The sequence below is a fragment of the Jatropha curcas genome, chromosome 6, assembly GCF_041381405.1.
Source record: "Jatropha curcas cultivar XTBG-Jc1 chromosome 6, XTBG_Jcur_1.0, whole genome shotgun sequence".
NCBI lineage: Eukaryota > Viridiplantae > Streptophyta > Magnoliopsida > Malpighiales > Euphorbiaceae > Jatropha > Jatropha curcas.
In genome coordinates, this window is record NC_143156.1 from 15711891 (window position 1) to 15783979 (window position 72089).

General features: G+C 38.8%; 1 protein-coding gene and 2 pseudogenes across 1 annotated transcript; 2 read left to right on the forward strand and 1 right to left on the reverse strand.

Moving 5' to 3' along the window:
* Window positions 1–2993: 2993 nt before the first annotated feature.
* Window positions 2994–13858, reverse strand: LOC149495609 (uncharacterized). Its single transcript, XM_089723214.1, has 5 exons — window positions 13716–13858; window positions 12544–13649; window positions 3467–4009; window positions 3245–3355; window positions 2994–3004 (listed from the first exon to the last, which is right to left on the reverse strand). The coding sequence occupies exons 1-5, from the start codon at window positions 13856–13858 to the stop codon at window positions 2994–2996; spliced, it is 1914 nt and encodes a 637-aa protein (XP_089579340.1).
* Window positions 13859–21041: 7183 nt separating this feature from the next.
* Window positions 21042–29911, forward strand: LOC149495610 (uncharacterized; annotated as a pseudogene).
* Window positions 29912–34448: 4537 nt separating this feature from the next.
* Window positions 34449–45260, forward strand: LOC149495611 (uncharacterized; annotated as a pseudogene).
* Window positions 45261–72089: the final 26829 nt, after the last annotated feature.

The following is a 72089-nucleotide window of genomic DNA, read 5'->3' on the forward strand; positions in this document are numbered from 1 at the left end:
TAAGGATGTATAAACATATAAATCATTATTATCACATTCTTTAATAAATATTCACTTAATTAAGAGATCATATAAAACAAATATCAAAAGAATGAAAGCATGCAAATTATACTTTCAAAAAAATTATAAATAGAATATAATTATAAAATAAGATATTTGCTCTGCCATAATATTACTAAGACGTTTATACCATGTACATCTAGATTTCTTGAATCCATATAGAAATCTTTTGAATGCATTTCATAGGGTTTCAATTTGCTTGTTTCAAGCATTTTTAATCTTTCATGGATATTATTATTCACTAATTCATTTAAAGTTATGTTGACCATGATTTCAACACCGAGCCCCAGAAAATTCCGCTCTGGTTCCAACAACGTGAGAATCAGCTCAATCGAACGTTGTTTGGGCTTCAGACGGATTCTCGAAAGCCCTAAAACTAAGAAATTAAGTGAAAAGGGTAGGACAGTAATTCGCCTTGATCGGTATCGACCAGCCTAGCGGCAGTACCGATCACCTACCACCCGGTACCGGCTAAGCCTCTTGACGCGGAACCCTATGGAAATAAATTCCATGAACTCTATGACAAGTTTTGGAAGAGATCCAAGATCAAACTAAACCCCCCCTCTATGGCACCTAAAGCTTAAAGAAGCAAGAACACCAATAATAGAGTAAAAGAATAAGATAAACGCCACAAAAGAATTGATAAGTTTACCTTGATTCTTGATGCAATTAGAAGAATGCAATCTCACACTCTCTCTAAAGCAAGGACACGCCAAAAGCATGAAGAAGAAGTCTATTGATTAATTGAATGTTTAAATAATTACAATATAGCAAACTATTTATACTAATTCTAAGAGGTCTAGATCCTTAAAGGATTTAGTCTAGTTAGTCTAAATCAGCTAAGGATAAGGATTTAGCAAATCTAAACCAACTAAAAGTCTTAACAACTTAAGGATTTGGATATCTAATCCAAATCAACTAAAGATTGACTAAATCTAAACAAAATAAGGCTAAATAATCAAGGGTGGCCGAATTATAGGAGGCCCAACCCATTAACATTGCAAAAACTCAAAATAAACTAACTAGCTTAATGAGAGGCAGGGGGTTGCACGGTCTAGGGCGTGCCAATACGCACGGGCATGCTTCAATGTAAAGCTTCCTTCGCGAGAGGCAGAGGAGTGCACGGTCTGGGGCGTGCTAGTTGGCACGGGCATGCTTCAGTGTAAGACTTCCTTCGCGAGAGGCAGAGGCTTGCACGGTTTGGTGCGTGCTAGTTGGCACGGGCGTGCTTTAAATCAAGTGTTGTCCCTTGAGAGGCAGGAGCTTGCATGGATTGGGGCGTGCTACCTTGCACGAGTTGCACCAATGTTGCTAGTGTAAACATTAATACGACCCTAGCCAATTAACAAGTACTCTTGCAAATCAACAAGGAAATCTAGCGGAAAGCATGCAATCACGGAAGTACCCGTCAATCCCTTTAACCCCCAAGCACTCTTGAAGAGAGAAAAACAAGGAATTTAGAACAAGAATCAGAAACTTACCTTCAAGTACTCTTGAAAACAACTCTGAAATTCTTGGCGCAATTAATCTTGTAGAATTCACAAGCCTAATTACTAAGGAAAATTCGGTTCTGTTCATGCGAGGATGAAGAACACGTTTGTTCTTGAAGAACAAAGAAAACACGTTTGTTTCTATTAAAAATCAAAAGTGGCTGCCGTGCAGCTCTTACATCACAATATAAATAACCTAAGCTAAACCTAATTTAGCTATTAGCTTTAAGTTAGCCCAGGCCTAAACCTAATGTGCCCAAATGGGCTTAATTAAATACAAGTCCAAACTAATTAATTAAAACAAGCCTGACTTAAACATTAGCTAATCTAGGGTTGGCCCAACTCTGGAAAATAAGCCCAACCAACCTTACACTAATTAATTAAGTCCACTAAAGAATTTAAACAAAACAGGACAAATGGGCCAGAGGCCTTACACAACCCATACTTAAGCTCATAATAAAATAACATCCTCCATAATTTGCCTAAGTATAGAACCATGTAGAATGCATCAATGGGCAGCCTCTTTGCACGCCTCAAGCACCATAACAAGCTTTGGCGTTTCTTCAAGTTCAATCTCACATCTTGCATAATTATGATCTTGAAGCTCTAATGTGATTTGTTCTTGAGCAAATGCATTCAAGGCTGCTCGTAGCTTGGTTGCACGAGCTCTTGTGATTGGTCCCACGGGTAGAGCTAGAGGATCCTTCACCTTGCTCCCTTGATCTGTATCATTCCCTCCCTCCTCAAAAAGATTTGTCCTCAAATCTGAATCATAATCAAATGGAGAAAGGTCAGAAACATTAAAGGTAGTAGACACGCCATACTCACCTGGTAGATCAATCTTGTAGGCATTGTCATTGATCCTCTCCAACACTTGAAAAGGCCCATCACCTCGGGCAGCAAGCTTTCCCTTCCTTTGGTTTGGGAATCTTTCCTTCCTCATGTGCACCCAAACCCAATCTCCAGGTTGAAATACCACACGCCTCCTTCCCTTGTTGGCACGGTCTGCATAGCTTTTGTTCTTCATGTCTATATGAGCCCTGGCTTTAGCATGTATCTCTCTAACCAATTCAGCCTTCTTTTCACCATCTAAGTTAGCAATTTCACTCAAAGGCAAAGGAGATAAATCAAGTACAGTCAAAGGATTAAAACCATACACAAGCTCAAATGGACTATAACCACTAGAAGAATGTATAGACCTATTATAAGCAAATTCAATAAAAGGCAGGCAATCCTCCCAGGTTTTCAGATTCTTACCAACCACCGCTCTAAGCAAAGTACCAAGAGTTCTATTGACTACCTCAGTCTGGCCATCCGTTTGGGGATGACAAGTAGTAGAGTACAGTAACTTTGTACCAAGCTTACCCCATAAAACACGCCAAAAATGAGAAAGGAACTTGGCATCACGGTCTGAGACTATGGTGCGTGGCATCCCATGCAATCTCACAACCTCCCTGAAAAACAGCTCAGCAACATGACAGCATCATCACTCTTATGGCATGCAATGAAATGTGCCATCTTACTAAACCTGTCCACAACAACAAAAATGCTATCCCTACCACGCTTTGTTCTGGGCAATCCAAGCACAAAATCCATAGAAACATCAGTCCAAGGCAAAGTAGGTACAGGTAAATGCATATAAAGGCCATGAGGCATAGATTTAGACTTAGCTTGCTTACATGCTATGCACACACCACACAATTTTTCTACATCTCTACGCATTTGTGGCCAAAAGAAATGTTCAGCAAGTATATCATATGTCTTAAGAACCCCAAAATGCCCCATAAGTCCCCCACAATGTGATTCTAACACAAGCAATTCACGCATAGAACATTTGGGTATACAAAGTTTATTTCCCTTAAATAAAAACCCCTCATGCCTAAAGAACTTGTTAAAGGCCCCATGTTCACATGCACTCCAAATAAGACCGAAGTCATCATCATCAACATACAAGGATTTTATATGCTCAAATCCTAACAACTTAGCATTAAGAGTAGTAATTAAAGCATACCTCCTAGAAAGTGCATCAGCCACAATATTTTCTTTCCCTTGCTTGTATTTAAGCACAAAAGGAAACTGTTCAATGAATTCAACCCACTTACCATGTCTCTTGTTCAACTTACCTTGTCTCTTAAGGTGCTTTAAAGACTCATGGTCAGTGTGTATGACAAATTCTTTGGGTAGAAGATAATGTTGCCAAACCTCCAATGCTCTCACTAAAGCATACAGCTCCTTGTCATAGGTTGAATAATTGAGCTGCGCCCCATTGAGTTGCTCACTGAAATAGGCAATAGGCTTTCGTTCCTGCATCAACACTGCACCAATACCTACACCAGAAGCGTCACACCCAATCTCAAATGTTTTATCAAAGTCAGGTAAAACTAAAATAGGAGCAGAGCAAAGAATGGATTTTAAAGTATCAAACGCCCTTTGTTGCGCTTCCCCCAATTTGAACCCAACTTCCTTCTTTACCACCTCTGTGAGTGGGGCTGCTATGGTAGAGAAGTCCTTCACAAACCTCCGATAGAAGCTTGCTAAGCCATGGAAACTCCTCACCTCAGAGATAGATTTAGGAATTGGCCATTCCCAAATTGCTTGAACCTTCTCCTCATCAACCTCAATCCCCTGTGCACTCACAACAAAACCAAGAAAAACAAGCCTATCTGATACGGATCCACTACCACCAACCACCTATGAAGCTCAAGGGAATAAGGGCCACAACAATGGCAATCCATTAGCACTTCCTAGTGGACCAATTACAAGGAGCCGTGCAAAGAAGTATGGAGCAACCATGTCCTTATACATTCAAGGGCAAATCACACAAGAGCTCCATGACCTTGCTTTCAACAAGTGCTATGAAGAACTTGAAGAAACACCTAAGTTTCTCACATTAATAGAAGCACATGTTGAGTTGGTAAGCACGCCCGTGCAAGGTGACACGCCCCAGGCCGTGCAAGCTACTGCCTCTCAAGGAACAACACATGATCTGGAGCACGCCCGTGCCAACTAGCACGCCCCAGGCCGTGCACTTCTCTGCCTCTCGCGAGGGACACTCATACATGCGCGCACGCCCATGCCAACCAGCACGCCCCAGGCCGTGCACTCTACTGCCTCTCGCGAAGGAAGCTCATCCATGCGCGCACGCCCGTGCGCCTTGGCACGCCCCAGACCGTGCACTCTACTGCCTCTCGCGAAGGAAGCCCATCCATGCGCGCACGCCCGTGCGCCTTGACACGCCCTGGACCGTGCAATTGTCTGCCTCTCATTAACATAGTTAGTTTATTTTGTGTTTTTGCAATGCTAATGGGTTGGGCCTCCAATATTTCGGCCACCCTTGATTAGTTAGTCTTATTTTGATTAGATTTAGTCAATCTTTAGTGGATTTGGATTAGATCTCCAAATCCTTAAGTTGTTATGATTTTGTTAAGTCTTATCCTTAGTTGGTTTAGATTTGCTAAATCCTACTCCTTAGCTAACTCTAAATCCTTTAAGGATCTGGACCTCTTAGATTAGTATAAATAGCTTGTTATTTTGTAATTAAGAAAAACAATTATTCAATGAATTAAAGACTACTTCTTCATGCTTAGGCCTGTTCATGTTTTTAGAGAGTGTGAGATTGCATTCTTCTAATTGCATCAAGAATCAAGGTAAACTTATCAATTCTTTGTGGCGTTTATCTTATTCTATTACTCTATTATTGGTGTTCTTGCTTCTTTAAGCTTTGGGTGCCATAGAGGGGAATTTATTCTAGATCTTTGATCTCTTCCAAAACTTGTCATTAAGTTCATGAAATTTATTTTCATTGGGTTCCGCGTCAGTTTGGTATCAGAGCCAAAGATTAAGGTAAATTCTTATTTATCTTAGCTCTAGGATCTGTGTTTATTTGTTTTCTTATTCTTATTGTTCTTGTGTTTGTTTTCTTCTTCATCTTGTTTCTTTTGTGTTTGTTTTCTTGTTTGATTAGTTCAATTCGTTTTTGCTTCAGTTAAATTTAGTAATTTCGTGCTTGTTTCAATTCTGGAAGTTTAGATCTTAGATCTTGTTGACTAAAAAAAAAAAAAAAAGTATAGAAAAAATTTTCGTCCACCATTGAAATTTATTTGTGTGGATCTTGTTTTGTTCCTGAATCCAAGGGATTTGATCCTAATTGAAAGGGATTTTACCTTATTTTGTGGGATTTTGCCATATTTTTTGGGATTATTCCTAATCCTTAGGGGAATTGACCATATTTAGTGGGATTGTTCCTAATCCTAAAAGGATTTGACCATATTTTATGGGATTTAGTTATCCACTATAATCTTGTGATAAAATCCAATCTTAACTACTTGTGGATAAGATAACAAAAAAATTAGTTGACCATATCTTTTGAGATTGAGCAAAATCTACTACAATCCTTGTCAAATCTAAGAATCCTACTTAAATTGGGTTGCATTAAAAGGGACACAAGGCAGCACGCTCGTGCTTCACCTCAAGCACAACCGTGCACTTTTCTGACTTCCACTTGTTGGACTAAGATCTTACACGCACGCCCGTGCTCCATCTAGCACGCCCGTGCACGGTTCTGAACCTATTAAACAAACTGTTTTCTTTTGTTTTTCTTTGATTACTTGCTTTGTTTTGGGTAGAATTAATTAGGTCCATATTTGGTTTGCTTTGTAGTAAGCTAAATTCATACATTATATCCTAATATTGTCTTTCAAATTCTAGTTTCTTTGTTTTTATGTGAGCTTTCTGTTGCTTCTATTACATTATTAGGGTGTGTTTGCTTGTTCACTACACTCTAATTGATCATTAAAGTAGTGCATTATTTATGTTCTTGTGCTACTGTCCATATCGTTTTGAGTCTTCTTTCTAGAACTTGTGCTTGCTTTTCATTGTTAAGTTTTTATTCCTTGTTCTAAACGTGATCTTTGAGTTGATTGGTTGAACTAAGATTCTGAAGTTCAATTAGAAGAATTGCAAGGAGTGATTCAAGAGTGTAAACACGTGAGGGAGTGATTTATCAATAACCAAAATCTTTTGTGTTTTCTTTTGAATACTAACCATGAGTACAGATAATAGTGAGGATGAAAGTCAAATAGATGATTCCCAATTAAAACTTGTAATGGAATCAATCCAAGAACAGTTTAGAAGCTTCAACAGTTTCTTCCAAGATATGAGAAAGGATTTGAAGGAGATTAAAGCCGCCCGACGCTCTAATACAACAAGAGCTCGTCCTAGTACTACATCAACTAGATTTCAAACATCTAAAGATGAGGAGGTCGATAATCCTAATTGTTACTTTAGGAATTTGAACAATAATTCAGGAAGGATGCAAGAAAGGAAAAGTGTGGATTACCTCAATAGGTATTCATTCACAAAGGATGGGTGGATGACTGATTCAAATTCATCTCTCTCAAAAGAAGTGTATGAAGACCAATATGAAAAGAAAAAGATGAGTTTTGAGACTGTCAATAAAGAAAAAGAAAGTAAAAGTAAAATGAGTGAAAACATGATAAGTGAAAATAAAAAGAAAGAGGGGGAAGGAAAGGAAAAACAAATTCAACCTATAATTGTACCTTTGTGCAAAGAAGTTTGTGTAACCATCAATGATCTTAACCCATCTTTGCCAAGTATGTTTGTTGATCCTTTGCAAGAAATTGAAGATGTATTTCCAAAAGAAGATTGCCAATCTTCAATTGAGGATAAACAGATGGTTCTTGATCCTTTATCACCTCAAGAAGTATATGAAGATCAAAGGAAGATAGTTGAGAGAGAGAGAGAGGTTTCGGCCTTGAGAAAACATGAGAGTGAAAATTCGAGATTGAGAGAACAAAAGAGAGAAAAGAGTAAGGATGAGGGAAAAGAGGCTACAAAAATAACAAAACAAATAAATGGCCCAATTGTGAGTGAAAAACAGAGAGTAGAGAAAAAGAAACAGACTTTTTATGCAAGAGTTAGAGAGGTTAAATGTGCTATTGCCTTGGAGAAGCCCATATTGCTTCTAAGGTACAAAGAGGTTTTATTCGCTGAAACTAACACTAACCTTGATAGTTTGCCTTCTATGTTTGTTTCTATGTTGCAAGAATTTGATGATGTCTTTCCTAGTGAACTACCAAGTGGTTTACCACCTTTAAGAGGAATAGAACATCAAATTGACTTCATTCCTGGATCCACCATTCCAAATAGGCCTGCCTATAGAAGCAATCCAATGGAAACAAAGGAGTTGCAAAGGCAAGTTGATGAACTTATGGAGAAAGGTTTGGTGAGAGAAAGCATGAGCCCGTGTGCCATTCCCGTGCTTCTAGTACCTAAAAAGGATGGAACATGGCGCATGTGTGTTGATTGTAGAGCGGTCAACAAAATCACTGTAAAGTATAGACACCCTATCCCTAGACTTGATGATATGTTAGATGAATTGCATGGGGCAACTTACTTTACTAAAATTGATTTAATGAGTGGTTACCATCAAATTAGAATGCAACCAGGTGATGAATGGAAAACTGCTTTTAAAACTAAGTATGGTTTATATGAATGGTTAGTTATGCCTTTTGGACTATCTAATGCACCTAGTACATTTATGAGGCTTATGAACCATGTATTGCGTGCCTTCTTAGGAAAGTTTGTGGTTGTATACTTTGATGATATACTTATCTATAGCAAGTCTCTTAATGATCATATTGAGCATGTTAGGATAGTGTTACAAACTTTGAGGACAGAAAAGTTGTATGCTAAACTTAACAAATGCACATTTTGTATAGATAGACTTGTATTTCTTGGTTTTATTGTGAGTGCACAGGGTATTGAAGTAGATGAGGAGAAAGTGAAAGCTATCAAAGAGTGGCCAACTCCCAAATCAGTTTCTGAAGTTAGGAGTTTTCATGGGTTGGCGAGCTTCTATAGAAGGTTTGTTAAAGATTTCTCTTCAATTGCAGCACCACTAACAGAAATAATCAAAAAGGAAGTTGGATTCAAGTGGGGAGAAGAGCAACAAAGGGCATTCGAAACACTAAAAGGGAAGTTAACTTCTGCACCTATACTTTCTTTGCCTAATTTTGAGAATACTTTTGAGATTGAGTGTGATGCTTCTGGAGTGGGAATTAGGGCTGTCCTAATGCAAGAAAAGAAGCCAATTGCCTACTTTAGTGAAAAGTTGAATGGAGCACAACTCAACTATTCAACCTATGACAAAGAGCTTTATGCCTTGGTAAGAACTTTACATGTTTGGCAACACTACTTATTACCTAAAGAGTTTGTCATCCATACTGACCATGAGGCCCTAAAACACTTGAAGGGTCAAGGTAAGCTCAATAAAAGACATGGTAAGTGGGTTGAATTTATTGAACAATTTCCATATGTGATTAAATACAAGCATGGAAAAGACAATGTTGTTGCTGATGCATTATCAAGGAGATATACTCTAATTACTGCTCTTAGTTCTAAATTGCTTGGATTTGAGTATGTTAAAGAATTGTATGTGAATGATTCAGATTTTGGCAACATATATGTAGCATGTGAGCATGGAGCATTTGATAAGTTCTATAGACATGATGGTTATTTGTTTAAGGGCAGCAAACTTTGTGTGCCTAAATGTTCTATGCGTGAATTGCTTGTGCTTGAATCTCATAGTGGGGGATTGATGGGACACTTTGGGGTACATAAGACTTATGACATGTTAAATGAACATTTTTATTGGCCTCACATGATTAAAGATGTAGAGAGGGTTTGTAACTCTTGCATTACTTGTAAACAGGCCAAATCTAAGTTTATGCCTCATGGATTATACATGCCTTTACCTGTTCCTAGTTCTCCTTGGATTGATATATCTATGGACTTTGTACTTGGATTACCTAGGACTAAACGTGGCAAAGATAACATATTTGTTGTTGTTGATAGATTTAGCAAAATGGCTCATTTCATTCCTTGTCATAAAACTGATGATGCCAATAATGTTGCTGATCTATTCTTTAGAGAAGTGGTAAGATTACATGGGGTACCAAGAACTATAGTTTCAGATAGGGATGCAAAGTTCCTTTCACACTTTTGGAGAGTTTTGTGGGGTAAGCTTGGAACTAAATTGCTTTATTCTACAACTTGTCATCCACAAACAGATGGACAAACTGAAGTTGTGAATAGAACCTTAGGAACATTGCTTCGTGCCATTGTGGGTAAGAACTTGAAAACTTGGGAAGAATGTTTACCATTTATTGAGTTTGCATATAATCGTAGCATACATTCTACCTCAGGTTTTAGTCCATTTGAACTTGTTTATGGCTTTAATCCACTAACTGTATTAGATCTTGTTCCTTTACCTTTGAATGAACTTTCTAATCTAGATGGTGAGAAAAAGGCAGAATTGGTGAAGTCTTTACATGAGAAGGCTAGAGCCAACATAGAAAAGAGGAACAAACAATATGCTGATAAAGCCAACAAGGGCAGGAAGAAATTAGTGCTTATGCCAGGTGATTGGGTTTGGGTACACTTTCGCAAGGAAAGATTTCCCAACCAAAGGAAAAGTAAGCTAGATGCACGTGGAGATGGTCCATTCCAAGTCTTAGAGCGCATCAATGACAATGCCTACAAAATAGACTTGCCAGGTGAGTATGGTGTTTCTGCAACTTTCAATATTAGTGATTTGTCTCCCTTTGACATGGATGCAGATTTGAGGACAAATCTTTTTAAAGAAGGGGGGGATGATACGGATCCACTACCACCAACCACCTATGAAGCTCAAGGGAACAAGGGCCACAACAATGGCAATCCATTAGCACTTCCTAGTGGACCAATTACAAGGAGCCGTGCAAAGAAGTATGGAGCAACCATGTCCTTATACATTCAAGGGCAAATCACACAAGAGCTCCATGACCTTGCTTTCAACAAGTGCTATGAAGAATTTGAAGAAACACCTAAGTTTCTCACATTAATAGAAGCACATGTTGAGTTGGTAAGCACGCCCGTGCAAGGTGACACGCCCCAGGCCGTGCAAGCTACTGCCTCTCAAGGAACAACACATGATCTGGAGCACGCTCGTGCCAACTAGCACGCCCGTGCCAACTAGCACGCCCCAGGCCGTGCACTTCTCTGCCTCTCGCGAGGGACACTCATACATGCGCGCACGCCCGTGCCAACCAGCACGCCCCAGGCCGTGCACTCTACTGCCTCTCGCGAAGGAAGCTCATCCATGCGCGCACGCCCGTGCGCCTTGGCACGCCCCAGACCGTGCACTCTACTGCCTCTTGCGAAGGAAGCCCATCCATGCGCGCACGCCCGTGCGCCTTGACACGCCCTGGACCGTGCAATTGTCTGCCTCTCATTAACATAGTTAGTTTATTTTGTGTTTTTGCAATGCTAATGGGTTGGGCCTCCAATATTTCGACCACCCTTGATTAGTTAGTCTTATTTTGATTAGATTTAGTCAATCTTTAGTGGATTTGGATTAGATCTCCAAATCCTTAAGTTGTTATGATTTTGTTAAGTCTCATCCTTAGTTGGTTTAGATTTGCTAAATCCTACTCCTTAGCTAACTCTAAATCCTTTAAGGATCTGAACCTCTTAGATTTGTATAAATAGCTTGTTATTTTGTAATTAAGAAAAACAATTATTCAATGAATTAAAGACTACTTCTTCATGCTTAGGCGTGTTCATGTTTTTAGAGAGTGTGAGATTGCATTCTTCTAATTGCATCAAGAATCAAGGTAAACTTATCAATTCTTTGTGGCGTTTATCTTATTCTATTACTCTATTATTGGTGTTCTTGCTTCTTTAAGCTTTGGGTGCCATAGAGGGGAATTTATTCTAGATCTTTGATCTCTTCCAAAACTTGTCATTGAGTTCATGAAATTTATTTTCATTGGGTTCCGCGTCACTATCTATGCAAAAAGTGCATTTTTGTAGCTTAGCAAATAACTTTTCAGCTCTCAAAGTTATCAATACTAACCTAACATGCTCAATATGGTCATCAATAGATTGGCTATAAATCAGTATATCATCAAAATATACCACAACAAATTTGCCTAGAAAAGCATGTAAGACATAGTTCATTAATCTCATGAAAGTACTAGGTGCATTAGTTAGACCAAATGGCATAACCATCCTCTCATATAAACCATATTTAGTCTTAAAGGCAGTTTTCCATTCATCACCTAACTTCATTCTAATTTGATGATATCCACTCATTAAATCAATTTTAGAAAAGTACTTACTACCATGCAGTTCATCTAGCATATCATCTAGCCTAGGAATTGGATGGCGATACTTAACTGTGATTTTATTGACAGCTCGGCAGTCAACACACATCCTCCAAGATCTGTCCTTCTTAGGCACAAGTAATATAGAAACTGCACATGGGCTCATACTTTCCCGCACAAATCCCTTAGACAACAGGTCATCAACTTGGCGTTGCAACTCCTTTGTCTCCATGGGGTTGCTCCTATAAGCTGGCCTGTTAGGAATTATAGCTCCAGGCACGAAGTCAATCTGATGTTCAATGCCTCTGAGGGGTGGCAGTCCGCTAGGCATTGTGTCAATGTTAGTCAAATTAAGCAAAGTTTCCTTAAACCGAATCATTAAGATTGGTCTACCCTCACTAACACTGCTGCGGATCTCTCTCTCTCTCTTACATACATGTTTTGTTTCTTTCTTCCCTCTCTTGTTGTATCACTCGCCGATGGGCCATTCAATTGTTTCTTTTCACTTTTGGCCTCTTTTTCCCCTTTTTCTTTATCTTTATTTTCTCCCTCCCCCTGAATACAATTCTGCCCCTCACTTTCTAATATCCTCTTTTGGTCCATATAGACCTCTGGTGGTGTCAAAGGAGCTAGAACCACATGTTTCCCCAAATAGGTAAGAGAGAACCGGTTGGTGTACCCATCATGCTGGACTCGCATATCAAATTGCCATGGGCGGCCTAGAAGAATATGCCCAGCTAGCATAGGTACTACATCACAAGTGACCTCATCCTTGTACCATCCAATGGAGAATGGCACCTTCACCTGCTTATTTACTCTCACAGAACCCATATCATTTAGCCATTGAAGCTTATATGGCCATGGGTGCTGTACACATGTCAAACCCAATTTCTGCACCATGCTCAAACTAGCTACATTAGTGCAACTTCCACTATCAATAATCAAAAGGCATACCTTGTCAAGTACCAAGCATCTAGTATGGAAGATATTCTCTCTTTGTTCTAAGCTCTCCTCTTGAACTTGCATGTTGAGAACTCGCCTGGTAACTAATAATTGACCCATCTCGGGTTGCAAAACTTCTTCATCAACCTCATCATCATCATTACAGTCTTCAAGTGGCGGCATTGGGTTTTCTTCATCCTCAGATTCAGAATAGGTGTATCCATCTCGAATCACTATTACCCTCTTGTTAGGGCATTGAGAAGATATGTGGCCCTTCCCAAGACACTTGAAACATTTGATGTCTCTACTAGGAGTATTGGAGCTTGATCCTTTCGAATAAGTTGGAGCATTAGGCGTGAATGCCTTAGGCACTGAATCTGCCCCCTTTTGTGTAGAGCTTTGAAACTCCTTTTTCTCCTCCCTTTTAGGCCATCTAGCACTCCAAGAGTTACTGTTGTTGTTGGCAGCCCTATATGATGTGGTGTTCTTTCCTTTTCTCTGCTTCTCTAACTTCATAGCCATATTCAGCATCTCCTCCATGGAATCATACCTGTACATCTCGAGTGCATCAGCTATGTCCTTATTAAGGCCACCTAGAAGCTTCTGATGCAACTCCCTGAAATAATGTTCAGGAAGGAAACGTTTTCTCATTACCTCCTTCATATCCTCCCAATTGTGGATAGGTCGTCTTCCCACTTTTCGTCGACTCTGATTAAGTTGATCCCACCAAAACATAGCATAATCTTGGAATTCTAAGGCTACAATCTTCACCTTTTTCTCCTCAGTATACCTGTTGCATTCAAAGATCATCTCAACCTTTCTCTCCCATTCCAAGTATTCGTCTGCATTGTTTCGGCCTTTGAAGGGTGGCACCTTGAGTTTGATGTTACCCAAGTTACCATCTAATGGCGTATCAACCCCTTCTTCATCCTCCCCATAGTAGGTTTCATTTCTGTAAACACGGCCTCTACCAATCCCTCTTCCTCTTCCTCTGTTATTTCTACCTCCTCTTGCCCACAAGGGCTCTCTATGCCATTCATCATTCTCTTCTTCATACTCTTCATGCCAAGGTTGTCTAGAGTGCTCTTTGGAAGTAGTTGCACCCCTCCTCGTGGCATTAGGATCATGTCTTTCTGTCTTTTGTTCTTGTAGTTCCAGTCTATCATTAAAGCTCTCCATAAGCCTAGTGATTCGTCCCATTTCTCTAGAGAAAGCATCTAGAAAGGCTTGTAGTTTTGGATCTTCAACTTTGAGAGGGCTGTTATCCTTGTTGATATGGATCCATTGGTGCCTCCTAATGGATTCTAGTGGACTTTGCTTGGATGTGGTCTTATCCCTTATTGCTTGTTTTGATCTAATTAATATGTAAGGGATATGGGCCCATAGTGTTTATTTAAGTTGTTTTGGGTTGATTTTATGATGCATGCAATCTGCCCAATATTAAGTTGTCTATTTTGGGCTAGAAATGGTTCTATTTTGTGTGTACTAGTTAGGCCCATGTGTTTTGGCCTTAGGGCAGCCTAGTTAGATGCTCTTCTTTAGGGTTATGTTTGTTTGGGGCTTATATATAGCCTCCTTAAGATGTAAAACAAAATTTTTAGCCAACCATTGAATTGAAATCAAAACAAAACGTTTTCTTCTTGTTCTTTCAAGAACAGATTGTGTTCTTCATAGAACCAAAATATCCTTAGTAGTTAAGCTTGTGAGTTCTACAAGATTAATTGCACCAAGAATTTCAGAGTTGTTTTCAAGAGTACTTGAAGGTAAGTTTCTGATTCTTGTTCTAAATTCCTTGCTTTCTCTCTTCAAGAGTACTTGGGGGTTATAGGGATTGTCGGGTGCTTCCGTAATTGCATGCTTTCCGCTAGATCTTCCTTGTTGATTTGCAAGAGTACTTGTTAATTGGCTAGGGTCGTATCATCTGGTATCAGAGCACTGTGGTTGTGGATTTCAATCTATCCTAGGGTTAGGGACTTAAAAAAAAAAAATCTTTAAATATTGTTCGATCTAGACATTATCTCTTTAGATCTTGTTGGGTCTAGACAATTTCTCATTAGATCTTCTTGGATCTAGAATTTTCTTGTTAAATCTTCTTGAATCTAGTTTTCTCTTTGTATCTTCTTATTGTTTGCATCATTTTCTAGTTACCCTTTTGACTAATTCAAGATCTATCTTTGAACATTCTTGTTGTTTGCTTATTTCTTGATAAAAAAAAAAATCTTGATTTGAATTGGTTGTTAAAGTCATTACCTACCTAAAATTGAATTGGGAGACACAAAAGTCGTTGTTGGACTAAGTCATTACCTACCTAAATTGAATTGGGAGACACAAACCCTCCACTTACCTTGTTAAGCTCTTACCCTACCTAAATTGGGTCACATTTGTAGGTTAAGTGAGGATATAAATCAAAAACGTCTGCTACAGTAACTTGCTACAGGAACTCAGAAGCAAACTTGCTACAGTACCTTAAAAAAAAATTTTTTTTTTTTTTTTTTGAGTTTTCTTTGTTTGCTTGCTTTGATTGGGTAGAATTAATTAGGTCCATATTTGGTTTGCTTTGTAGCGAACTAAATTCATACGCTATATCCCTAAATCGTCTTTTAAATTCTAGTTTCAATTTCTTGTTTGTGTGCTATCTTTGCTTCATTTAACATTGCTAAAGTGTTATTTGCTTGTTCCTACACTTTAGTTTATTGATTTCTAGCAATACACCTTTCTTATTCTTGTATTGCCATTCAAACATTGTGATTTCTTAATAGAGTTTGTGCATTACTTAATTATATTCTTTGTTTTCCTAACTTTCTCTTGACTTTTGTAGCAACTTTGGGATTCTGAAGTGCAATTATTCAAGTGGAAAGAGTGGTAAAAGGCTGGAGTGAAACCCACATATTGAAAAAAAAAAAAAGCCAAATAAGGAGAGAAACACGTGAGGGAGTGATAAACTAACCATTTCCTTTAGTTTTGTGTTTGTATTCTATTTCAGGATGTCTGATTCATCTAGGGATAAGAATGACAGCCCTCTTAAAATTGAAGATCCAAATCTTCAAGCCTTTCTAGATGCTCTCTCTGGAGAGATGGGACGAATCACTAGGTTTATGGAGAGCTTTAATGACAGATTCGAGCTTCAAGAACAACAGATGGAAAGACATGACCACAATGCCACAAGGAGGGGTACAACAAGAGCTTGTCCTAGTACTACACCAATTAGATTTCAAACTCCTGAAGATGAGGAGGTTGATAATCCTGATCATTACTTTAGGGATTTGAACAATAAGTTAGGAAGGGTGCAAGGAAGGAAAAGTGTGGATTACCTCAATAGGTATTCAATCACAAAGGATGAGCGGAAGACCATTCTAACACCAGTTTGGTCAAAGGAAGTATATGTAGATCAATGTAAAAATGAAACCATGAGATTTGATGTTATAAAGAAAGAAAAGGAGATTCAAAATAAAATTAGTGAAAATAAACAGAGTGCAAAAAAAGAGAAAGAGGAAAAAGAAAAAGAAAAGAATGTGAGTTTGATAGCTAGGGCAAGTGAGGATACACATGCTTTGTACCACAATCAGCCTATACTTGTACCTTTATGCAAGGGAGCTTATTTGGCCACTAATGATCTTAACCCATCCTTGCCAAGTGTGTTTGTTGATCTTTTGCAGGACTTTGAACATGCATTTCCAGAAGAGATTGCCCAATCTTCATTTGACGGTAAAGAGGTGGTTCTTGCACCATTGACACCTCAAGAAGTGAATAGTGATCAGAAAAAGTTGTTTGAGAGAGAGAAAGAGGAGTTCACTAATGACTTTCCTGAAGAGTTGCCTAGTGGATTGCCACCTTTGAGAGGGATAGATCATCAAATCGACTTCATTCTTGGCTCCAACATTCCAAATCGACCAGCCAATAGAAGCAATCCAATGGAGACAAAGGAGTTGCAAAGGCATATTCAGGTTGCAGCAACCAATGGAGTTCAATACGATCTAAAAAGGAGAAGAAGAGTAAAGAAAAGGGCATGGATTCTAAGGAAAAGTGGACTGATCCTCGTAAGCAAAAGGATACCTCAACTTTTAACTAAGATTCGAGGACGAATCTTTTTGAGGAAAGGGGGAATGATATGGATCCATTGGTGCCTCCTAATGGATTCTAGTGGACTTTGCTTGGATGTGGTCTTATCCCTTATTGCTTGTTTTGGTCTAATTAATATGTAAGGGATATGGGCCCATAGTGTTTATTTAAGTTGTTTTGGGTTGATTTTATGATGCATGCAATGTGCCCAATATTAAGTTGTCTATTTTGGGCTAGAAATGATTCTACTTTGTGTGTACTAGTTAGGCCCATGTGTTTTGGCCTTAGGGCAGCCTAGTTAGATGCTCTTCTTTAGGGTTATGTTTGTTTGGGGCTTATATATAGCCTCCTTAAGATGTAAAACAAAATTTTTAGCCAACCATTGAATTGAAATCAAAACAAAACGTTTTCTTCTTGTTCTTTCAAGAACAGATTGTGTTCTTCATAGAACCAAAATATCCTTAGTAGTTCTACAAGATTAATTGCACCAAGAATTTCAGAGTTGTTTTCAAGAGTACTTGAAGGTAAGTTTCTGATTCTTGTTCTAAATTCCTTGCTTTCTCTCTTCAAGAGTACTTGGGGGTTATAGGGATTGTCGGGTACTTCTGTGATTGCATGCTTTCCGCTAGATCTTCCTTGTTGATTTGCAAGAGTACTTGTTAATTGGCTAGGGTCGTATCACTTGTCTCTAGATGAATCAGACATCCTGAAATAAGATTGCAAACACAAAACTAAGGAAATGGTTAGTTTATCACTCCCTCACGTGTTTCTCTCTTTATTTGGCTTTTCACAATATGTGGGTTTCACTCCAGCCTTTTACCACTCTTTCCACTTGAATAATTGCACTTCAGAATCCCCAAAGTTGCTACAAAAAGTCAAGAGAAAGTTAGGAAAGCAAAGAATATAATCAAGTAATGCACAAACTCTATCAAGAAATCACAACGTTTTGAATGGCAATATAAGAATAAGAAAGGTGTATTGCTAGAAATTAATAAACTAAAGTGTAGGAACAAGCAAATAACACTTTAGCAATGATAAGAGGCAAAGCACGGGCGTGCTGGAACGGCACGGGCAAGTTTTGGACTTCCAGAGGTGAGCACGGGCGTGCTTTGTTTAGCACAGGCGTGCTTGGACTTCCAAAAGCAAGCACGGGCTAATTAGACAGGTAGCACGGGCGTGCTTCTCCCAGCCTGCAGATTCGCCTGGACTTCCAGTGGGAAGCACGACCTAATTATGGAGGTAGCACGGGAGTGCTTCTCCCTGAATGTGCGAAATCCAAAATTTCCTAACTACTACAGATCTAATTGTTCCACACAAACAAATAATAGATTACTAGAATCAACAAATAGACAATTCTGGACAAGATGAACGAAAATTCACTACAAAGCAAAATTAACTATGGACCTAATCAATCTAATTATCAAAGCAAGTATTCAAGAAAATTTCCCAAGAACAATATGTATGATACGGATCCACTACCACCAACCACCTATGGGGCTCAAGGGAACATTGCTTCGTGCCATTGTGGGTAAGAACTTAAAAACTTGGGAAGATTGTTTGCCATTCATTGAATTTGCATATAATCGTAGCATACATTCTACTTCAAGTTTTAGCCCATTTGAACTTGTTTATGGCTTTAATCCACTAACATTATTAGATCTTGTTCCTTTACCTTTGAATGAACGGGCGTGCTTCAATGGTAAGGCTTCCTTCGCTAGAGGCAGAGGCTTGCACGGCCTAGGGCGTTCTAGTTGGCACGGGCGTGCCCGAAGTCAAGTGTTGTTCTTGCAAGAGTCAGGAGCTTGCACGGGCGTGCTAACCAAACATGGTCTAGGCATGTCATGTGTTAGAAATTTAGGTTCCAACTCAACATGTGCATAGCACTTGTTGAAAGCAAGGTCATGGAGCTCTTGTGTGATTTGTTCTTGAATGTATAAGGACATGGTTGCTCCATACTTCTTTGCACGGCTCCTTGTAATTGGTCTACTAGGAAGCACTAATGGATTGCCATTGATGTGGTGATACGGATCCACTATCACCAACCACCTATGAAGCTCAAGGGAACAAGGACCACAACAATGGCAATCCATTAGCACTTCCTAGTGGACCAATTACAAGGAGCCGTGCAAAGAAGTATGGAGCAACCATGTCCTTACACATTCAAGAACAAGTTACACAAGAGCTCCATGACCTTGCTTTCAACAAGTGCTATGAAGAACTTGAAGGAACACCTAAGTTTCTCACATTAATAGAAGCACATGTTGAGTGGGAACATCAATTGGTTAGCACGCCCGTGCTAGATGGCACACCCCAGGCCGTGCCCTCATTTGACTTGCTGAGGAAAACAACTACCTTGAAGCACGCCCGTGCCAAATAACACACCCAGGCCGTGCTTCCCTCTGCCTCTCACGAGGAAACTCCTACATTGAAGCACACCCGTGCCAAATAGCACACCCAGGCCGTGCTTCCCTCTGCCTCTCATTAGTTAGTTAGCTTATTTTTGAGTTTTTGCAATGTTAATGGGTTGGGCCTCCAATATTTCGGCCACCCTTGAATAATTAGCCTTATTTTGATTAGATTTAGTCAATCTTTAGTGGATTTGGATTAGATCTCCAAATCCTTAAGTTGTTATGATTTTGTTAGTCAACTCCTTAGTTGGTTTAGATTTGCTAAATCCTACTCCTTAGCTAACTCTAAATCCTCTAAGGATCTGGACCTCTTAGATTAGTATAAATAGTTTGTTATTTTATAATTATTCAACAATTATTCAATGAATTAAAGACTACTTCTTCATGCTTAGGCGTGTTCATGTTTTTAGAGAGTGTGAGATTGCATTCTTCTAATTGCATCAAGAATCAAGGTAAACTTATCAATTCTTTTGTGGCGTTTATCTTATTCTTCTACTCTATTATTGGTGTTTCCGTTTCTTTATAAACGTGGGGTGCCATAGGGGAGGGTTTAGTTATCATAGAGTTCATGGAATATATTTCCATTGGGTTCCGCGTCAGTTTGGTATCAGAGCCAAAGATTAAGGTAAATTCTTATTTATCTTAGTTCTAGGGTTTGTGTTTATTTGTTTTCTTGTTCTTCTTGTTTTTGTGTTTGTTTTCTTCTTCATCTTGTTTCTTGTGTTTGTTTCTTGTTTTGTTTAGTTTCAATTCGTTTTTGATTCAATTAAATTTAGTAATTTCGTTCTTGTTTTAATTCTGGAAGTTTGATCTTAGATCTTGTTGACCAAAAAAAAAAAAAAAAAACGAGTATAGAAAAAAATTTCGTCCAAATTTGCTTGTGTGGATCTTGATTTTGTTCCTGAATCCAAGGGATTTGATCCTAATTCAAAGGGATTTTGCCTTATTTTGTGGGATTTGACCATATTTTGTGGGATCATTCCTAATCCTTAGAAGATTTGACCATATTTTGTGGAATTGTTCCTAAACCTAAGGGATTTGACCATATTTTATGGGATTTAGTTTATCCACTATAATCTTGTGATAAAATCCAATCTTAACTACTTGTGGATAAGATAACAAAAATTAGTTGACCAAATCTTTTGAGATTGAGCAAAATCCACTACAATCCTTGTCAAATCTAAGAATCCTACTTAAATTGGGTTGCATTGAAAAGGGACACAAGGCAGCACGCCCGTGCTTCACCTCAAGCATACCCGTGCATGTTTCTGACTTCCACTTGTTGGACTAGACATATTTACGCACGCCCGTGCTCCATCTAGCACCCCCATGCTCGATTCTGTCCATTGTCTTCTTTTGGTTTTTCTTTTATTGCTTGCTTTGTTTTGCATAGAATTATTAGGTCCATATTTGGTTTGCTTTGTAGTAAGCTAAATTCATACATTATATCCTAATATTGTCTTTTAAATTCTAGTTTCTTTGTTTTTGTGTGAGCTTTCTATTGCTTCTATTACATTGTTAGGGTGTGTTTGCTTGTTTACTACACTCTAATTGATCATTAAAGTAGTGCATTGTTTATGTTCTTGTGCTACTGTCCATATCGTTTTGAGTCTTCTTTCTAGAATTTGTGCTTGCTTTTCATTGTTAAGTTTTATTCCTTGATTCTAAACATGCTTTTGAGTTGATTGGTTGAACTAAGATTCTGAAGTTCAATTGGAAGAATTGCAAGGAGTGATTAAAAAGTGTAAACACGTGAGGGAGTGATTTACCAAAATTCTTTTGTGTTTTCTCTTTGAATACTAACCATGAGTTCAGGCAAATCTGGAGATAAAAGTCCAATTCATGATCCTCAAATGAAAGTATTCATGGAAGCAATTCAAGGTCAGTTTAGAACCTTTAACAATCTTTTCCAAGACATGAGGGAAGAATTGCAAGAGATAAGAGCTTCACAAAACTCTAACACAACAAGAGCTCGTCCTCAAGCTAGATTTCAACCCCATGATGATGAAGATACTGAAGGTACCAATTTTAACAAACTTGATTCAAGTCTCAATTAAGATGAGGATTCCAGAATTCAAAGGCAACAACAATGCTGAAAAATTCCTTGAATGGGAGAGAAAGGTAGAACAAATCTTTGAATGCCAAATCCCATCTTGCTGCTGTTGAATTCAAAGGTTATGCCATGTTTTGGTGGGAACAATTGCTATTGAAAAGAAGAAGAAAGGGATTGCGACCTGTACCACCATGGGAGATCATGAAAGAGCTAATGCACCAAAAGTTTGTCCCTACTCACTACTTTAGGGATTTACACAATAAATTAGCAAGGATGGTGCAAGGAGGAAGGAGTGTGGAAGAATACTACAAGGAGATGGAGATTTGCATGGCTAGAGCCAAGATTGAGGAAGAAGAGCAAATCACCATGTCACAATTCCTTGGGGGTCTCAATAAAGACATTGCTGATGCTTTAGAGATGTATAGATATGAAAGCTTAGAGGAGATGGTAGATATGGCCATGAAACTTGAAAGACAGAAAAAGGGGAGATCCAACACCAATAAGTATTCCAACAACACATGGGGATCTAAATGGCCTAAAGAAGGTGAGAAGAAGGAATTTAGAGGTTCTAATTCTCAAAGGACAGATTCAACTTCAAAAGGTAAAGAGATTGTCCAAACTCCATTCAAAAGCAACAAAGGTACTTCTAACTCTACAACCCCTTCTAGAGAAATTAAATGTTTTAAATGTTTGGGGAAAGGGCATTATGCATCTCAATGTCCTAATAAAAGGGTTATGATTGTTAAAGATGATGGGAATGTTAGTTCTGAATCTAAATGTAGTGATTATGATGATATGCCTAAATTACTTGATGATAATGATGATGATGATTCAGAAAATTTGATACTTCCTGAACATGGAGAAGCTTTGGTTGCTAGACGTGCTTTGAACATGCATGTTAAAGAAGAAAGCCTTGAGCAACGTGAGAACATATTTCACACTAGATGTTTGATTAGTGGAAAAGTGTGTACTCTTATTATTGATGGGGGTAGTTGCACTAATGTTGCTAGTATAAACATGGTAAACAAACTGAACTTGACTTGTTTCAAGCATCCTAAACCTTATAGGTTGCAATGGCTGAATGATTGTGGGGAGGTGAAAGTGACTAAACAGGTACTTGTGCCATTTTCTATTGGATGGTATGAAGATGAAATTTTGTGTGATATAGTACCTATGCAAGTTGGACATCTATTGTTGGGAAGACCATGGCAATATGATAGAAGAGCACTTCATGATGGATTCCACAATTGATACTCTTTGATTCATAAGGGAAAAAAGGTGGTACTTGTACCATTATCACCTCAAGAAGTATATGAAGATCAAAGAAAGATAATTGAGAGAGAGAGAGAGGTTTTGGCCTTGAGAAAACATGAGAGTGAGACTTCGAGATTGAGAGAACAAAAGAGAGAAAAGAGTAAGGATGAGGGAAAAGAGGCCACAAAAATAACAAAACAAATAAATGCCCAATTGTGAGAGAAAAAGAAAGAGAGGAGAAAAAGAAACAGACTTTTTATGCTAGAACTAGGGAGGTTAAGTGTGCCATTGCCTTGGAGAAGCCCGTGTTGCTTCTAAGGTATAAAGAGATTTTATTTGCTGAAACTAATGCTAACCTTGATAGTTTGCCTTCTATGTTTGTTTCTATGTTGCAGGAATTTGATGATGTCTTTCCTAGTGAATTACCAAGTGGATTACCACCTTTAAGAGGAATAGATCAACCAATTGACTTCATTCCTGGATCCACCATTCCAAATAGGCCTGCCTATAGAAGCAATCCAATGGAGACAAAGGAGTTGCAAAGGCAAGTTGATGAACTTATGGAGAAAGGTTTGGTAAGAGAGAGCATGAGCCCGTGTGCCGTTCCCGTGCTTCTAGTACCTAAAAAGGATGGAACATGGTGCATGTGTGTTGATTGTAGAGCGGTCAACAAAATTACAGTAAAGTATAGACACCCTATCCCTAGACTTGATGATATGTTAGATGAATTGCATGGGGCAACTTACTTTACTAAAATTGATTTAATGAGTGGTTACCATCAAATTAGAATGCAACCAGGCGATGAATGGAAAACTGCTTTTAAAACTAAGTATGGTTTGTATGAATGGTTAGTTATGCCTTTTGGACTATCTAATGCACCTAGTACTTTTATGAGGCTTATGAACCATGTATTGCGTGCCTTCTTAGGAAAGTTTGTGGTTGTATACTTTGATGATATACTCATCTATAGCAAGTCTCTTAATGATCATATTGAGCATGTTAGGATAGTGTTAAAAACTTTAAGGACAGAAAAGTTGTATGCTAAGCTTAACAAATGCACATTTTGTATAGATAGACTTGTATTTCTTGGATTTGTTGTGAGTGCACAGGGTATTGAAGTAGATGAGGAGAAAGTGAAAGCTATCAAAGAATGGCCAACTCCCAAATCAGTTTCTGAAGTTAGGAGTTTTCATGGGTTGGCAAGTTTCTATAGAAGGTTTGTAAAAGATTTCTCTTCAATTGCAGCACCACTAACAGAAATAATCAAAAAGGAAGTTGGGTTCATGTGGGGAGAAGAGCAACAAAAGGCGTTTGACATGCTTAAAGGGAAGTTAACTTCTGCACCTATACTTTCTTTACCTAATTTTGAAGGTACTTTTGAGATTGAGTGTGATGCATCCGATGTGGGAATTGGGGCTGTCCTAATGCAAGAAAAGAAACCAATTGCCTACTTTAGTGAGAAGTTGAATGGAGCACAACTCAACTATTCAACCTATGACAAAGACTTGTATGCCTTGGTAAGAACTTTAAATGTTTAGCAACACTACTTATTGCCTAAGGAGTTTGTCATGCATACTGACCATGAGGCCCTAAAACACTTGAAGGGTCAAGGTAAGCTCAATAAAAGACATGGTAAGTGGGTTGAATTTATTGAACAATTTCCATATGTGATTAAATACAAGCATGGAAAAGATAATGTTGTTGCTGATGCATTGTCAAGAAGATATACTCTAATTACTGCTCTTAGTTCTAAATTGCTTGGATTTGAGTATGTTAAGGACTTGTATGTAAATGATTCTGACTTTGGCAACATATATGTAGCATGTGAGCATGGAGCATTTGATAAGTTCTATAGACATGATGGTTATTTGTTTATGGGTAGCAAACATTGTGTGCCTAAATGTTCTATGCGTGAATTGCTTGTGCTTGAATCTCATAGTGGGGGATTGATGGGACACTTTGGGGTACATAAGACTTATGATATGTTGAATGAACACTTTTATTGGCCTCATATGATTAAAGATGTAGAAAGAGTTTGTAACTCTTGTATTGCTTGTAAACAGGCCAAATCTAAGTCTATGCCTCATGGATTATACATGCCTTTACCTGTTCCTAGTTCTCCTTGGATTGATATATCTAAGGACTTTGTACTTGGATTACCTAGGACTAAACGAGGTAAAGATAGCATATTTGTTGTTGTTGATAGATTTAGCAAGATGGCTCATTTTATTCCTTGTCATAAAACTGATGATGCCAATAATATTGCTGAATTATTCTTTAAAGAAGTGGTAAGATTGCATGGGGTACCAAGAACTATAGTTTCTGATAGGGATACAAAGTTCCTTTCACACTTTTGGAGAGTTTTGTGGGGTAAGCTTGGAACTAAATTGCTTTATTCTACAACTTGTCATCCACAAACAGATGGACAAATTGAAGTTGTGAATAGAACTTTAGGAACATTGCTTCGTGCCATTGTGGGTAAGAACTTGAAAACTTGGGAAGATTGTTTGCCATTCATTGAATTTGCATACAATCGTAGCATACATTCTACCTCAGGTTATAGTCCATTTGAACTTGTTTATGGCTTTAATCCACTAACTGTATTAGATCTTGTTCCTTTATCTTTGAATGAACTTTCTAATCTAGATGGTGATAAAAAGGCAGAATTGGTGAAGTCTTTACATGAGAAGGCTAGAGCCAACATAGAAAAGAGGAACAAGCAATATGCTGAAAGAGCAAACAAGGGCAGAAAGAAGTTAGTGTTTATGCCAGGTGATTGGGTTTGGGTACACTTTCGCAAGGAAAGGTTTCCCAATCAAAGAAAGAATAAGCTTGATGCACGTGGAGATGGTCCATTCCAAGTCTTAGAGCGCATCAATGACAATGCTTACAAAATAGACTTGCCAAATTTGAGGACAAATCTTTTTAAAGAAGGGGGGGATGATACGGATCCACTATCACCAACCACCTATGAAGCTCAAGGGAACAAGGACCACAACAATGGCAATCCATTAGCACTTCCTAGTGGACCAATTACAAGGAGCCGTGCAAAGAAGTATGGAGCAACCATGTCCTTACACATTTAAGAACAAGTTACACAAGAGCTCCATGACCTTGCTTTCAACAAGTGCTATGAAGAACTTGAAAGAACACCTAAGTTTCTCACATTAATAGAAGCACATGTTGAGTGGAAACATGAATTGGTTAGCACGCCCGTGCTAGATGGCACACCCCAGGCCGTGCCCTCGTTTGACTTGCTGAGGAAAACAACTACCTTGAAGCACGCCCGTGCTAGATGGCACACCCCAGGCCGTGCCCTCGTTTGACTTGCTGAGGAAAACAACTACCTTGAAGCACGCCCGTGCCAAATAGCACACCCAGGCCGTGCTTCCCTCTGCCTCTCACGAGGAAACTCCTACATTGAAGCACACCCGTGCCAAATAGCACACCCAGGCCGTGCTTCCCTCTGCCTCTCATTAGTTAGTTAGCTTATTTTTGAGTTTTTGCAATGTTAATGGGTTGGGCCTCCAATATTTCGGCCACCCTTGAATAATTAGCCTTATTTTGATTAGATTTAGTCAATCTTTAGTGGATTTGGATTAGATCTCCAAATCCTTAAGTTGTTATGATTTTGTTAGTCAACTCCTTAGTTAGTTTAGATTTGCTAAATCCTACTCCTTAGCTAACTCTAAATCCTCTAAAGGATCTGGACCTCTTAGATTAGTATAAATAGCTTGTTATTTTGTAATTAAAGATACATAAGAAGAAGAAGATGAAGTGGTTGAGAGGGAATCTTCTACATCACTAGAAGAACCAAAAGCTGGAGTGGCCATAAACTGGGAGAAGGCTGGGCCTTTATCTTTGGATTCTGGAGGAGGCACAAAGCTTGTTTGAGAAGAAGAGGTAGAAGGTAAGGAAGATGAGGAAGGTCGTCTTCGAGGTTTAGGAGGTTCTCTTGGTATAAGGTCAGCAATTGAAGGGAACATTTTTATAGGAGCTGGAGAAGGAGTAAACATTGGTGGAGGTAATTGATAAGGAACCGGGATGAGCTTATGGAGAAAGGATTGGTGCGAGAGAGCATGAGTCCTTGTGCCGTTCCAGTACTTTTAGTACCCAAAAAGGATGGTACATGGCGAATGTGTATTGACTGTAGGGCGGTCAACAAAATCACTGTAAAGTATAGACACCCTATTCCTAGACTTGATGACATGTTAGATGAGTTGTGTGGGTCTACATACTTTACAAAGATCGATTTAATGAGTGGTTATCATCAAATTCGAATGCAACCAGGTGATGAATGGAAAACTGCTTTCAAAACTAAGTATGGTTTGTATGAATGGTTAGTTATGCCTTTTGGATTGTCTAATGCACCTAGTACTTTCATGAGGCTTATGAACCATGTTTTACGTGCTTTCTTAGGAAAATTTGTAGTTGTGTACTTTGATGATATACTTGTTTATAGCAAGTCTCTTAATGATCATGTTGGGCATGTTAGGCTAGTATTACAAGCTTTGAGAACTGAACAATTGTATGCTAAGCTTAAGAAATGCACATTTTGTATAGATAGACTTGTGTTTCTTGGTTTTGTTGTGAGTGCGCAGGGTATAGAGGTGGATGACGAGAAAGTGAAAGCTATCAAGGAATGGCCGACGCCGAAATCAGCTTCGGATGTACGAAGTTTCCATGGGTTGGCAAGTTTCTACCGATGGTTTGTACAAGATTTCTCTTCGATTGCTGCACCACTCACGGAGGTAATTAAAAAGGAAGTTGGGTTCAAGTGGGGCGAGGAACAACAGAAAGCGTTTGACATGCTTAAAGGGAAGTTGACATCCGCTCCAATACTTTCTTTACCTAATTTTGAGAACACCTTTGAAATTGAGTGTGATGCTTCTGGTGTAGGTATTGGAGGAGTGCTGATGCAAGAGAAGAAGCCAATTGCCTACTTCAGTGAGAAGTTGAATGGAGCACAACTCAATTACTCGACCTATGATAAGGAGCTATATGCCTTGGTGAGGACTTTGAACGTATGGCAACACTACTTATTACCTAAGGAGTTTGTCATTCACACTGATCACGAAGCCCTAAAACACTTGAAGGGTCAAGGTAAGCTCAACAAGCGACATGGTAAGTGGGTTGAGTTCATTGAACAATTCCCTTACGTTATTAAATACAAGCATGGAAAGGATAACGTTGTTGCTGATGCATTGTCACGGAGACATGCTTTACTTACTACTCTTAGTTCTAAGTTGCTAGGATTTGAGTATGTTAAGGATTTGTATGTGTCTGATTCAGATTTTGGCAATGTGTATTTGGCATGTGAACATGGAGCATTTGATAAATTTTATCGACATGAAGGATATTTGTTTAAGGGCAGTAAACTTTGTGTTCCTAAATGCTCTATGCGTGATTTGCTTGTACTTGAGTCTCATTGTGGGGGATTGATGGGACATTTTGGGGTACATAAGACTTATGACATGTTGAATGAACATTTTTATTGGCCTCATATGCGTAAAGATGTCGAGAAAGTTTGTGATTCTTGCCTTACTTGTAAACAGGCCAAGTCTAAGTCTATGCCTCATGGCTTGTATATGCCTTTACCAGTTCCTAGTTCACCTTGGGTTGATATCTCTATGGATTTTGTACTTGGATTACCTAGGACTAGGCACGGTAGAGACAGTATATTTGTAGTGGTTGATAGGTTCAGCAAAATGGCTCATTTCATTCCTTGTCATAAAACTGATGATGCCATTCATATTGCTGAATTGTTCTTTAGAGAGGTGGTACGATTACATGGAGTTCCACGGACTATCGTTTCTGATAGGGATGCTAAGTTCCTTTCACATTTTTGGAAGGTTTTGTGGGGTAAGCTAGGTACAAAATTACTTTATTCTACTACCTGTCATCCACAAACAGATGGACAAACTGAAGTTGTGAATAGGACTTTAGGAACTTTACTTCGTGCGATAGTGGGTAAAAATTTGAAAACTTGGGAGGATTGTTTGCCATTTATTGAATTTGCATATAATCGAAGCATACATTCTACTTCAGGTTTTACTCCATTTGAACTTGTTTATGGATTTAACCCACTAACTGTTTTGGATCTTGTTCCTTTACCTTTACATGAGCTCTCTAGTTTAGATGGTGATAAAAAGGCTGAATTGGTGAAGTCTTTACATGAGAAGGCTCGAGCAAATATTGAAAAGAGGAACAAACAATATGCTGACAGGGCAAACAAAGGAAGGAAGAAGCTGGTGTTTGCGCCTGGAGATTGGGTTTGGGTGCACCTTCGGAAGGAAAGGTTTCCCAACCAACGAAATTCTAAGCTAGATGCACGTGGAGATGGTCCATTCCAAGTCTTGGAACGCATCAATGACAACGCCTACAAGATAGACTTGCCAGGTGAGTATGGTGTTTCCGCTACCTTTAATGTTAGTGATTTGTCTCCTTTTGACATGGATGCAGATTTGAGGACAAATCTTTTTGAGGAAGGGGGGAATGATATGGATCAACCATCACTCAACCATGGAGCTCAAGGGAGCAAGGAGAACAACATGGGAGATCCATTAGTGTTTCCTAGTGGGCCAATTACAAGAAGTCAAGCAAAGAGATATGGGGCAGCCATATCCTTATATGTTCAAGCCCAAATTACACAAGAACTTCATGATGTGGCATTTAACAAGTGTTGTGTGGAACTTGAAGGCACACCTAGGCTTCTTACAATGTTGGAGACATGTACTGTTGGTGTAGCACACCCTAGCCATGCTAATATGTAAGGGATGTGGGCTTGGACGTGTCCTTATCCCTTGTTGCATGTTTTGGTCTAATTAATATGTAATATGGGCTCATAGTGTTTATTTAAGTTGTTTTGGGTTGGTTTTATGATGCATGCAATCTGCCCAATATTAAGTTGTTTGTTTTGGGCTGGAAATGACTTTATTTTGTGTTTTAGAGTTAAGCCCATGTGTTTTGGCCCTAGGGCAGCCTAGTTAGATGCTCTTCTTTAGGGTTATGTTTGTTTAAGGCATTTAAATAGCCTCCTTAAGATGTAAAACGAGATTTTTGGCATAATTTGAATCAAAGGCAGACTTGCTCATGCTCTTGCATGTTCTTCTTAATTAGAGTGATTGTGAGAATTTGCTATCCTCTAATTGCATCAAGAATTAAGGTAAACTTATCAATTCATTTGTGGCGTTTATCTTGTTCTTTGCTCGATTATTGGTGTTACCGTTTCATTATAAACGTGGGGTGCCATAGAGCGTTTTAATCTCGATTATTGGTGTTTCCGTTTCATTATAAACGTGGGGTGCCATAGAGGCGAACTTACATCTCATTCCTTTGATTCCCGATCCCGGTTCCTTATCAGTAATGCATAGTCAAAGGGGTAAGACGGTGGAGGCACAGGAAGCTGTAAGATTCTATCTCGCTCAATCTCTTCAACTTGTTGGCAAAGCTGGCGAATTTCTCTTTCTTTCTCATTAAAGAGAGGAGAGGAAGGATTAGTTTCAATGAGAAAGTTGAGTTCTTTATCAAGCTTAGAAATACGTCGTAAAAGATCATCATGCATTTGCTGAGCTTCTCGTCGGAAGGAAGAGACAGAAGAAGCCAAATGATCATTCTTTTTCAAGGCTTGATTTAGTTTGCCATCAATGTTCTTGAGATAGTTCTTTTGGACAACAACATTAGAAGTTTGCCAGTTGAGAACTTCTTCTGAAGGGGAAATAGGCTGGAGGTTGCCAGTGGAGTGAACAACAGTTTGTCGAACATAAGGACTGGCTGTTACTCTTGACGTGGAATCACGGATTGTTTCCAGTGGAGGAAAATCTTCAGGTTGCAGCATGCAACAAGATAAGGGAGGTGCTGGAGCAGAGGGAGTCTGATATGCTTCCAAGGAGCAAGAACAAATAGTAGGAGGTGGAGGACATTTGAGGAGTCCTTCTTCAGCAAGAATCTCAAAACAACGTTTGAGATAGTGATCTTCAGTCATAGGTTTATTTTTGGCTTTAGGAAGGCCAATCCATGGAGGAGGAGCATCATCATCATCATTAAGAGGACGCTGCTTAACTGAAGGATTGCAAGAATGAGTCTTCCGGAGAAGAGGCTGAGATTCAATCTTGGTGATGGTAACTTCGGCATCTTCAAGCCAACCATCATCTTCATACTTGCAAGGACAGTCAGGGTCACACATGTGGGGATTGGCATCTCAAAGGAAGTGACCATCATTCTTAGCAGCATAGATCTGTTTACCAGTATGGGCAAAACTATGGATGGGAGCATGTTTGAGTGGTTTGCTCTTGACTGGTTGAATCATGGAGACAGAATGTCTCGGTTCAGAACTTGATGGGAGAAATGAAATCCGGACAGATTTATCCAGTTGGCGAACAAAGATGGGATCCTGTTGTTGAACAGGTTGAGGGAGTTGATGAAGCTTTTCATAATTAGTAATCCAGGCAGAGGGAATCAGCTTCTCAAGCTCTTCGCGAGGCAGTTGCCTAGGAGTTTGGACAATAGTGGGAGTGGGACCACCATCAGCAAAGATGTACAAAGCATCACTGTGGGAGATGCCAGGTGTCTGTAAATTAATAGCATGATCTTGAAGTCATTAATCCTGAGTTCTTTGTCTCTCTTCCTTTTAAACTGAATGAAGACATTAATCCTACTAAAGCTAGCCACCCTGGTATGTCTCCCTCTGACTTAGCTTTAGCTAGAGCTGAATGTCAAGAACTACTCCAACAAAGTCTCATTGAACCCACTCAATCTCCATGGGCATGTCAAGCATTCTATGTGAACAAACGCACAGAACAACTTCGAGGAAAAAAGAGACTTGTTATTGATTATAAACCACTGAATCATTTCCTTGCAGATGATAAGTTTCCTATTCCCAAGATTTCCTCTCTCCTGGTCCATCTTCAAAATGCCAAGTACTTTTCTAAGTTTGATCTCAAATCTGGTTTTTGGCAATTGGGAATTCTTCCTGAAGACAGATACAAAACTGCTTTCTGCATTCCTGATGCACAGTATCAATGGACTGTTATGCCATTCAGTCTCAAAACTGCTCCTTCCATCTTCCAACGGGCTATGATCAGAATTTTTGAGCCCTTGCTCCACAGTTGCATCATCTATATTGATGATATTCTACTGTTCTCTGAAACTGCTAAGGCCCATGAAGACCTCCTAATTCAGTTTCATTCTCTAGTCCATTCTTATGGAGTTATGCTCTCTAAAAAGAAGTCCATTATTGGCAAGCATGAAATTGATTTCCTTGGGCTCCATATCAAAGATGGTCAATACCAACCAGGCCCACATCTGGCCCAAGAATTGGCCCATTTTCCAGACTCCAACCTTTCTAAAGTCCAAGTCCAACAATTTCTTAGGTTCATCAATTACATTCGGGACTTCATTCCTAAAGCCTCCATCTACACCAAGCCCTTATCCTCCTTACTCAAAAAGGATCCTCCTCCTTGGACCTATGAACATACCAAAGCAGTCCAAACACTTAAACAGTTAGCCCAAAAGACTCCCTCTCTCACTATTCCTTCTGATGAGGCCCAGCTCATTTTACAAACTGATGCTAGTGATTTAGCATGGGGTGCTATTCTTCTTCAACGCAAAAATGGCAAAGAATCTCTCTGTAAGTATGCTTCTGGAAAATTCAAAGATGCTGAGCTCCATTACCATTCCAATTACAAAGAGATCCTTGCCGTCAAATATAGAATTCAAAAATGTGAGTTCTTTCTGGCTTCCCGCCATTTTATTGTTCGCCTTGACAATTCCTCTTTTCCCAAGATCCTTGATTTCAAAGGCAAAAATCTTCCTGATAAACAGTTGCTCAGGTTAAAAGAATGGTTTTCCCGCTATGACTTTGAAGTACAACACATAAAAGGCAAAACCAACCTTATCCCTGACTTCTTGTCCCAAGTTTCTAAACCTGTCACTCCTGTCTCTTCCATTATTAAGATCACTTATCCTTTTGTTGGCATGGCCTACTTTTTACACGATACACCTCACCCACAAATGCCACAAGGCCTCTCATCTCAAGAACGTGACATGTGGATCTACAGAAAAATAATTGAGCTCTATCCACAAGTACTTCCACATCCCAATGATTTCACTGCTCCTGTTCCTTGGAAACTGTTCCCCACTGTCAATGAGTCATTCCCTCACACAGATAATGAGTTCTGGTACCTTTGGTGTCTTACCACCCTTTATCATCTTCCTGTTGAAATTCCACTTCTTCCAACTCTTCGGTTTTTACACAGAGAAGAAAACCATCGTCATCCTCTCTGGCAATTCTTGCTACTATTTGACAATATTGCTTCATGGCAATACGAACTCAAAGCTTGGATTCATAAAAATAATCTGTTCACTCACCCTGATTTCAATAAAGCTAAGAAATACATGGCCATCCTATTCCTCAGAAGACAATATGATTCAGCTAGCACTGTTGTCACCACTGTCTCGCATTGGAAGAATCTCCCTTGTCGTTTTGAAGAATCCTCTTTGACCGTTCAACATGCACTGTTAGTCCATGCCAATACACTTAATAATTCCACAGACATGACTACTCCCATGGTTAGCATGCATCGACATGACACAGACCCAAGAAAAATATTTTCTTATGCAGACTTGACACCTGGACCCTCTACTGACCCTGGACCATCAACTGGACCGCCTGGCCCTCTTGGATCAGAGTTTCAAGATTCTCAATTACCTGACACTCCTATGACTTCACAACAGATTGAAGCACTCCTTCCAAGAAGATCAGCACGACTCCAATAATGTCCCTCTCAACCTGGCCCCTCCAGTCATAATGACTCTGATTATGACCCTGAATGATACGGATCCACTACCACCAACCACCTATGAAGCTCAAGGGAACAAGGGCCACAACAATGGCAATCCATTAGCACTTCCTAGTGGACCAATTACAAGGAGCCGTGCAAAGAAGTATGGAGCAACCATGTCCTTATACATTCAAGGGCAAATCACACAAGAACTCCATGACCTTGCTTTCAACAAGTGCTATGAAGAACTTGAAGAAACACCTAAGTTTCTCACATTAATGAAAGCACATGTTGACTTGAAGGCTTGAAGAAGCACGCCCGTGCCAAATAGCACGCCCCAGACCGTGCACTCTACTGCCTCTCTCAAGGAACAACACATGATTTGGAGCACGCCTGTGCCAACTAGCACGCCCCAAGTCGTGCACTTCTTTGCCTCTCGCGAGGAACACTCGTCCATGCGCGCACGCCCGTGCCAATTAGCACGCCCCAGGCCGTGCACTTCTCTGCCTCTCGCGAAGGAAGTCATACAATGCGCGCACGGCCGTGCGCCTTGGCACGCCCTGGACTGTGCAACTCCCTGCCTCTCAAATATTAGTTAGTTATTTTTGAGTTTTTGCTTTGTTAATGGGTGGGCCTCCAATATTTCAACCACCCTTGATTAGTTAGCCTTATTTTGATTAGATTTAGTCAATATTTAGTGGATTTGGATTAGATCTCCAAATCCTTAAGTTGTTATGATTTTGTTAGTCAACTCCTTAGTTGGTTTAGATTTGCTAAATCCTACTCCTTAGCTAACTCTAAATCTTCTAAGGATCTGGACCTCTTAGATTAGTATAAATAGCTTGTTATTTTGTAATTATTCAACAATTATTCAATGAATTAAAGACTACTTCTTCATGCTTAGGCGTGTTCATGTTTTAGAGAGTGTGAGATTGCATTCTTCTAATTGCATCAAGAATCAAGGTAAACTTATCAATTCTTTGTGGCGTTTATCTTATTCTTTTACTCTATTATTGGTGTTCTTGCTTCTTTAAGCTTTGGGTGCCATAGAGGGGAATTTATTCTAGATCTTTGATCTCTTCCAAAACTTGTCATTGAGTTCATGAAATTTATTTTCATTGGGTTCCGCGTCACTGAAGATGATCATAACACGTGGATTGCTGGTAATCTCAAACGAGCACGATGGACCTATGATCACACCCCTTCTGATGACTCAGATGAAGACTATTCCGAACATGAACCTATCAAGAAAAGTCCCTGGGTCTAAAAGTGGATGGTGATGCGTCCCATCCTTGTCTCCTTTTCCTTTTGTAATAATGGTGTGTTGTCATTTCCCTTTTGTCTTGTTGTAATAATGTAGTGCACTAATGTGTTGTGGGCCCCTCCCACATTATTTTGTCTAGGATAAGATTCCTTTGCATTATTAGGTTAGAAGATAAGATTGCCACGTGGCTTGTCACGATTGGCTCTCTAAGATTACTTAAGATAAGGTTAGATAAGGATGCCACATGGGATCTTCTCATTGGCTCTTTAGATTACTTAGGATAAGGCTCCTTGCCTATAAATATGTAAGCTCTCTTCATTGTAAGGGATAAGAAAACTTTCATAAATATAATCTAGGGTGTTTTCTCTCTATGGCTTTCTAAATCTTCTCCTTTCTCCTTTCTGAAAATAGTTGCTGTGCTAAGTAGTTTTCTCCATTAATGCAAAGATCCTAGTCTCCGATCTGTACCCCCTGTATGCTATTCTGGTTCAGTGTTCTAAAGACCTTGCCTGTTGAAGCCGTGGAAGGCGTGTTGAGGCTATTCGGTTGCGAACTGCTGAACAGAATACCATGCTGGGTGGACAGCTCTCGGCTCCCTGGTATCAGAGCCTTAAGTCTGAAACCCACTTTGCTACAGTAACTATCGGAAGAAGGAGATCTACAGTACCCATGGAAACAGTAACCAACAATCCTATTGTTCAAACCTCATCCTTACAACTTCCACCTACTTGTAAACAGTACCTTACTGATAAAATAGATAACCTCGTTGAAATCTCCTATATCCCTGAGTCCGCTCAGATCCAAAATTCCCTTGTACCTATCCTTAACCCTTATGCTGTGTTTAAACGTAGTCCATCTCTGTCTCGTCACCTCCGTCAAATTATTAGCCGTCCCTCTGTTAATATTAAAGAGTATGTTCAATCCTCTTCTCTTTCTCAGTGTGTTTTGTCGTCTACCCCTGCAGAACAGTATGTTGCTTTAGAGATTCCTGCACAATTCATCTTGATACGGATCCATCATCACTCGTCGCTGGATCACAAGGAGGCATGGTGAACGACGAAGGAGATCCATTGGTGCTTCCTATTGGACCGATTACAAGGAGCCGTGCCAAGCGATATGGGGCAGCCATATCATTATTTGTTCAAGCCCAAATAACACAAGAACTGCATGATGTTGCATTCAACAAGTGTTGTGAGGAACTTGAAGGCATTCCTAGGCTTCTAATGTTGTTGGTGGCTCTTTAAGTGGAGGAAAGCACGCTGCTACAGTAACGTGCTACAGGAACTCAGAAGCGCTACAGTGCTACAGGAACTCAGAAGCGCTACAGTGCCGCGCCAATCAGTTTGACTTTGCTACAGTAAATTTGACTTTTCTACAGTAACGTGCTACAGGAACTCAGACGCGCTACAGTAACGCGTTTTATGTTTTATGCTTCATTAAGCCCTAGTTTCTTGTTTTAGTATAAATATCTTGTATTCCATGTAAGAACGCGATTTTTGAGATATTGAAAACTTCATTTGTTTAAGCTTTGCTTGTACTCCTTTGCTTAGAGTGATAGTGAGAGATTGCTTCCTCTAATTGCATCAAGAATTAAGGTAAGCTTATCAACTTGTTTGTGGCGTTTATCTTGTTCTTTGCTCGATTATTGGTGTTACCGTTTCATTATAAACGTGGGGTGCCATAGAGCGTTTAATCTCAATTATTGGTGTTTCCGTTTCATTATAAACGTGGGGTGCCATAGAGGCGAACTTATATCTCATTCTTTGATCCGATCCGTATCATTTGGTATCAGAGCCAAATCAAAGTTTTGGGGTAAGTTCTGTTATCTTAGTTAGGAATTTAAGTTTTCTTGTTGTTGGATTCCATTGTTGTTTGTCTTATTTCTTGATTTCATTGCAGATCTGGAATTTTCTCTTTAGATCTTGTTGGATCTAGGTGTTTCCTCGTTAGATCTTCTTAGATCTGGAATTTTCTCTTTGGATTTTGTTGCATCTATATATTTTCTCGCTGGATCTACTTAGATCTAGAATTACCTTCTATTGAATCTTCTTGTTGTTGCTTGTTCTTCAGTTAAAAAAAAAAAAAAAAAAATCAATTGATTACATTTATTACGAATTTATAAGTTATTAAATACCAAATCTGGAGATTTGTTTGTGTTCTTGAATCTTGTTGATCAAATCAAAAAAAAAAAAAAAAAAAAAAAAAGAAAAGTGATTGTTGGACAACTAATTATTACCTACCAAATTTGACTTGGGAGACACAAAAGCATTGTTGGACAACATAATCATTACCTACCTATATTGAAATTGGAAGACACAATTGCTGGACAACCTAAAAGCATTTGACTTAAATTGGGATCCTATCTTGAGAGAACACAAATCATTGCTGGAAAGGTTGATACTTTGCTTGGACCGACTATACTACATTTATATACACAAGCATGCAATTTTATAGTTAAAGATAATCAACCTGTGATATCAAGTAAATCTGTGACATCAATTTCTGTGTCAATTCTGAAAATTTGGTTTTTTATTGTTTGCTTGCTTTGATTGGGTAAAATTAATTAGGTCCATATTTGGTTTGCTTTGTAGTAAACTAAATTCACACATCATATCCAGAAATTGTCCTTTTAAATTCTAGTTTGTTTAATTATTGTTTTGAGCTGCCGTTGCTTCTATTACATTATTAGGGTGTATTTGTTTGTTCACTACACTCTAAATTAATATAATCAAGTAGTACATCATCTTGTCTTCGTACTACCATCCATTATCGTTTTCAGTCTTCTTTCTAGAGTTTGTGCTTACTTTTATTGTTAAGATTTATTTCCTTGATTCTAAAACGTGCTTTCAAATTGGTTGGTTAACCTACGGTTCTGAAGTACAATTCGAGGAATTGCAAGGAGTGATTGCGGAGTGTAAACACGTGAGGGAGTGCTTTATCACTAACTCAAATCTTTTTCGTGTTTTCTATTCTTGAATACTAACCATGAGTACAGGCACATCTGGAGGTGGTAACGGAGATGGAAATCCAATTAGAGATCCTCAACTAAAATTGTTCATGGAATCTATCCAAGGACAATTTAGAACCTTTAACAATCTCTTTCAAGACATGAGGGAAGAATTGCAAGAGCTGAAGGCTTCACAAAGTTCTAATGCCACTAGAGTCCGTCCCCAAGTTAGAATTCAAACCCCTGATGATGAGGAGACTGAAGGTACTAATCCTAATAAAATTGATGGAGACTTGGGAGCAATCAAAATGAGGATCCCAGAATTCAAGGGCAACAACAATGCTGAAGAATACCTTGAATGGGAGAGAAAGGTAGAACAAATCTTTGAATGCCATAACTATTCCCAGGAGAAGAAATCCCATCTTGCAGCTGTGGAGTTCAAAGGATATGCTATGTTTTGGTGGGAACAATTGCTACTAAAAAGAAGAAGCAGGGGAATGCGACCAGTACCACCATGGGAGATCATGAAGGAGTTAATGCACCAAAAGTTTGTTCCTGCTCATTACTTCAGGGATTTACATAATAAATTAGCAAGAATGGTGCAAGGAGGGAGGAGCGTGGAAGAGTACTACAAAGAGATGGAGATTTGCATGGCAAGAGCCAAGATTGAGGAAGATGTCCAAATCACCATGTCACGATTCCTTGGAGGTCTAAACAAAGACATTGCTGATGCCTTAGAGATGTATAGGTATGATACCTTAGAGGAGATGATAGATATGGCCATGAAACTTGAAAGACAGAAAAAGGGGAGATCCACCAACAAGTATTCTAGCAACACATGGGGATCCAAATGGCCCAAAGAAGGTGAGAAGAAAGATTTCAAAGGCCCTAGTTTCCAAAGAACAGAATCAGTTTCAAAAGGTAAAGAGGTTGCCCAAACTACATTCAAGGGAAACAAAGGTACTTCTAACTCTATAAACCCTGCTAGAGAGATTAAATGCTTTAAGTGTTTAGGAAAGGGGCATATTGCATCTCAATGTCCTAATAAAAGGGTTATGATTGTTAGGGAAGATGGTAATATTAGTTCTGAATCTGAATGTAGTGATTGTGATGATTTGCCTCATTTGCATGATGTTGATAATGATAAGTCAGATGAGGATGAGCATAACTTGTTGTTTGCTGAACGTGGAGAATCTCTAGTTGTTAGGCGAGTTTTGAATATGCATGTTAAGGAGGAGAGCCTTGAACAACGTGAGAACATCTTTCACACTAGATGCTTGATACATGGAAAAGTGTGCTTGCTTATTATTGATGGGGGTAGTTGCACTAATGTTGCTAGTGTGAGTATGGTGAATAAGTTGAATTTGGCATGTCTTAAACATCCTAAACCTTATAGACTGCAATGGTTGAATGATGGTGGAGAGGTGAAGGTGACACGCCAGGTGCTTGTGCCGTTCTCTATTGGGTGGTACAAAGATGAAATTTTATGTGATGTAGTACCGATGCAGGCAGGCCATCTATTGCTGGGAAGACCATGGCAATATGATCGAAAGGCACTACATGATGGGTTCTTTAACCGATACTCTTTGGTTCATAAGGGGAAGAAGGTGACTCTTGTTCCATTATCACCTCAAGAAGTATACACCGATCAGAAGAAAATACTTGAGAGAGAAAGAGAGACTTCAGCTTTGAGGGAAAATGAGAGTGAGGCTTCCAGTTCGAGAGAACTAAAGAGTGTTAAAAGAGAGGTTGAAAAGAAAGAGGCCACAAAAGATACCAAACAGATTGGTGGCCCAAAAGTGAGTGAAACACAACGAGGGGAGAGAAAGAAACACACTTTTTATGCGAGAGCTAGAGAGGTTAAGTGTGCCATAGCCTTGAGGCAACCCGTGTTGCTTCTTAGGTTCAAGGAAATTTTATTTTCTAACGCTGACACTAATCTTGATGGTTTACCTCCTGTGTTTGTTTCTATGTTACAGGAATTCACTGATGTTTTTCCAGAGGAGCTACCTAGTGGATTACCACCTTTGAGAGGGATAGAACATCAGATTGATTTCATTCCCGGTTCCACCATTCCAAATCGACCAGCCTATCGAAGCAATCCAACAGAGACAAAGGAGTTGCAGAGGCAAGTTGATGAGCTTATGGAGAAAGGATTGGTGCGAGAGAGCATGAGTCCTTGTGCCGTTCCAGTACTTTTAGTACCCAAAAAGGATGGTACATGGCGAATGTGCATTGATTGTAGGGCGGTCAACAAAATCACTGTAAAGTATAGACACCCTATTCCTAGACTTGATGATATGTTAGATGAATTGTGTGGGTCTACTTACTTTACAAAGATCGATTTAATGAGCGGTTATCATCAAATTCGGATGCAACTAGGTGATGAGTGGAAAACTGCTTTCAAAACTAAGTATGGTTTGTATGAATGGTTAGTAATGCCTTTTGGATTATCTAATGCACCTAGTACGTTTATGAGGCTTATGAACCATGTCTTACGAGCTTTCTTAGGAAAATTTGTAGTTGTGTACTTTGATGATATACTTGTATATAGCAAGTCTCTTAATGATCACGTTGGGCATGTTAGGCTAGTATTACAAGCTTTGAGAACTGAACAATTGTATGCTAAGCTTAAGAAATGCACATTTTGTATAGATAGACTTGTGTTCCTTGGTTTTGTTGTAAGTGCGCAGGGTATAGAGGTAGATGAGGAGAAAGTGAAAGCTATTAAGGAATGGCCGACGCCGAAATCAGCTTCGGAAGTGCGAAGTTTCCATGGGTTGGCAAGTTTCTACCGACGGTTTGTACAAGATTTCTCTTCGATTGCCGCACCACTCACAGAGGTAATTAAAAAGGAAGTTGGGTTCAAGTGGGGCGAGGAACAACAGAAAGCGTTTGAGATGCTTAAAGGGAAGTTGACATCCGCTCCTATACTTTCTTTACCTAATTTTGAGAACACCTTTGAAATTGAGTGTGATGCTTCTGGTGTAGGAATTGGAGGAGTACTGATGCAAGAGAAGAAACCAATTGCCTATTTCAGTGAGAAGTTGAACGGGGCACAACTCAATTACTCGACCTATGATAAGGAGCTATATGCCTTGGTGAGGACTTTGAGCGTATGGCAACACTACTTACTACCTAAGGAGTTTGTCATTCATACTGACCATGAAGCCCTAAAACATTTGAAGGGTCAAGGTAAGCTCAACAAGCGACATGGTAAGTGGGTTGAGTTCATTGAACAATTCCCTTACGTTATTAAATACAAGCATGGAAAGGATAACGTTGTTGCTGATGCATTGTCACGGAGATATACTTTACTTACTACTGTTAGCTCTAAATTGATAGGATTTGAGTATGTTAAGGATTTGTATGAGTCTGACTCTGATTTTGGCAATGTATATTTGGCATGTGAACACGGGGCATTTGATAAATTTTATCGACACGAAGGATATTTGTTTAGGGGCAGTAAACTTTGTGTTCCTAAATGCTCTATGCGTGATTTGCTTGTACTTGAGTCTCACTGTGGGGGATTGATGGGACATTTTGGGGTACATAAGACTTATGACATGTTGAATGAACATTTTTATTGGCCTCATATGCGTAAAGATGTCGAGAAGGTTTGTGATTCTTGTCTTACTTGTAAACAGGCCAAATCTAAGTCTATGCCTCATGGGTTGTATATGCCTTTACCAGTTCCTAGCTCACCTTGGGTTGATATATCTATGGATTTTGTACTTGGATTACCTAAGACTAGGCATGGTAGAGACAGTATATTTGTAGTAGTTGATAGGTTCAGCAAAATGGCTCATTTCATTCCTTGTCACAAAACTGATGATGCTATTCATGTTGCTGAATTATTCTTTAGAGAGGTGGTACGATTACATGGAGTTCCGCGGACTATTGTTTCTGATAGGGATGCTAAGTTCCTTTCACATTTTTGGCGGGTTTTGTGGGGTAAACTCGGTACAAAATTACTTTATTCGACTACTTGTCATCCACAAACTGATGGACAAACTGAGGTTGTGAATAGGACTTTGGGAACTTTACTTCGTACTATAGTGGGTAAAAATTTAAAAACTTGGGAGGATTGTTTGCCATTTATTGAATTTGCATATAATCGAAGCATACATTCTACTTCAGGTTTTACTCCATTTGAACTTGTTTATGGATTTAACCCACTAACTGTTTTGGACCTTATTCCTTTACCTTTACATGAGCTCTCTAGTTTAGATGGTGAACAGAAAGCTAAACTGGTGAAGTCTTTACATGAGAAGGCTCGAGCAAATATTGAAAAGAGGAACAAACAGTATGCTGACAAGGCCAATAAAGGAAGGAGGAAGCTAGTGTTTGCGCCTGGAGATTGGGTTTGGGTGCACCTTCGGAAGGAAAGGTTTCCCAGCCAACGAAAGTCTAAACTAGATGCACGTGGAGATGGTCCATTCCAAGTCTTGGAACGCGTCAATGACAATGCCTACAAGATAGACTTACCAGGTGAGTATGGTGTTTCCGCTACCTTTAACGTTAGTGATTTGTCTCCTTTTGACATGGATGCAGATTTGAGGACAAATCTTTTTGAGGAAAGGGGGGATGATACGGATCCATCATCACTCGTCGCTGGATCACAAGGAGGCATGGTGAACGACGAAGGAGATCCATTGGTGCTTCCTATTGGACCGATTACAAGGAGCCGTGCCAAGCGATATGGGGCAGCCATATCATTATTTGTTCAAGCCCAAATAACACAAGAACTGCATGATGTTGCATTCAACAAGTGTTGTGAGGAACTTGAAGGCATTCCTAGGCTTCTAATGTTGTTGGTGGCTCTTTAAGTGGAGGAAAGCACGCTGCTACAGTAACGTGCTACAGGAACTCAGAAGCGCTACAGTGCTACAGGAACTCAGAAGCGCTACAGTGCCGCGCCAATCAGTTTGACTTTGCTACAGTAAATTTGACTTTTCTACAGTAACGTGCTACAGGAACTCAGACGCGCTACAGTAACGCGTTTTATGTTTTATGCTTCATTAAGCCCTAGTTTCTTGTTTTAGTATAAATATCTTGTATTCCATGTAAGAACGCGATTTTTGAGATATTGAAAACTTCATTTGTTTAAGCTTTGCTTGTACTCCTTTGCTTAGAGTGATAGTGAGAGATTGCTTCCTCTAATTGCATCAAGAATTAAGGTAAGCTTATCAACTTGTTTGTGGCGTTTATCTTGTTCTTTGCTCGATTATTGGTGTTACCGTTTCATTATAAACGTGGGGTGCCATAGAGCGTTTAATCTCAATTATTGGTGTTTCCGTTTCATTATAAACGTGGGGTGCCATAGAGGCGAACTTATATCTCATTCTTTGATCCGATCCGTATCACATCTCTCAATGGAAAAAGCAAAAATATACTCACCTCCACTTTGGAGCCATCCGTCTTGTCCTTTCTTACCATGGCCGACAAGGCTTACCTGTCACTGCTCGTCTGTCTCTTCTAGACACCCGTTATCTTCAATATGAGCATGCTGTTATTGGTACTATTGCTACTACCCTCAACGCTGGTAGCGTAGTCCTCACTTTTTTCCCCAACTTTAACATGTCTCTTGAAGATCCACACCTTAGTACTGCCCTGAAGGTTCAAGTTCAAATTACAGGTGCAGATCAAGTTCCAGAAACCATCTCAGCTACTTTACACCACCAGATTGCAGCACCACTAACAGAAATAATTAAAAAGGAAGTTGGGTTCAAGTGGGGAGATGAGCAACAAAAGGCGTTTGACGCGCTTAAAGGGAAGTTAACTTCTGCACCTATACTTTCTTTACCTAATTTTGAAGGTACTTTTGAGATTGAGTGTGATGCATCTGGTGTGGGAATTGGGGCTGTCCTAATGCAAGAAAAGAAATTGATACGGATCAAGAGAGCAAAGTGAAGGATCCTCTAGCTCTACCCGTGGGACCAATCACAAGAGCTCGTGCAACCAAGCTACGAGCATCATTGAATGCATTTGCTCAAGAACAGATCACATTGGAGCTTCAAGATCATAATTATGCAAGATGTGAGATTGAACTTGAAGAAGCACCAAAGCTTGTTATGGTGCTTGAGGCGTGCAAAGAAGCTGCATGTTGATGAAGTTTACACGATTCTATACTTAGGCAAATTTAGGAGGTTGTTGTTTTATTATGAGCTTAAGTATGGGTTGTGTAGGGCCTCTGGCCCATTTGTCTTGTTTTTATTTAAATTCTATTAGTGGACTTAATTAATTAGTGTAAGACTGGTTGGCCTTATTTTCCAGAGTTGGGCCAGTCCTAGATTAGTTAATGTTAAGTCAGTCTTGTTTTAATTAGTTAGCTTGGACTTGTATTTAATTAAGCCCATTTGGGCCACATTAGGTTTAGGCCTGGGCTAACTTAAGTTAATAGCTAAATTAGGGTTAGCTTAGGTTATGTATATTGTATTGAAAGAGCTGCACGGCAGCCACTTGAATTTTAATAGAAAAAAACGTGTTTTCTTTGTTCTTCAAGAACAGTCCGTGTTCTTCATCTTTGCATGAACAGAACCATATTTTCCTTAGTAATTAGGCTTGTGAGTTCTACAAGATTAATTGCACCAAGAATTTCAAATTTGTTTTCAAGAGTACTTGAAGGTAAGTTTCTGATTATTGTTTTAAATTCCTTGTTTTTCTCTCTTCAAGAGTACTTGGGGGTTAAAGAGATTAACAGGTACTTCCGTGATTGCATGCTTTCCGCTAGATTTCCTTGTTGATTTGCAAGAGTACTTGTTAATTGGCTAGGGTCGTATTAGAAACCAATTGCCTACTTTAGTGAGAAGTTGAATGGAGCACAACTCAACTATTCAACCTATGACAAAGAGTTGTATGCTTTGGTAAGAACTCTAATTGTTTGGCAACACTACTTACTACCTAAGGAGTTTGTCATCCATACAGACCATGAGGCCCTAAAACACTTGAAGAGTCAAGGTAAGCTTAATAAAAGACATGGTAAGTGGGTTGAATTTATTGAACAATTTCCATATGTGATTAAATACAAGCATGGAAAAGATAATATTATTGATGATGCATTGTCAAGAAGATATACTCTAATTACTGCTCTTAGTTCTAAATTGCTTGGATTTCAGTATGTTAAAGACTTATATATGAATGATTCTGACTTTGGCAACATATATGTGGCATGTGAGCATGGAGCATTTGATAAGTTCTATAGACATGATGGATATTTGTTTAAGGGCAGCAAACTTTGTGTGCCTAGATGTTCTATGCGTGAATTGCTTGTGCTTGAATCTCATAGTGGGGGAATTGATGGGACACTTTGGGGTACATAAGACTTATGATATGTTGAATGAACACTTTTATTAGCCTTATATGCATGAAGATGTAGAAAGAGTTTGTAATTCTTGTATTGCTTGTAAACAGGCCAAATCTAAGTCTATGCCTCATGGATTATACATGCCTTTACCTGTTCCTAATTCTCCTTGGACTGATATATCCATAGACTTTGTACTTGGTTTACCTAGGACCAAGCGTGGTAAAGACAGCATATTTGTTGTTGTTGATAGATTTAGCAAGATGGCTCATTTTATTCCTTGTCATAAAACTGATGATGCCAATAATGTTGCTGATCTATTCTTTAGAGAAGTGGTAAGATTACATGGGGTACCACGAACTATAGTTTTAGATAGGGATGCAAAGTTCCTTTCACACTTTTGGAGAGTTTTGTGGGGTAAGCTTGGAACTAAGTTACTTTATTCTACAACTTGTCATCCACAAACAGATGGACAAACTGAGGTTGTGAATAGAATCTTAGGAACCTTGCTTCATGCCATTGTGGGTAAGTGATGCGGATCGAATCAAAGGAATGAGATTAAGTTCGCCTCTATGGCACCCCACGTTTATAAGGAAACAAGAACACCAATAATCGAGATTAAAACGCTCTATGGCACCCCACGTTTATAATGAAACGGTAACACCAATAATCGAGCAAAGAACAAGATAAACGCCACAAACGAATTGATAAGTTTACCTTAATTCTTGATGCAATTAGAGGATAGCAAATTCTCACAATCACTCTAATTAAGAAGAACATGCAAGAGCATGAACAATCTGTCTTTGATTCAAATTATGCCACTCAATCCCGTTTTACATCTTAAGGAGGCTATTTATATGCCTTAAACAAACATAACCCTAAAGAAGAGCATCTAACTAGGCTGCCCTAGGGCCAAAACACATGGGCTTAACTCTAAAACACAAAATAAAGTCATTTCCAGCCCAAAACAAACAACTTGATATTGGGCAGATTGCATGCATCACAAAACCAACCCAAAACAACTTAAATAAACACTATGAGCCCATATCCCTTACATATTAATTAGACCAAAACAAGCAACAAGGGATAAGAACACGTCCAAGCCCATTAGGAAGCACCAATGGATCCATATCAGTAAGAACTTAAAAACTTGGGAAGATTGTTTGCCATTCATTGAATTTGCATATAATCGTAGCATACATTCTACTTCAGGTTTTAGTCCCTTTGAACTTGTTTATGGCTTTAATCCACTAACTGTATTAGATCTTGTTCCTTTACCTTTGAATGAACTTTCTAATTTAGATGGTGCTAAAAGGCAGAATTGGTGATGATACGGATCCACTAACACCAAACACCTATGGGGCTCAAGGGAACAAGGACCACAACAATGGCAATCCATTAGCACTTCCTAGTGGACAAATTACAAGGAGCCGTGCAAAGAAGTATGGAGCAACCATGTCCTTATACATTCAAGAACAAATCACACAAGAGCTCCATGACCTTGCTTTCAACAAGTGCTATGAAGAACTTGAAGGAACACCTAAGTTTCTCACATTAATAGAAGCACAAGTTGAGTGGGAACCATGCTTGGTTAGCACGCCCGTGCAAAGTGGCACGGCCCAGGCCGTGCAAGCTACTGCCTCTCAAGGAACAACACTTGATTTGATGCACGCCCGTGCCAACTAGCACGCCCCAGACCGTGCACTCTTCTGCCTCTCGCGAAGGAAACCCATACATGCGCGCACGCCCGTGCCAACTTAGCACGCCCTGGACTGTGCAACTGTCTGCCTCTCATTAAACTAGTTAGCTTATTTTGTGTTTTTGCAATGCTAATGGGTTGGGCCTCCAATATTTTGGCCACCCTTAAATAATTAGCCTTATTTTGATTAGATTTAGTCAATCTTTAGTGGATTTGGATTAGATCTCCAAATCCTTAAGTAGTTATGATTTTGTTAGTCAACTCCTTAGTTGGTTTAGATTTGCTAAATCCTACTCCTTAGCTAACTCTAAATCCTCTAAGGATCTGGACCTCTTAGATTAGTATAAATAGCTTGTTATTTTGTAATTATTCATCAACTATTCAATCAATTAAAAGAGAGTTTTTTCTTCTTCCATGCCTTTGGCGTGTTCATGTTTTTAGAGAGTGTGAGATTGCATTCTTCTAATTGCATCAAAAATCAAGGTAAACTTATCAATCTAATTGTGGCGTTTATCTTATTCTTTTCTCTATTATTGGTGTTCTTGCTTCTTTAAGCTTTGGGTGCCATAGAGAGGGGTTTAGTTTGATCTTGGATCTCTTCCAAAACTTGTCATTGAGTTTATGAAATTTATTTTCATTGGGTTCCACGTCAGTTTGGTATCAGAGCCAAAGATTAAGGTAAATTCTTATTTATCTTAGCTCTAGGGTTTGTGTTTATTTGTTTTCTTGTTCTTCTTGTTTTTGTGTTTGTTTTCTTCTTCATCTTGTTTCTTTTGTGTTTGCTTTCTTTTGTTTAGTTTCAATTCATTTTTGCTTCAATTAAATTTAGTGATTTCGTTTTTTTGTTTCAATTCTGGAAGTTTGATCTTAGATCTTGTTGACCAAAAAAAAAAAAAAAGAGTATAGAAAAAATTTCGTCCACCATTGAAATTTGCTTGTGTGGATCTTGATTTTGTTCCTGAATCCAAGGGATTTTACCTTATTTTGTGGGATTTTGCCATATTTTGTGGGATTATTCCTAATCCTTAAGAGATTTGACCATAATTTGTGGGATTATTCCTAATCCTTAGAAGATTTGACCATATTTAGTGGGATTGGTCCTAATCCTAAGGGATTTGACCATATTTTATGGGATTTAGTTTATCCACTATAATCTTGTGATAAAATCCAATCTTAACTACTTGTGGATAAGATAACAAAAAAATTAGTTGACCATATCTTTTGAGATTGAGCAAAATCTACTACAATCCTTGTCAAATCTAAGAATCCTACTTAAATTGGGTTGCATTGAAAAGGGACACAAGGCAGCACGCCCGTGCTTCACCTCAAGCATACCCGTGCATGTTTCTGACTTCCACTTGTTGGACTAAGCAATATATGCACGCCCGTGCTTCTTTCTAGCACGCCTGTGCACGTTTCTGACTATTGTTTTCTTTTGGTTTCTTTTTCTTTGATTGCTTGCTTTGTTTTGGGTAGAATTATTAGGTCCATATTTGGTTTGCTTTGTAGTAAGCTAAATTCATACATTATATCCTAATATTGTCTTTTAAATTCTAGTTTCTTTGTTTTTTGTGTGAGCTTTCTATTGCTTCTATTACATTGTTAGGGTGTGTTTGCTTGTTTAGTACACTCTAATTGATCATTAAAATAGTGCATTGTTTATGTTGTTGTGCTACTGTCCATATCGTTTTGAGTAGTCTTTCTAGAATTTGTGCTTGCTTTTCATTGTTAAGTTTTATTCCTTGATTCTAAACATGCTTTTGAGTTGATTGGTTGAACTAAGATTCTGAAGTTCAATTGGAAGAATTGCAAGGAGTGATTAAAGAGTGTAAACACGTGAGGGACTGATTTACCAAATTCTTTTGTGTTTTCTCTTTGAATACTAACCATGAGTTCAGGCAAATCTGGAGATGAAAGTCCAATTCATGATCCTCAAATGAAAGTATTCATGGAAGCAATTCAAGGACAGTTTAGAACCTTCAACAATCTTTTCCTAGACATGAAGGAGGAATTGCAAGAGATAAGAGCTTCACAAAACTCTAATACAACAAGAGCTCGTCCACAAACTAGATTTCAAGCTCATGATGATGAAGATACTGCAGAAACCAATTTCAATAAAATTGATGGAGACTTGGGATCAATTAAGATGAGGATTCCAGAATTCAAAGGCAACAACAATGCTGAAGAATTCCTTGAATGGGAGAGAAAGGTAGAACAAATCTTTGAATGCCATAACTATTCTCAAGAAAAGAAATCCCATCTTGCTGCTGTTGAATTCAAAGGTTATGCCATGTTTTGGTGGGAACAATTGCTATTAAAAAGAAGGAGGAAAGGGATGCGACCTGTACCACCATGGGAGATCATGAAAGAGCTAATGCACCAAAAATTTGTCCCTACCCACTACTTTAGGGATTTACACAATAAATTAGCAAGGATGGTGCAAGGAGGAAGGAGTGTGGAAGAATACTACAAGGAGATGGAGATTTGCATGGCTAGAGCCAAGATTGAAGAAGAGGAGCAAATCACCATGTCACGATTCCTTGGGGGTCTCAATAAAGACATTGCTGATGCTTTAGAGATGTATAGGTATGAAAGCTTAGAGGAGATGGTAGATATGGCCATGAAACTTGAAAGACAGAAAAAGGGGAGATCGAACACCAACAAGTATTCCAACAACACATGGGGATCTAAATGGCCTAAAGAAGGTGAGAAGAAGGAATTTAGAGGTTCTAATTCTCAAAGGACAGATTCAACTTCAAAAGGTAAAGAAGCTGTCCAAACTCCAATTAAAAGCAACAAAGGTACTTCTAACTCTACAACCCCTTCTAGAGAAATTAAATGTTTTAAATGTTTGGGGAAAGGGCATTATGCATCTCAATGTCCTAATAAAAGGGTTATGATTGTTAAAGATGATGGGAATGTTAGTTCTGAATCTGAATGTAGTGATTATGATGATACGCCTAAATTACTTGATGATAATGATGATGATTCAGAAAATTTAATACTTCCTAAACATGGAGAAGCTTTGGTTGCTAGACGTGCTTTGCACATGCATGTTAAAGAAGAAAGCCTTGAGCAACGTGAGAATATATTTCACACTAGATGTTTGATTAGTAGAAAAGTGTGTACTCTTATTATTGATGGGGGTAGTTGCACTAATGTTGCTAGTGTAAACATGGTAAACAAACTGAACTTGACTTGTCTCAAGCATCCTAAACCTTATAGGTTGCAATGGTTGAATGATTGTGGGGAAGTGAAAGTGACTAAACAGGTACTTGTGCCATTTTCTATTGGATGGTATGAAGATGAAATTTTGTGTGATATAGTACCTATGCAAGCTGGACATCTATTGTTGGGAAGACCATGGCAATATGATAGAAGAGCACTTCATGATGGATTCCACAATCGATATTCTTTGATTCATAAGGGGAAAAAGGTGGTTCTTATACCATTATCACCTCAAGAGGTATATGAAGATCAAAGAAAGATAGTTGAGAGAGAAAGAGAGGTTTCGGCCTTGAGAAAACATGAGAGTGAGAATTTGAGATTGAGAGAACAAAAGAGAGAAAAGAGTAAGGGTGAGGGAAAAGAGGCCACAAAAATAACATAACAAATTAATGGCCCAATTGTGAGAGAAAAAGAAAGAGAGGAGAAAAAGAAACAGACTTTTTATGCAAGAGCTAGAGAGGTTAAGTGTGCCATTGCCTTGGAGAAGCCCATATTGCTTCTTAGGTACAAGGAAATTTTATTTGCTGAAACTAATGATAACCTTGATAGTTTGCCTTCTATGTTTGTTTCTATGTTGCAAGAATTTGATGATGTCTTTCCTAGTGAATTACCAAGTGGTTTACCACCTTTAAGAGGAATAGAACATCAAATTGACTTCATTCCTGGATCCACCATTCCTAACAAGCCTGCCTATAGAAGCAATCCAATGGAGACAAAGGAGTTGCAAAGGCAAGTTGATGAACTTATGGAGAAAGGTTTGGTGAGAGAAAGCATGAGCCCGTGTACTGTTCCCGTGCTTCTAGTACCTAAAAAGGATGGAACTTGGTGCATGTGTGTTGATTGTAGAGCGGTCAACAAAATTACAGTAAAGTATAGACACCCTATCCCTAGACTTGATGATATGTTAGATGAATTGCATGGGGCTACTTTACTAAAATTGATTTAATGAGTGGTTACCATCAAATTAGAATGCAACCAGGTGATGAATGGAAAACTGCTTTCAAAACTAAGTATGGTTTGTATGAATGGTTAGTTATGCCTTTTGGACTATCTAATGCACCTAGTACATTCATGAGGCTTATGAACCATGTATTGCATGCCTTCTTAGGAAAGTTTGTGGTTGTATACTTTGATGATATACTCATCTATAGCAAGTCTCTTAATGATCATATTGAGCATGTTAGGATAGTGTTACAAACTTTGAGAACTGAAAAGTTGTATGCTAAACTTAACAAATGCACATTTTGTATAGATAGACTTGTATTTCTTGGTTTTATTGTGAGTGCACAGGGTATTGAAGTAGATGAGGAGAAAGTAAAAGCTATCAAAGAGTGGCCAACTCCCAAATCAGTTTTTGAAGTTAGGAGTTGATACGGATCGGATCAAAGAATGGGATATAAGTTCGCCTCTATGGCACCCCACGTTTATAAGGAAACGGAAACACCAATAATCGAGATTAAACGCTCTATGGCACCCCACGTTTATAATGAAACGGTAACACCAGTAATCGAGCAAAGAACAAGATAAACGCCACAAACAAGTTGATAAGCTTACCTTAATTCTTGATGCAATTAGAGGAAGCAATCTCTCACTATCACTCTATGCAAAGGAGAACAAGCAAAGCTTGAACAGATGAAGTTTTCAATATCTCAAAGTTGTGTTCTTACATGGAATACAAGATATTTATACTAAAACAAGAAACTAGGGTTTAATGAAGCATAAAACACATAAAACACGCTAACTGTAGAGAGAGTGTGAGATTGCATTCTTCTAATTGCATCAAAAATCAAGGTAAACTTATCAATTCTTTTGTGGCGTTTATCTTATTCTTTCACTCTATTATTGGTGTTCTTGCTTCTTTAAGCTTTGGGTGCCATAGAGGGGGGGGGGGGTTAGTTTGATCTTGGATCTCTTCCAAAACTTGTCATAGAGTTCATGGAATAAATTTCCATAGGGTTCCGCGTCACTATATGATCAGCATTTGCTCATTCATTTTGAAGATTTTTGGCTGTTGGTCCTGCCCGAGTGTTGGATTCTTTTAGATAGCGATTAGGAAGTCAAATGTTATTTTCTCGGTGATTTCCTTGGAAGGATCAATAAAGAAAAACCATGAATAAAATCCCTAGCACTTAAATAGGTTCATGCATACATGAGGGAGTTGCATATTTTATCTCTTTCTGAATGTTGCAGGTGATAAAATGGTCACCCTATTCTTTTTTTTGTCATAAATGTAAGTTTTCGTCCTCAGTTAAATAATCCACTTCAATGTGCTTTCATTTCTTAATCCAAGGGCAGGAGGTCTAGGTGCTAATCCAACAAATAATTTCGAAAGAAAAGATTTGTTATTATCTTTTGGTGTCTTTAAGTGCAGAAAACAGGAATCAATAAAGAAAAAACTGTTGGAATTATTCATTGACAAGAAAAAGAAAGAAAAAAAGAGAGGATACAATGATTAGGAGCTCATGGCCCTCTGAAACACAAAAAAAAAAAGAGAGAGAAAAGCAGCAGCAGCAATCATCCCAGTGCTTGGATCATCAAACACCGACCCCTCCAAGACCCAGTTTCATCACTGGGAATAAAACCAATCAACATAATCGGGTGTCACGGTGTCCTGCATCACCCCCTGACCCATATACCAGGTATCCCGATTCCGCTAATGATCAGCTAGGTTGGTCAACAGACTCTGCATCATGGGACCACTTTCGAAGTTATGAACTCTGGGAACGCGCTGAACGACACCATACTGGCGGTTGATTCTGTCTAGAAAGTAGGCCATGGAGCGATCAAGACTGGCATATAGCACATAATTGAGGTTCATGTTCCCGGCAATGACCCGTCCAATCCTCCGCCAAGGGCAAGTCCACCGAATCACGGGGTTATCTTCAAAATCAAAGTGTCCTTGGGAGCGGGTGCGAAAATTGGCAGGACCATAAGTAGGGATTGAATGAGCTGGGACTGGAGGAATCAAGCTCAGTTTATCTAAAGCCCAGGCTTGCAATAACATCGGGCAACCCCGATGGTGAACGTTGAAGTTGGTGACCTGAAGGGCAATGTCCCTAACCCAGCACATGGTCTCTCCCAGGATCATCATGAAGACGGTGCGATGATATACCTGCATGTCTCAGACGACGGTCAGTAGTTGGAAATCTCCAATTCCAAGTTGGCGATTTTTCATAGCATACATGTTCAGCAACAGGAAACAACAAGCCCGAACCCAAGAGGGGTTTGCATCCATGGACAGAACCCTATTCAGGAAAGGCTCTAAGGGAAGACCTTGATCCGGATCTATTCCACTAGGAAGGTAAACCGGACATAGAGCAGCAACCTCAACCATATCATATCTTGGGCCTGGGGGCAAAGCTGGGGTTTCACCCTATTCAGGGTGGTGACCCATTATGGCGCACATTTCCTCGTAGGTCAGCGTCACTTCAGAATCGTCAAATCGAAAAACCATAGTATTGGGGTTGAAGTTCCTTACGAGCCAAGACAAGAAACCATGGTCAGGTTTCAAGTCCTTGAAATATTTCAGCCAGGCTAGTTGATTCATGGGATGGATTTCCCACAAATCATCAGGAAGTGATTGAACAAAAGATGAGACTTGATTTCTGAAAGCCATAGAAGAAAAGGGTTGTTAGAACAGTTTGTTTCGAATGCGGTGGAATGAAGAGAATGAAGAATGGAACTCCTATTTATAGGAGAGGAAAGGCCTTACTGGGTGGGAAATGATGCTAATCACCAGCTGGCCAGCATCTGCTTTCGGTGGTGATAAGTTTTGGAATAAAGTAGATGGACATTTATGCCCGCATTAACAAGGTGGACCACTCTTGCAATTTTGGAATAAAGTAGATGGGCATTTATGCCCGCATTAACAAGGTGGACCACTCTTGCAATTTTGGAATAAAGTAGATGGGCATTTGTGCCCGCATGAACAAGGTGGACCACTCTTGCAAGAGGACCACTCTTGCCAGTGAGTGGGATGCCTCCTTTTTGTTTCTATGGTTTTGTTTTCTTTATGCAGGAATAAAGCAAAGTCTTAAAAAAAATCAATTTGGAGTCGGTGTGCGGCTTGTATACTTCAATAATTCCATCTACTCGCCACAAAGGGGGCAAAATCATCAAATTCACCAAATTACCCTCAGATAAGTTTTCTTTCAAACACCGTGATGGCGTGGTGGAAAGGACTATGGTTTTGATAGAGAAACACGAGTGCTACAGTAACTTGCTACAGGAACTCAGAAGCATCCGTGCTACAGTAACTTGATTCAAAATGTGTTGAAAGGCTAAGATAGTTGATGGTGAAGATTAAAATGAAAAAAGATAGATGATTGTTTTTGGAAACAAACAAAACCCAATAGTTTTTGGAAACAAACAAAATCCAAATGTGATTAACACTTTCTTGTTATTCCAAATCTATCTTTCAAAGTACACAAAATCCCTTTATATAGGGAAACAAGAGATAGCCATAAACTCCCTTTGAATGTGTTGTTCAAAGACACAATTTCAAAGGACACCTAACTAGGTTGAAAACAACACATTCAAAGATACACCTAACTAGGTTGAAAACAACTTATTCAAAGGACACCTAACTAAGTTTGAAATAACTCATTCAAAGGCACAATTCAAAGAACACCTAACTAAGTTTGAAAACAACACAAATGAGCTGGAATTCATAGTCAATGATCAACCAAGTGCTCCTTGATTGTTGTCTTCAAAGATGATGGTTTGAAGGAACCCAAATGGCCCTAAAAGGAGTTGTAGCTTCAGATTGAACATGTCACTCCCACCAAGCCCATCTTCACTTGGACTGTCTTCATCAACTTCACTAATGGAATCAAGACCAAGGCCCATGTCTAGGACAGCTTGTAAGGCTAGGCTAGATGGACCTCCATCATTCTCCCCTTCTTGAAAAGTTTCAACTTGGTCAGAAGTTGACATGGTGTCTTCCTTGTATTTGGCTAAGTCACTTACATTGAAGGTGTTGGAAATCTTGTAAGACGGAGGCAGCTCTACCTTGTAAGCATTCTGGTTTGCCTTCTTGATGATCTTGTAAGGACCCTCGGCTTTGGGCATAAGTTTATTCTTTCTTTTAGAAGGGAATCGTTCCTTCCTTAAGTGAACCCACACTAAGTCACCTTCTTTAAATTCCACAACAGGTTTTAGCTTGGCTTGCATCTTGTAGGCTTCGTTCTTCTTCTCAATATGTGCTTTTGCTCTAGCATGGAGTTTGACAATTTCAGTAGCTCTATCCTCGGCCTTTAAGTTAGAGGGGATACTGTTTTCGTCGAAAATCCCCCCGAAGGACCCGAAAACATCCTTTTTTGTGGTTTTTTGAAAAAATATTTTTATTTTGGATGCGGTACCGATAAATCGGTCTTATAAACAATTTTGAGTCGCCACCCATTATTTAGGCAATGGGACCGTTTTTATAAAAATGACTTCATTTTAAACCCAATTTTGTTTTAAGGCCAAATTATTTTAAAAGACTGGTCAGGCGCACCAATGCGATTCTGGGTAAGGGAATTGGGTACGTCGGCCCGTTGGAAGCCGACGCCCGGAAAAATCGGCCTCTATTAACCTATGATTTCTAATTTATTTTAGTTAGAAAAGCCAAATTATTTATTTATTTAAACCCAACCCAAATAAATCGGACCGAGTTCCTATTTATAAAATTATTTAATCGTCCCAAACAAATCTAATTATCACATAACAATTATTCAAATTAAAGCAATTAAATCAAAGCAATTAAACCAAATAAATAAAAGACCCGCTCTTGCCTTATGGTTCAAGGCGGGCGACAAACCGAATCAAAAATATTAAATGGAATAAATAAATGACCCGCTCTTGCCTTATGGTTAAAGGCGGGCAACAAACCGAAGAATAAATCAAATAAATAAAATACCCGCTCTTGCCTTATGGTTCAAGGCGGGTAACAAATCGGATCCAAAAATATATATATATATTGAATCAGAAATTAAATTCATAAACTAATAAAATAAAACCATACATAATTATTACATCAATATTTAACTCATATTTTAATTTTTTATTATTTTTTTAGTTTAATTATATTTTTGCATTCAACCAAAAAATAATAAAATTCGTACGGATAAATATATAATCAGTATGATGAATAGTAATAAACAGTGCGTAAAAAGAATACAAAATATAACTTAGGAAAATATAAAATTACCAAATATAAATAGACTATAATTTAATGAAACATAAATTACTAAAAGCATAAAAATAATAAAAATACAAGAATATGTAAAAAAAAAATGTTAAGAAAATTACTTGATACTCAGATTGAGGTTTGTGAATGGATCAGATCTCCTAAAAGCTTTGTTTCAAGGATTTAAATGTGTTTTCTTTATATTTATTTTTTTTTGTTATTTTCTCTCTTTTTATATTTCAATTCACCTAAAATTAATATCTAATAGCAATTTCTCTTCAAAATTAATTCATAAGAATTTTTTGGAGAGAAATTTGAATATTATGAAGTGTAGTAGAAATTGTAGATTATAATTTATTTAGTAGTGTAGTGTTGAGAGAGAGAGAGAGAGAGAGAGGAAGGAGGAGCCGAGAGAGAGAGCCCTAGAGAGAGTGTTGAGAGAGGTAGTTATAGACAATTGGGGACGCGTGCTACAGTAGCACAGCTACTGTAGCTACGCGTTCCCCCCTCTTTTTTTATTTTTTTTTATTTTTATTATATTTTTTATATATATTTTTTATTTTAAAGTAAGGGAAAAGCGTGCTACTGTAGCACGCGTTTTCCCTTTTTTTTTATTATTATTATATATTTTTTTTATGCTGCACAGCTGCATCACACAGCTGCAAAGCCATGATGCAACTATGATGCAATTCCCTTTTATTTTTTTTTATTTATTTGTTTATTATTATTTTATTATTATTATTATTATTATTTTTTTTAAAAAAAAAATCCTTGGATTAAAAGACTTTTAGATGATAATGAACCCGTCATCCTCGTATCATCATTGGATCAGGCAGGGCATAAAAAACACGCGTCAACAGTTTGCCCCCACACTTTATCATTAATTGTATAAGCAATTAATGTTAAAGTGGTCCACTGACGCGCCTTCAATCTTGGGCTGAATTTGGTGATCATCTTCAAAACTCGGTTTGATTGGTTTTGAAGACACCCCCGAAGCACGGTCTGTTTGGCTCGAAGGATTTTGATTTGATTGCCCTGATCAACTACGCAATACACCATCACTAATCAGGATTTGAGTCAACTTCGAAATACACCATCATTGACTCGAGAAAAATGATCCGAACAGCTTCGAAATACACCATCACTATTCAGTAGAACCTCATTGAAATTGGCCTGATCAGCTTCGCAATACATCATCACTAATCAGGAAAAGGATTGACTCGATCAGCTTCGCAATACATCATCACTAATCGAGAAAAGAAAACCCAAACAGCTTCGCAATACATCATCACTGCTCGATGGGACCAAACGGCTTCGTGAAATCATCATCGGTTGCCCTGAAAATTTTTCAAGAGAAAAGGGCAATTTCTGTGTACAAACAGATCTTGCCTTTGTTAAATGTTGGAGCATCACATGCCCCATGCATTAATAATCATGAACTTTGAAATTTGAAATTTTGCATCAGGGCAAAAGATTTTATTTTTGCCCCCAGTCTGGAATTCCGTTCCGAGACCAAAAATATTATCTTTTAAGTAAACCTTGAAAACTTTATTATCATTTTCATTTCATTTTTTCATTTTTTTTTTGTTTTTTTTTTTTGAAATTTTAGCGAATTTTCAGGTATACCTTTCCTGATGCGGTGTTGAAAGAGTACTTACCTGAGGGTAATTTGGTAGATTTGGTGATTTTTCCCATGTGTGGCGAGCCGCACACCGACTCCAAATTGATTGATTGATTTTTTTTTATTTTATTATTATTTTAAATTCGCTTTGTTCCGCTTTATTTGGCTCCTGGATGCCAGTTGTCTGTCTGTTGTATCCTAGGATGCTTCTACCGCTAATTTCCTATCCAGTGGGGCCTATTCGCACTATCACCACCGAAGGCGGATGCCATCCAGCTAGTGATGAGTATTATTTCAACCTCGTGGGGCCTTTCCCCTCCTATAAGTAGGAATCCCATGCTTCATTCTTTCCTCATCCCATAGCATTTGAAACAACTTTTCTCCCATGGCTTTCAGAAATCAAGTGAAGTCGCCAATCTGTTTTCGTCGAAAATCCCCCCGAAGGACCCGAAAACATTCTTTTTGTGGTTTTTTGAAAAAATATTTTTATTTTGGATGCGGTGCCGATAAATCGGTCTTATAAACAATTTTGAGTCGCCACCCATTGTTTAGGCAATGGGACCGTTTTTATAAAAATGACTTCATTTTAAACCCAATTTTGTTTTAAGGCCAAATTATTTTAAAAGACTGGTCAGGCGCACCAATGCGATTCTGGGTAAGGGAATTGGGTACGTCGGCCCGTTGGAAGCCGACGCCCGGAAAAATCGGCCTCTATTAACCTATGATTTCTAATTTATTTTAGTTAGAAAAGCCAAATTATTTATTTATTTAAACCCAACCCAAATAAATCGGACCGAGTTCCTATTTATAAAATTATTTAATCGTCCCAAACAAATCTAATTATCACATAACAATTATTCAAATTAAAGCAATTAAATCAAAGCAATTAAACCAAATAAATAAAAGACCCGCTTTTGCCTTATGGTTCAAGGCGGGCGACAAACCGAATCAAAAATATTAAATGGAATAAATAAATGACCCGCTCTTGCCTTATGGTTAAAGGCGGGCAACAAACCGAAGAATAAATCAAATAAATAAAATACCCAAGAGCCTTATGGTTCAAGGCGGGTAACAAATCGGATCCAAAAATATATATATAAATTGAATCAGAAATTAAATTCATAAACTAATAAAATAAAACCATACATAATTATTACATCAATATTTAACTCATATTTTAATTTTTTATTATTTTTTTTTAGTTTAATTATATTTTTGCATTCAACCAAAAAATAATAAAATTCGTACGGATAAATATATAATCAGTATGATGAATAGTAATAAACAGTGCGTAAAAAGAATACAAAATATAACTTAGGAAAATATAAAATTACCAAATATAAATAGACTATAATTTAAAGAAACATAAATTACTAAAAGCATAAAAATAATAAAAATACAAGAATATATAAAAAAAAATGTTAAGAAAATTACCTGATACTCAGATTGAGGTTTGTGAATGGATCAGATCTCCTAAAAGCTTTGTTTCCAAGGATTTAAATGTGTTTTCTTTATATTTATTTTTTTTTTGTTATTTTCTCTCTTTTTATATTTCAATTCACCTAAAATTAATATCTAATAGCAATTTCTCTTCAAAATTAATTCATAAGAATTTTTTGGAGAGAAATTTGAATATTATGAAGTGTAGTAGAAATTGTAGATTATAATTTATTTAGTAGTGTAGTGTTGAGAGAGAGAGAGAGAGAGAGGAAGGAGGAGCTGAGAGAGAGAGCCCTAGAGAGAGTGTTGAGAGAGGTAGTTATAGACAATTGGGGACGCGTGCTACAGTAGCACAACTACTGTAGCTACGCGTTTCCCCCCTCTTTTTTTTTCATTTTTATTATATTTTTTTCATATATTTTTTATTTTAAAGTAAGGGAAAAGCGTGCTACTGTAGCACGCGTTTTCCCTCTTTTTTTTTATTATTATTATATATTTTATATATTTTTTTTTATGTTGCACAGATGCATCACACAGCTGCAAAGCCATGATGCAACTATGATGCAATTCCCTTTTATTTTTTTATTTATTTGTTTATTATTATTTTATTATTATTTTTATTATTATTATTATTATTACTATTTTTTTTTAAATCCTTGGATTAAAAGACTTTTAGATGATAATGAACCCGTCATCCTCGTATCATCATTGGATCAGGCAGGGCATAAAAAACACGCGTCAACAGATACTAGAGTGTGCGTTGCTCAAATCAAGAGGAACAAGTGGATTAGCTCCATAAACTAATTCAAAAGGAGTAAAATTAGTGGTCTTACTCTTCGAACTGTTGTAAGCAAATTCAGCATGAGCCAACAAAGAATCCCAATTCTTTACTTTCCCCTTTAGCAAACTTCGCAAAATGTTGCCTAAGCTTCGATTGACCACTTCTGTTTGTCCATCTGTTTGAGGATGAAAAGTCGTACTGAACTTTAAGGTAGTTCCTAACCTTGCCCACAAATGCCTCCAAAAATGACTCAAAAACTTTACATCCCTATCACTTACTATGCTCCTAGGAATTCCATGGAGTTTTACAACATTTTCAAAGTACAAATTCAGAATATGAGATGCATCATTAGTTTTGTTACAAGCAATAAAATGAGCCATTTTTGAGAATCTATCTACTACAACCATAATGGAATCATTATTTCATCTTGTTCTCGGCAAGCCAACAATGAAATCAATACTTACATCTTCCCATGGTGAGCTTAGAATTGGCAAAGGCATGTATGGTCCGTGAGCTTGTAAGGTCATCTTGGATTGCTTACAAGTATTACAACCCTCAACAAGTCTTGAAATCTCTTTCCACATCTTTGGCCAATAGAAATTTTTGCTTGCCAATTCATAGGTTTTGTCTCTTCCAAAGTGACCGGCTAGGCCTCCACCATGGACTTCCTTAAGAATTGCTTCCCTTAAAGAGCTTTGAGGAACACAAACAGCATCAAGCTTGAAAAGATAACCATCATGAATAGTGAAGTCCCTAAATGCACCATCTTTCCTAACTCTCTCCCAAATTTGACCGAAATCCCCATCACTCTCATACAAGGTCTTAATATTCTCAAATCCTATTACATGAGCATGCATGGTACTAAGAACCTCATATCTCCTAGACAATGCATCAGCCACTCTATTACTTGGACCATCCCTATACTTCACTACAAAATCAAAGGATTGCATGTATTCAACCCAAGATACATGTCTCTTGCTTAACTTAGCTTGACTTTGTATGTATTTGAGGGCTTGATGGTCAGTAAATAAGATGAAAGAGTTAGCCAACAAATATGCACTCCAATGTCTTAAAGCACGAATCAAGGCATAGAACTCAAGATCATAGGCAGAATATTTTCTCCTACACTCATTCAATTTTTCACTAAAAAATGCAATAGGTTTGCCTTCTTGACTCAAAACAGCCCCTATCCCAACCCCACTAGCATCACACTCCAATTCAAAAGGGAAGTTGAAATTAGGCAAGGCCAAAACAGGAGCTTTTGTCATTGCATTCTTTAAAGTGTTAAAAGCAAGGGTGGCTTGAGGTGTCCATTTAAACACCCCTTTTTTCATGCAGTCTGTTATAGGACTTGTTATAGTACTAAAACCTTTAATGAATCTCCTATAAAAAGAACAAAACCCATGAAAACTCCTTACTTGAAACAGATTGTTTGGAATAGGCCAATCAACAATGGCCTTGACCTTTTCAGAATCCATACTTATACCATCTTTAGATACAACATACCCCAAAAAACTAATGGTGCTATCACAAAAATGACACTTCTCTACATTAGCATACAATGATTCACGGTCCAAAACCTCAAAAACAAGTCTCAAATGCATATAATGCTCATGTAAACTAGTACTAAAGATCAGAATATCATCAAAGTATATCACCACAAATTTGTTAAGAAAAGGTTTGAGTACCTCATTCATGAGTCGCATAAAGGTGGAAGGTGAATTAGAGAGTCTCATAGGCATGACCAACCATTCATACAGCCCCTCATTGGTCTTGAAGGCTGTCTTCCACTCATCACCTTCTCTAACACGAATTTGGTAGAATCCATTTGCAAGATCAATCCTTGAGAAAATTGAAGCTCCATGCAATCGATCAAGCATATCATCAAGCCTTGGAATAGGAAACCTGTACTTGATCGTTATCTTGTTAATAGCTTTGAATCTATCACCATTCTCCACTTGCCATTCTTTTTAGGAATAACAAAGGCTGGCACAACACAAGGAGAAACACTCTCCCTTATAAAGCCTCTCTTTATCAATTCATCAACTTGCTTTTGTAATTCATCACTCTCTTTAGGACTCATTCTATAGGAGTGCTTATGAGGAATTTGAGCTCCCGGAACAAAACTGATCTCATGTTGTATTGATTGGGGCAAACCGATAGGTAAAGTGTTCGGGAAAACTCTCTCAAACTCTCTAATAAGAAATTGTACCTCTTTTGGAATCACATGATTCTGTTTAGGCTCATTCTCCACATCAATTGGAACATAGCTAGGCAGCCCTTCCATGATCTCACTCTTCTCATCATTGGATAACAATCCAACCATTCCAACTTCTCTTTTCTTCTTTCGCTTCTCGGGTAGTAACGGTGTGAGCAAGATGGTGTTACCCTCATGGAAAAAGGTGTAAGTATTGGCCTTTCCTTGGTGTTGCACATCCTTATCATACAACCAAGGTCTCCCAAGAAGCAAGTGACAAGCTGTCATTGGGATAACATGGCAGCTCACCTCATCCACGTATTGCCCAATTGCAAAAGGAACTAGACACTTCTTAGTGACTTTAATTTCATGCTCAGAATTCAGCCAAGCCAACCTATAAGGGTTGTCAATTGGCTCGGTTTTCAGTCCCAACTTCGCAACCATTTCATTGGATACAACATTCTCACATGCACCACTATCAATAATAACTTCACACAATTTATTTTTTGTCAAACATCTAGTGTGAAATAGGGATTTCCTCCTCCAATCCTTCTCATTCTTTTCAATATTCAAAATACGCATCATCACTAAACACTCCCCATCTTCCATTGCATCACAAACTAGCATATCTCCCTCATCAACATTCAATTCACTATTTACTGCAACAGAATCAGCATGGTATATTTCTTCCTCAATCTCCTCTATCTCTCTAAGGGTCATTACTTTCCTTGAAGGACATTCAGATTGGAAGTGTCCATACCCTTGGCATTTGAAACATTTCAAAGCATTCTTAGAGGTACTTTTGGATGGTGGGACAGATTGGGTATTTCTTGGTGTGTTGGAAGTGTTTTTAAGAGGGGGTTTTGGTGAAGGTGTGTATGTGGTCTTGATAGGGGCAGCTTGGGGCTACTAGAGCTCGGTTTGTAGTTATAAGGTCTGATATTGGTTTTGTTTTGGTGTGAATGCTTCAAACTTTTCTCACTTCTTAGTGCTAATCTCTTCAATTCAATAAGAGATTCATAAGGGTAGAAGCTTACCATGTCTTGGATGTCGAATCGCAAGCCTTGGAGAAAACGCCCCATGATCAGCTCCTCGGTCTCCTCGACCTCACACTTCAATAAGAATTCCTCAAATTCCATGGTGTATTGTTCCACAATTTTAGTATCTTGTTTGAGGCTCAACATTTTCTCAATCATTTTCTGTCTATAATGGGGTGGCAAGAACACCGCATCCATCTCTTCTTTCATCCTATCCCATTGAGTAATTTGAGGCCTCCCTTCCCTTATCCTTCGTTTTTGCAAATTATCCCACCAAAGGGCAGCATATCCCTTCAACTTCATAGCAGCAAGCTTCATTCTTTTGTCTTCGGACACCTCCCTCAGTTCAAAGGATCTCTCCATTGAGTATATCCATTCAAGATAGGCATCAGCATCGATCTTACCATGAAATTCAGGTAATTCGATTTTATAGTTGAAAGATTCTTCTTGTCTTTCAACACGGATGGGTGGTGGCAAACGCCTTGCCCCTTGGCCAAATCCTCCATGAAACAATCCTCTCCCTCTCCCTCTAAAACCTCCACGTCCCAACACAAGGTGTTGGTCCTCTCCATTGAAATCTTCATTAGTCAGTTCCTCTTCATGAGGACTTCGGGTATTTGGGGGAGTATTTTGGATGAGTGTTTTTAAGGCTTCATTCTTGGCCTTAAGAACTTCCATTTCCAACCTCATTTTCTCAATTGCTGAGGCTAGATCTTGATCTTCTAACATGACTTGTTTGTCTTTGTTAAGAGATGCTTGTTGGTTATTAAGCATAACTTGAAAACAAATGAAAGTGAAAGAAGGTAAGATTGTTGGCTCTGATACCAACTGATGGCGTGGTGGAAAGGACTATGGTTTTGATAGAGAAACACGAGTGCTACAATAACTTGCTACAGGAACTCAGAAGCATCCGTGCTACAGTAACTTGATTCAAAATGTGTTGAAAGGCTAAGATAGTTGATGGTGAAGATTAAAATGAAAAAAGATAGATGATTGTTTTTGGAAACAAACAAAACCCAATAGTTTTTGGAAACTAATAAAACCCAAATGTGATTAACACTTTCTTGTTATTCCAAATCTATCTTTCAAAGTACACAAAATCCCTTTATATAGGGAAACAAGAGATAGCCATAAACTCCCTTTGAATGTGTTGTTCAAAGACACAATTTCAAAGGACACCTAACTAGGTTGAAAACAACACATTCAAAGATACACCTAACTAGGTTGAAAACAACTTATTCAAAGGACACCTAACTAAGTTTGAAATAACTCATTCAAAGGCACAATTCAAAGAACACCTAACTAAGTTTGAAAACAACACAAATGAGCTGGAATTCATAGTCAATGATCAACCAAGTGCTCCTTGATTGTTGTCTTCAAAGATGATGGTTTGAAGGAACCCAAATGGCCCTAAAAGGAGCTGTAGCTTCAGATTGAACATGTCACTCCCACCAAGCCCATCTTCACTTGGACTGTCTTCATCAACTTCACTAATGGAATCAAGACCAAGGCCCATGTCTAGGACAGCTTGTAAGGCTAGGCTAGATGGACCTCCATCACACCGCATCAGGAAGGGTATACCTGAAAATTTAGGACTAGAAAAATTTAACAAAATTTTTGCTAAAATTTCAAACTGGGGCAAGAATAAAAAATCTTTTGCCCTGATGCAAAATTTCAAATTTCAAAGTTTACGATTATTAATGCATGGGGGCATGTGACGCTCCAACATTTAACAAAAGCGAGATCTGTTTGTACACAGAAATTGCTCTTTTCTCTTGAAAACATTTTCAGGCCAACCGGTGATGGTTTCTCGAAGCCGTTTGGTCCCACCAAGCAGTGATGGTGTATTGCGAAGCTATTTGGATCCTTTTCTTGATTAGTAATGGTGTATTGCGAAGCTGATCAAGACAATCTCTATACCAAACCCTCCAAAGCCGATCAAACTAAGCTTTGGAATCCTTAATCGAGTCAGTGATGGTTTTTCGAAGCTGACCCAAATCCCACCAAGCAGTGATGGTGTATTGCGAAGCTGTTTGGATCCTTTTCCTGATTAGTGATGGTGTATTACGAAGCTGATCAGGACAAATCTCAACCAAAATCCTTCAAGCCAATCAGACCGAGCTTCGGAGGTGTCTTCAACACCAATTAGACCGAGCTTTGGAGATGATCACAGATCCGACTAGAGCCAACAAAGTCGATCAGACTGTGCTTTGGACGTGACCAGATGATCAAGTCAATCTCAACCAAAATCCTTCAAGCCAATCAGACCGAGCTTCGGAGGTGTCTTTAAAGCCAATCAGACCGAGCATTGGAGATGATCACAGATTCGATTGGAGCCAACAAAGCCGATCAGACTGAGCTTCAGACGTGATCCGTTGATCAGGACAAATTTCAACCAAAATCCTTCAAGCCAATCAGACGGAGCTTAGGAGGTGTCTTCAAAGCCAATCAGACCGAGCTTTGGAGATGATTACAGATCCGACTGGAGCCAACAAAGCCGATCAGACTGAGCTTTGGATGAGACTAGATGATCAAGACAACTACTTCATTCAACTCAAGATTGAAGGCGCGTCAATGAGCCATTTTAACATTAATTGTTTACACGATAAATGATAAAGTGGGGGGCAAACTGTTGATGTGTGTCTTTATGCCCCCGCCTGATCCGATGATGATACGAGGATATAGAATGAAGGGTTAATGCTATCTAGAAGTCTTTTAATCCAAGTGATACGGATCAAGAGAGCAAAGTGAAGGATCCTCTAACTCTACCCGTGGGACCAATCACAAGAGCTCGTGCAACCAAGCTACGAGCAACATTGAATGCATTTGCTCAAGAACAGATCACATTGGAGCTTCAAGATCATAATTATGCAAGATGTGAGATTGAACTTGAAGAAGCACCAAAGCTTGTTATGGTGCTTGAGGCGTGCAAAGAAGCTGCCTGTTGATGAAGTTTACATGATTCTATACTTAGGCAAATTTAGGAGGTTGTTGTTTTATTATGAGCTTAAGTATGGGTTGTGTAGGGCCTTTGGCCCATTTGTCTTGTTTTTATTTAAATTCTATTAGTGGACTTAATTAATTAGTGTAAGGCTGGTTGGGCTTATTTTCCAGAGTTGGGCCAGTCCTAGATTAGTTAATGTTAAGTCAGGCTTGTTTTAATTAGTTAGCTTGGACTTGTATTTAATTAAGCCCATTTGGGCCACATTAGGTTTAGGCTTGGGCTAACTTAAGTTAATAGCTAAATTAGGGTTAGCTTAGGTTATTTATATTGTATTGAAAGAGCTACACGGCAGCCACTTGAATTTTAATAGAAAAAACGTGTTTTCTTTGTTCTTCAAGAACAGTCCGTGTTCTTCATCTTTGCATGAACAGAACCATATTTTCCTTAGTAATTAGGCTTGTGAGTTCTACAAGATTAATTGCACCCAGAATTTCAGATTTGTTTTCAAGAGTACTTGAAGGTAAGTTTCTGATTCTTATTTTAAATTCCTTGTTTTTCTCTCTTCAAGAGTACTTGGGGGTTAAAGGGATTAACGGGTACTTCCGTGATTGCATGCTTTCCGCTAGATTTCCTTGTTGATTTGCAAGAGTACTTGTTAATTGGCTAGGGTCGTATTATCTGGTAGCAGAGCACTGTGGTTGTGGATTTCAATCCATCCTAGTTTTAGGGACTTAAAAAAAAAAAACGAAAAGAAAAAGGAATTTTTGTTTATATTTTGCTGCCAATTCACATTGAAGAAAAAAAAAAAGAAAATTGTTATTCGTTTGACCTAAGAATTATATGCTAGCAAACTATGTGCTTGTATGAAGCTTGAGAATTGACTTGTGACAACCTGAAATTGTGCACTGAAGTGAATTGATAACGTAGCACTGCTATAGTTACATATTGTCCTCGGGAAATCTTCTTGAATACTAGCTTTGATAATTAGATTGATTAGGTCCATAGTTAATTTTACTTTGTAGTGAATTAACTTCGTGCATCTTGTCCAGAATTGTCTATTTCTTGATTCTAGTAATCTATTATTTGTTTGTGTGGAACAATTAGAGCTGTAGTAGTTAGGAAATTTTGGATTTCGCACATTCAGGGAGAAGTCCAGGCGAATCTGCAGGCTGGGAGAAGCACGCCCGTGCTACCCCCCTAAGCAGCCCGTGCTTCCTTCTGGAAGTCCAAGCACGCCCGTGCCAAACATAGCACACCCTGTGCTTACCTCTGGAAGTCCAAAACTTGCCCGTGCCGTTCCAGCACGCCCGTGCTTTGCCTCTTTTCATTGCTAAAGTGTTATTTGCTTGTTCCTTCACTTTAGTTTATTAACTTCAAGCAATACACCTTCTTGTTCTTGTATTGCCATTCAAAACGTCGTGAATTCTTGTTAGAGTTTGTGCATTATATTTGATTATATTCTTTGCTTTCCTAACTTTCTCTTGACTTTTGTAGCAACTTTGGGATTCTGAAGTGCAATTATTCAAGTGGAAAGAGTGGTAAAAGGCTGGAGTGAAACCCACATTTGTGAAAAGCCAAATAAAGAGAGAAACACGTGAGGGAGTGATAAACTAACCATTTCCTTTAGTTTTGTGTTTGTTATTCTATTTCAGGATGTCTGATTCATCTAGAGATAAGAATGACAGCCCTCTCAAAGTTGAAGATCCAAAACTACAAGCCTTTCTAGATGCCTTCTCTAGAGAGATGGGACGAATCACTAGGCTTATGGAGAGCTTTAATGATAGACTGGAACTTCAAGAACAAAGGACAGAAAGACATGATCCTAATGCCACAAGGAGGGGTGCAACCACTTCCAAAGAGCACTCTAGACAACCTTGGCATGAAGAGTATGAAGAAGAGAATGACGAATGGCATAGAGACCCCCCGTGGGCGAGAGGAGGTAGAAATAACAGAGGAAGAGGAAGAGGGATTGTTAGAGGCCGTGTTTACAGAAATGAAACCTACTATGGGGAGGATGAAGAAGAGGTTGATACGCCATTAGATGGTAACTTGGGTAACATCAAACTCAAGGTGCCACCCTTCAAAGGCCGAAACAATGTAGACGAATACTTGGAATGGGAGAGGAAGGTTGAGATGATCTTTGAATGCAACAGGTATACTGAGGAGAAAAAGGTGAAGATTGCAGCCTTAGAATTCCAAGATTATGCTCTGTTTTGGTGGGATCAACTTAATCAGAGTCGAAGAAAAGTGGGAAGACGACCTATCCACAATTGGGAGGATATGAAGGAGGTAATGAGAAAACATTTTCTTCCTGAGCATTATTTCAGGGAGTTGCATCAGAAACTTCATAGACTTGTCCAAGGAGCCAAATCAGTAGAAGACTACCACAAAGATGTGGAGATGTGCATGGCTAGAGCACACATCGAGGAGAATGAGGAGGCAACTATAGGTGGCCTTAATAAGGACATAGCTGATGCACTAGAAATGTAAAGATATGATTCCATGGAGGAGATGCTGAATATGGCTATGAAGTTAGAGAAGCAGAGAAAAGGGAAGAGCACCACATCATATAGGGCTGCCAACAACAACAACAACTCTTGGGGTGCTAGATGGCGTAAAAGGGAGGAGAAAAAAGGAGTTTCAAAGCTCTACACAAAAGGGGGCAGATTCAATACCTAAGGCATTCACGCCCAACGCTCCAACTTATTCGAAGGGACCAAGCTCCAATACTCCTAGTAGAGACATCAAGTGTTTCAAATGTCTTGGGAAGGGCCATATATCTTCTCAATGCCCTAACAAGAGGGTAATAGTGATTCGAGATGGCTACACCTATTCTGAATCTAAGGATGAAGAAAACCCAATGCCGCCACTTGAGGACTGCCATGATGATGATGAGGTTGATGAAGAAGTTTTACAACCCGAGATGGGACAGTTACTATTTACCAGGCTAGTTCTCAACATGCAAGTTCAAGAGGAGAGCTTAGAACAAAGAGAGAATATTGTCCATACTAGATGCTTGGTACTTAACAAGGTATGTCTTTTGATTATTGATAGTGGAAGTTGCACTAATGTAGCTAGTTTGAGCATGGTGCAAAAATTGGGTTTGACATGTGTACAGCACCCAAGGCCATATAAGCTTCAATGGCTCAATGATATGGGTTCTGTAAGAGTAAACAAGCAGGTGAAGGTGCCGTTCTCCATTGGATGGTACAAGGATGAGGTCACTTGTGATGTAGTACCTATGCTAGCTGGGCATATTCTTCTAGGCCGCCCATGGCAATACGACAGGCGAGTCCAGCATGATGGGTACACCAACCGGTTCTCTCTTACCTATTTGGGTAAACATGTGGTTCTAGCTCCTTTGACACCACCAGAGGTCTATATGGACCAAAAGAGGATATTAGAAAGTGAGGGGCAGAATTGTATTCAGGGGGAGGGAGAAAATAAAGATAAGGAAAAAGGGGAAAAAGAGGCCAAGAGTGAAAAGAAACAATTGAATGGCCCATCGGTGAGTGAAACGATAAGAGAGGGAAGAAAGAAACAAAACATGTATGTAAGAGAGAGAGAAATTCGCAGTAGTGTTAGTGAGGGTAGACCAATCTTAATGATTCGGTTTAAGGAAACTTTGCTTAATTTGACTAACATTGACACTTCTTCTTTGCCTTCTAGTTTTGTTTCTTTGTTGCAGGAATTTTCTGATGTGTTTCCTGATGAAATGCCTAGCGGACTGCCACCCCTAAGAGGCATTGAGCATCAGATTGACTTTGTGCCTGGAGCTACAATTCCTAACAGGCCAGCATATAGGAGCAACCCCATGGAGACTAAGGAGTTGCAGCGCCAAGTTGATGACCTGTTGTCTAAGGGATTTGTGAGGGAGAGTATGAGCCCATGTGCAGTTCCTGTATTACTTGTGCCTAAGAAGGACGGTTCCTGGAGGATGTGTGTTAACTGCCGAGCTGTCAATAAAATCACAGTTAAGTATCGCCATCCAATTCCTAGGCTAGATGATATGTTAGATGAACTGCATGGTAGTAAATATTTTTCGAAAATTGACTTAATGAGTGGATATCATCAAATTAGAATGAAGTTAGGTGATGAATGGAAAACTGCCTTTAAGACTAAATATGGTTTATATGAGTGGATGGTTATGCCATTTGGTCTAACTAATGCACCTAGTACTTTCATGAGATTAATGAACCACGTCTTACGTGCTTTTCTAGGCAAATTTGTTGTGGTTTATTTTGATGATATACTGATTTATAGCCAATCTATTGATGACCAAATTGAGCATGTTAGGTTAGTATTGATAACTTTGAGAGCTGAAAAGTTATATGCTAAGCTACAGAAATGCACTTTTTGCATAGATAGGCTTGTTTTTCTTGGTTTTGTTGTGAGTGCACAGGGGATTGAAGTTGATGAGGAGAAGGTTAAAGCAATTCGAGAATGGCCAACTCCTAAATCTATATCTGAGGTGAGGAGTTTCCATGGCTTAGCAAGCTTCTATCGGAGGTTTGTGAAGGACTTCTCTACCATAGCAGCCCCACTCACAGAGGTGGTAAAGAAAGAAGTTGGGTTCAAATGGGGGGAAGCGCAACAAAGGGCATTTGATACTCTAAAATCCATTCTTTGTTCTACTCCTATTTTAGTTTTACCTGACTTTGATAAAACATTTGAGATTGAGTGTGACGCTTCTGGTGTAGGTATTGGTGCAGTGTTGATGCAGGACAGAAAGCCTATTGCCTATTTCAGTGAGAAACTCAATGGAGCACAACTAAATTACTCGACCTATGACAAGGAGCTATATGCTCTAGTGAGAGCATTGGAGGTATGGCAACATTACCTTCTACCTAAGGAATTTGTCATACACACTGACCATGAGTCTTTAAAGCACCTCAAGGGACAAGGTAAGTTGAACAAGAGACATGGTAAGTGGGTTGAGTTCATTGAACAGTTTCCTTTTGTGATTAAATACAAGCAAGGGAAAGAAAATATTGTGGCTGATGCACTTTCTAGGAGGTATGCTTTAATTACTACTCTTAAATCTAAGTTGTTAGGATTTGAGCATATAAAATCCTTGTATGTTGATGATGATGACTTCGGTCTTATTTGGAGTGCATGTGAACATGGGGCCTTTAACAAGTTCTTTAGGCATGAGGGGTTTTTATTTAAAGGAAATAAACTTTGCATACCCAAGTGTTCTATGCGTGAATTGCTTGTGTTAGAATCTCATTGTGGGGGACTTATGGGGCATTTTGGGATTCTTAAAACATATGATATACTTGCTGAACATTTCTTTTGGCCACAAATGCATAGAGATGTAGAGAAATTGTGTGGTGTGTGCATAGCATGTAAGCAAGCTAAGTCTAAATCTATGCCTCATGGCCTTTATACGCCTTTACCTGTACCTACTTTGCCTTGGACTGATGTTTCTATGGATTTTGTACTTGGATTGCCCAGAACAAAGCGAGGTAGGGATAGTATTTTTGTTGTTGTGGATAGGTTTAGTAAGATGGCACATTTCATTGCATGCCATAAGAGTGATGATGCTGTCCATGTTGCTGAGTTGTTTTTCAGGGAGGTTGTGAGATTGCATGGGGTGCCACGCACCATAGTCTCAAATCGTGATGCCAAGTTCCTTTCTCATTTTTGGCGTGTTTTATGGAGTAAGCTTGGTACGAAGTTGCTGTACTCTACTACTTGTCATCCCCAGACGGATGGCCAAACTGAGGTAGTTAACGGAACTCTAGGTACTTTGCTTAGAGTGATGGTTGGTAAGAATCTGAAAACCTGGGAGGATTGTTTGCCTTTCATTGAATTTGCTTATAACAGGTCTATACATTCTTCTAGTGGTTATAGTCCATTTGAGCTTGTGTATGGTTTTAACCCTTTGACTGTACTTGATTTATCTCCTTTGCGTTTGAGTGAAATTGCTAACTTAGATGGTGAAAAGAAGGCTGAATTGGTTAGGGAGATACATGCTAAAGCCAGGGCTCATATAAACATGAAGAATAAAAGCTATGCCGACCGTGCCAACAAGGGAAGGAGGCGTGTGGTATTTCAACCTGGCGATTGGGTTTGGGTGCACATGAGGAAGGAAAGATTCCCAAACCAAAGGAAGGGAAAGCTTGCTGCCCGAGGTGATGGACCTTTTCAAGTGTTGGAGAGGATCAATGACAATGCCTACAAGATTGATCTACCAGGTGAGTATGGCGTGTCTGCTACCTTTAATGTTTCTGACCTTTCTCC

Coding starts and splice junctions, on each gene's coding strand:
- LOC149495609 (XM_089723214.1), bottom strand. CDS start 13,858: ATGGGACGAATCACTAGGCTTATGGAGAGCTTTAATGATAGACTGGAA. Junction 13,650..13,715: donor AGACAACCTTGGCATGAAGA/GTATGAAGAAGA, acceptor TAGAAATAACAG/AGGAAGAGGAAGAGGGATTG. Junction 3,356..3,466: donor TGACTTCGGTCTTATTTGGA/GTGCATGTGAAC, acceptor TGCTTGTGTTAG/AATCACATTGTGGGGGACTT.